Source organism: Anomalospiza imberbis, chromosome 1 (genome assembly GCF_031753505.1).
Source record: "Anomalospiza imberbis isolate Cuckoo-Finch-1a 21T00152 chromosome 1, ASM3175350v1, whole genome shotgun sequence".
Taxonomy (NCBI): domain Eukaryota; kingdom Metazoa; phylum Chordata; class Aves; order Passeriformes; family Viduidae; genus Anomalospiza; species Anomalospiza imberbis.
In genome coordinates, this window is record NC_089681.1 from 10844188 (window position 1) to 10916276 (window position 72089).

The following is a 72089-nucleotide window of genomic DNA, read 5'->3' on the forward strand; positions in this document are numbered from 1 at the left end:
TATGAAATAGTTATATTGATGTTATCTCTCCAACAATATTTTAGAGACAAAAGACAAAAGGCCAGAAAGTCTTTAAGAAGCTGCTTTATCAGCATGGTATCAGACTATTGCAATCTGCAACTGGGGTACCAGAATATGCTCAGTAAGCATATTTTTGCCTTTTTAGGGTGGTCAAAGATCATTTGCTTCTTGCAGTAACTTACTGAAAAGAATGTAGAAGCACAGAATACTAAATTATCAGTATAGTACAAAGTTATGTATTATTTACAAGCACAGTGTGAGCTGTCAGGTCAGTTAAATCAATTATTCACCATTTGTTCAATTTAGCTTTGTGTAAATCTTCATTTTCTCACTCAGCAAATTCCAAATTTACTACAAAGCCGTATGCCATGTCTGTAATGAGAACAGACTGAAAAGTAGAAAAAGGCAGACAGGTTACTAAATTTACAAGCAATTGCTTGAAAAAAAGAATGATCAATGCCTACACTTTGCTTTATTTTATCTAGAGTGTGATTTTTGTGTGTAAATCATATATGATATATATATAAATTTACATTTTGAGTTAGAAGTATTAAATGCTATCCATTTCTTGTCTATTACATACAGCAAGAGAATAAGACATTCCTGTAAGTACTGAGGGACTGATTAGAAGAGGGATTCATGGGCTCTTAATGCTAGAAAGGACCATTATGGACTGTGACATCTTGGATCACATAGAATATAAATGTCACATAGCATTTACTATAACAAGACCATGTCTTCTGACTGGACTAGACTATATCAGAATAACGTTTTCTATTTAATTTGGCCATAACATGCTGCTTCACATCGGTAGAAATATTGATATAGACCAAGGTAAAAAATAAAAATTTGCTTATTTGGGTAACCAGAGAACCAGCAGTCGGGCTAGATCTAAAATCTGATCTGCTGTATGATGTACAACTGGAATGCATTGCTAGGAAAAGTTATTTGCATTAGAGATTTGAGTGCAGTATTGTTCAAGTAGTGTAGAAACAGTGAGATTATCTACCTTACATATAGACCTCTACTTTGCCCAAGAAAAAAACTCTCAGCTGAGAAGATAATTCAATCGCTCTCTTTTCCATGCCTGGCTTTTCTTGAGAGGACCCCGGCTATGTCAATGTATTGGAAAAAGGGAAAATAATAATTCACGGAAATAATGGATTTTTTGAATTATTGATTAAAGTTTACCATTCGTTAGTTGAGCAATGGGAGCTGGCCATATATACATTCAGTGTGGCTCACTTGTGAACCAAAATGAGTTGGGTCAAACCACAGAAAAGCTCATATCTAAGGCTAGTCTGCTTTTCTACAGTGGTCATTACACACTGATTTCTGTAGCGGTCACTGTTGTACTGTTGTACTCACTGAAATGATGTATAATCAGGTCTCTGGTGTAGTAAATGAGATTTTTTTTCTCTTTGTACTGCTCTCTTGAGCCAAAAAATATTTAATGAGCAAATACTAAATCATGCCTTTCTTTTTCCTATGTCCAAAATTTGAGTTAAACAGAATTCTTAAAAAGAGTGCTCATAAGAAGGTCCAGGCTCTGCATTTGTTTACCACGTTGCAGGATGTAGTTCTAGCCCCAGCTCCTTCATACAAAAGGTTTCCAGTTCTATGCACACTGAATTAGGCCTCCATAGCTGAGTTATCTCTATGGAGCAGAGCTGTCCTCATGACCTGTCCTTGTCACTAAGTGCTTTGAAAGTGAGTTGCGGTACTTTGAGTAGAAAATGGAAGAGGAACTAGCATTGAGCAGATGAATTATAACACATGGAAGACATCCCCAGAATACCAGGAAGAAACAGATGAAATCTACAGGGTCAAAACTCTTGTATTTCATTTATAATGTCATTCTATTAACTACAAGAGTTTAGAGCAATTGAAACAAGTAAACTATGCAATCTCCTTGGTCATCTGGGTTTAAATTTGGATTAAAAAGGGCATAAAACTTAAAAAAAAGGTGACATTAGTTTAGCTGAAAGACAGATATATATATATATATATATATATATATCCTAAGTGCTTCCATTTCTGACTGTCATCATTTCTATTACTCCCAAGGCTTCTCACTACCCAGAGTGATAGTTTTTGGAGCAATGGGGATTTTGTTTCTGTGTAATGAGGTGGGAATGTCTGGGGATCACCTGAATAGAAGCAACACAGTTCAGCTGGTCTAAACCGCATAGCAGATATGTACTGCAAAAGTGTGAGATGGGCTGTTTGCTTTTGAGAGACCAAAACAGAGGAGAGGTTTTCAGTGCTCCACAGTGAAAGAATACTGGGAGGTGAGCCGTAAAGTTGGTTTTCTATTGTAGGTGTTTTTCTGAATTGTCATTTTGTCGTTCTGTTTGACTAGACCAAAAAGCACCAAATGGGACAAGTCATTCAGTGCTACAGAACAAGCTGCTCTCTGTGTCACAGCTACCACCGCACAGTGGGGCAGAGTGAAACCTGGATAAGCAGCATAAGTTACACAAGGGCACTTGGAAAATATAAATCATACGGTCTCAGATCTTTCCTTGGACAGAAGGACTTGGAGAAGTCTTTTAGAAGAGGTGTTGTACATCAAAAATTGAGAGCCTCAACATTTTCTAAAGAAGTTTGATACTGAGAGAGGTGTTCAACTTAAAGCATGACAGATGTCCAGTATTACACTGTAATTGACTTCCCATTCCTGAGTAGCCACTTACATTTTTGTGCCTTTTATTTCCTCACCAACAAGGACAAAGGGTCTCTGAAAAGTAAGGAAATAATATGTGCAATTCTGAAATAGCATTTAAAAAATGTACACTTATTTGTTACTAAATTTGGAGTATTTGGAGGAAAAAAGAAACCATTAGACATCCCAACAAAATATCAAAAGCCTGCCTCAGAAAAAATATGATCATGAAATCATTAATTATTTAAAAGTCCATCATAGTTAGTTAATGAAGAGACTTGCACCAGAGAGTGTCCGGCAAGATGCTTTAGCCCATGGAAATTAGCATGCCAAAATATGTTGCAAGTCTGATATTTTTTTCTTGTCTATCCATGCAAAGATGTAATCGAAGAAACAACTAAATTAAACATTCACGACGGAAACTGTTTGAAAGCTGCCATAAAAACTAACAGTAATGTGTCAGCTTTCCAGTCTGGTACCTTGCAGACAAGCTTTGTCTCTGACTAGTCTGCCTGTGTTTCTTGGTTATTTAAAAAGAATTATCATTGAGAGAACACTCCGTGTCACTTAGGTAGGAATTGATTTCTTCCCTGACACTTCTAAAAATGAGAGGGTTGTTTTTGAGTTTTTTTAATGACAAAGTCTGCCCATGCTAAAGCATGTACACAGAGTTGTGTAGCCAAAGAAGGAACTGGCCCAAAGCCTCAGAGACTACAACCAGTCCCTCAAAATCCTCTTAAAATAAGAGCATCATAGAATCACAGAATGGTCTGGGTTGGAAGGGACCTTTAAAACTCACCTAGTCCAACCACCCTACCAGGGCCAGGGACACCTTCCATTAGACTAGATTGCTCAGGGCCTCATCCAACCTGGCCTTGAGCCTCTCCAGAGATGGGGTTCAGAGCCTCATTCAACCTGACCTTGGAGGTGGGGCACCTACCTTCTCTTTAGGCAACCTGTGCCAGTCTGTCACCCTCAGAGTAAAAAATTCCTTTCTCATATCTAATCTAAATCAATCCTTTTTCAGTTTAAAGCTATTATCTCCTGCTATCTCAATAAACCCTGCTAAAATGTCCGTCTCCATCTTTCTTACAAGCTGCCTTTAAATATTGAGATGCTGCAATTAGGTCTTCTTGAAGCCGTCTCTTCTCCAAGCTGAACAACCCCTACTCTGTCAGCCTTTTCACACAGGGCGGATGTTCCAGTCCTCTCATCATTTTTTTGGCCCTCTAGACTCCCTCTGTTTCTTTCTTGTACTAAGGACTCAAGAGCTGCATTCAGTGCTCCAGGTGGGTCTCACCAGAGCAGAGTACAGGGGGAGAATCACCTCCCCTGATCTGCTGTTCATATTTCTTTTGATGCAGCCCGGGGCATGTTGGCTTTCTGGGCCATGACCACACACTGCTGGCTCATGTCCAGATTTTCTTTTATCACCATCCCAAGTCCTCCTTCACAGGGCTGCTCTCAATCCTTCATCCCAGTTTGTATTGACAACAGGGATTAACCCAACCCACGGGCAGGACTTGCACTTTGTCCTGTACCTTGTAAGGTACAATGCTTCCCTTTTTCCAGCCACCAGAGACTACACTTGACTTCATGTATCATGGAGACTGGCTTGGCAACTACCTCAGCTAGCCCCCTTAGCATCAAGTGTCTTGTCAGGTCACACAGACTTGTGTATGTTTGGGTTTCTCAGGTGGTTGCAAACCTGATCTGGTTTTACTGTGGGAGGAACTTTGCTCCCCCAGTCCCTGCCTTGTGGCCTATCCAGTTACCTGGCAGAGTACCTGCCTTGTGGAATATACTGCTGCCTTTCAGCAGTTTCTCTGGGAAAATATTAGTAAAAATACATGCATTTGGCACTTGCCATTCATTGAGCTACTTGGTGCAAGTTGTAAGGATAGATTATAAAACACCTGCTGGTTCTCACTAGGAGAAATATTCCAAGAACAATGCTTCCCAAAAATAACAACATAGTCCTGGATACTGTTTCTGCCTAGGTTTCTATAAGGTCAAGCATCTGAAGCTATTCAAAAAAGAGGATCAGCTCCATGACCCAATGCAAACATTGTCACACTACACTGGTTCTTAAAAATCCTGCTTTGCTAACAGGCAGGTTGGACTTGTTGCAAGTCCCTAGGAGGGAGAAAAGGGGAAAAGATATTTGTGTCAGTGCTCCCACTTGAAAGGCAGCTTATGGTTTTCTGCAGATTTGGTGGATGTAACCTTGATGGAGATGAAAAAAGCATCTTGGCTTCTTAGGCTCTGACTATTAGGAAGTGTTGCACTCAAGACAGGCTTTCCAAGCAAAAGCCTGACAAGCAGACATTGACATACAGTCATCTTCTCATAATTTGATGAAGAAGGGGTATCTCTGAGGAGTAATTTTAAACAAAAATAAATAAATTAATTAAAAATTAGAGCTATACAACAATTAAAAGAAAGAATGGCCCTGAAACCTGAATCATCAGGAGAAACTAACAAATTACTTTTAGTGTGGGCGGTCACTCCTTAACAGCTACAGCACATTCAGGAAATGGACCACTGTCCAATACATCGTGTTCTTCCTGAGCCATAGAAAGGTTTTTATTATCCTGGTCAGTTTTCTATTCCTGCATTCTCTGTCACCTCTCTTAAGGCAAACTCATGTTGTGGAGGATATTTTTCCATGAACCACCTTTCTCCTCTAAAGGATCCTCTCAGGACATCTGTAACTCATCCTGCAAAGGCTAAATATATAAGCCCTGATGTAAGAGTGTATTTACAGAAGTGTTTAGCAACAGAAAATATCTAAAGATGCTATGCAAGAATAATAAGTTGATAACATTTTCCAAATCAAACCATTCTGGATAAAAACAACTTCCTTTTTTTTTCTGTAATATCAAACTAAAGGATGAGTGTTGCATCAGCAGACTTTCACAACACATTAAAAATCCCAGAGAAACAATACATCACACATGAAGAGCTTCCTACCAGATTCATCCAGCTAATGAAATTCTACACAACTTCTTCCAGGAAAATGGCTTGCGTACTCTGAAGCTATATCCAGGATTTTACAAACTGTTCTGCATGATTCATTCAGTGCTCAGTAGATTATATGTTACTGAATTCACATGAGTTCAGGTTAAAAAAATAAAATGAAACACAACAGCTGGGGCTACTCATCACTCAAGCACATGACACCTATTACCAAACCCAAGAGAGACTCAGTGGTGTTGTAATTACCAGGCTGGGTCAGTGGTGAAGTAGAAAGTGGGAATGTTATAACAACAACTCCACGGATTATCTGTGATAAGAAAAAAATATCAGAGAGGTTTGTAGTATATGGCAAACAGCAGTGTTCCAGGAACCATTACAGAGAGGAGCAGCATTTCATTCTGTAAAATTCCATTATACGAAAAAGGGTAAATTGGAACAGTCTGGTCCCACACATTATAGTGAATTGAATGGCCTGTGTAAGTGCCACACATGCAGAAATCCAGCAGAGATTAGGACGCACAGGTTTCTCTTCCTGTGGTTTCTGCCCAAATGGCTGTTCACAGCTCTGTGCTTGCTCTGTGTTTTGCCAGGACCAGGCATAGGAGCAGAAGCAGAGGAAAATTTTAAAAAGGAGGTTTGTGACTACAGAGCAAGTCTGTGTCAGGGAAGGGCAGAGGCTCAAGATCAGTGTGTGCCAGGCACAAGCAGGACTGATTTCACACTACAGGAAAGAAGGAGATGACAGCTCTGGGCAGTTCAGGGCTGTTTTATTTGTGTTAAGTCAGGCTCCACAACAAAGGTCTCAAGCCTATATCCAGTGCAGGCTAGAAACATTAATGTACACCAGGAGGAGTCAGGGGAACAATGTGACTAGCACAGCATCTGGCTTGTTTGAACTTTTCTAGCCTGCAAGAGCAGAAACAGCTGGAGAGAAGAAGAGAGTGGCCTTTGGCTGTAAGACTCACAATTTCCATTCTACAGCAGGACACCTTCACCACTCAGCACCCCACCCCTGGCATGTACATACTCATTCTTTGTTTTGATAAGCAAATCAGGATGTACTTTAATGTATTATACCTGGGGGAATTTGACTCAATATGTTGAACTGAGGTTCCAAGAGGATGCAGTTATTTTTGACGCCACTAATTTGCTTTTGTTTCTCTTCCAAATAGGACAAAAAGAAAAAAAATAACAACAACAATGAAAAGAAAAAAAAAAAAAAAGAACAAAAAAAACAACTATCACTGGATTTTTGTCTGGTTTCCATTCTAAATCACCATTTATCCCTTTGCTCAGCTGATGGCACTGGAAACATCAGAAAACCTTTATCTTGCAAACTGTCATAAAGAATAGAGAATCATAGAAAACAAAAATAACTGAAGAGGATATAACATTTTTGTCACTGCATTCTGTAATGCTCAAGCATTTGACCCCTGGAATGGCAAATAGCCCTGCCTCACTACCACCTAAGGATGCACATGCCTGGATTCCACCTAGGATCCAATTCACAGGTTGCAGTACACACCCTCTGCTCACCCTTATCCACCTGGCAGCATCTAAAACTCTGCATGTGACTCAATTTTCACCTAGGAAGTCACCTAAAATCCACCTTTGTACATATGTGCTTTTCTTTCAAGAGATAAGCAATGAGAAGTCATAAACAAAATTTAAAGGTTTCAGAAATTAGTTACTCCTCACTTAAATGAGTAAAGAATCTCACTTAGAAATCTGAACCATGCCCAGAATGGAGAAGCGGCCACACATTCCTGTAAGACTCATTCCTTTGGGATGCTGAACTTGGGCATTGGTGAGTGTAACAGGGAATTACAGAAGGAGGGTGACAATGTCACCATAAGCCATCTCTCTAATGTGCTCCAATTGGAATAGTATATCATAAGAGTTAAATCAGTAACTGATTGTTGATATTAGCAGCCATACAGAAACACCCAGAGCTATTTCCCCCTGCTCAGACTCTGTCTTTAAATGTTTCTTAATTTCCCTACTATTGTAGTACAGGCTTGAGACAACTCTCAGCTCTGATTTCCAGTTATTCATCCCCTAAGAACACAATGCCAAAGATGGGAGACTTTATCAGGCTCTTTTAAGCAAAACTTTAGAAATTTTGATGGCAAGGAAACATGGGGATCCAGATGTCAAATGTAACCTATTATAGCTTTCATGGAAAGCTATTTTTAATGCAACCAACTCAGCTGGCATGAGTGGAGCAGAGCCACGGACTAGAAAGGGCCCTCCTAATGCTGAGCCTGTCACTTTATACAGCCATGCTGGGTCAAGGAATGGGGAGAGGGATCCTCCCCGGATAGTAAATGTCTCACAGCTTAAAAATCACTGCAAGCCTTTCATTTGAAACAGCTACAACAAGGGTACTGAGAAGGCTGAAACTTTGAATATCCCTTGTTCAGCAAGCTGTCTCATTGGGCTGGGAACCTGTTGGAGCTTGCAGTCCTGGAGTCTAACATGCTCCCTCTGTTTGTTTGTTCACTCTTCCGTGATCTTATAGCTGTTTTATAGAACAAGCACACAGGTATCTTACACTGCTGGCTGTGGGTAGAAGATTTTAGCTGCCACTGCTGGCTGTGGGTAGAAGATTTTAGCTGCCACGCTAAACTGTTCTTTTTAAAAACTGCAGTATTCTCCTTTCAGTTTTCATTATCCCTCGAGGGTATTTCTGGCATTTTGAGGCAAAAGATACTGCAGAGCATCCAGATAAAGCAATTTTGAGTGCTTTTGCATTTTTACAGGAGAAAAGTGTTTGAACCACACCCTGGAAGATTTTTACTAGAGCCAAGCAGTGTCCTCAGATATGTCATACACAGGCAGCATTCAGCTCCCCCACAAGACCTGCCAAGACTCATGTGCCAAAAGTGAGATTCACACAGCCAAATCCTACTCCTCCAGATACTGCTCATTCCTGGCACCTCCTCCTGTGCCTCCTGCATTTACAGCACAGCCCCTCTATTCCACTGCCTCCCTCCTGCTTCAGGACCTGGTCGGTGTTTGTGGACTACCCAGTCTGCTCCATCTCAATGATGCAGCCCTGGTCCTTGAGGGCATGTGCTGCAGGGATTTATTTCTTTTTTCCCCACTCAGGTCAGTCATTCACTCTTCAGTGAATCTTTCCCTATGATTTGACAGCAGATAGCACTGCCTTCTGCCTCTAAAATGAGGTCTGCATTCAGTTGCTGAAGATGATGGCCATGCCAGCCTCTTCATCTGTGCTATTACTAATCCTATTTTATTCAGGTCAATATATGGTCAATTTTGTCAACTCCATCTCTTCTGGCAGTAGGCACAGGCCAAGTGACCAATGCTAAGGTGTGCAAGGGCCTCAAAGCTCTTTTAACAAAGCCTCTGCAAATTTAAGGCCAGAAGGGTTGCTCTGGCTATCAGATCTGACCTGAATGATGCAAGACACAGGAATTCATGTGGTCATTTCCTCATTCAGCACTGTCATGGGTCATCTGTTTGTGCAAGAAGTGAAAAGGGAACCATATAAATCAGATGATTTGACCATGGGGAGGTATCAACACAGCAGGGAATAGGGTGATCCACTGCTCCAGCTTCTGCCCTCTGAGACTGCAGTTAATTAAGTTTAATGCCCATAGATATAAGCAGCTGCTGCAAGACACATTCCCCCAGCTCTCAGAGCACAAGGGGGAAATTCAGGATGGATCCTGTGTGATCCTGCTTTTGGCAGCCACTTCTGATAGACTGGAGGGTGGGAGCAGATGAGGAAGCAAGGGTAGGCTGGACTACTGCCCAGGGGCAAAGGAGTTCATTCCTTCATGTTGTTATAAGCACAAGTGGTAATTACAGGATAATTTGGATTGACTTTCAAACTGCACTAAAGCCCCTTTATGCAGCTTTGGCAACATAAGGTGACCTTCCCGAGGGGACAGAAACAGCTCAAGAAGATGGTGTGGCAAGGGCATGGGTGAGGAAGAACAAGCTGGCCCTCTCAATGCCAATCTAAAGGGCAGAGTCAGGACAAAATATATCCAAGTTCTGCTGGCTGCTGGTCTCTCCCTGAAGCAAAACAGGTTTGCTGTTTGGTCTGGGATGATAGTTTGAGTTGTGGTCACTGGTGAGCAGAACATGTCAGTAACAGAAGGGGATGAAGTGCAGCAAACATGTCCCAGTGCAGGTCCAGCCTAGCACACTGCTCCTGTTGCAGGGAACAAAGTGACCCAGAACAGAGCTGATGTTGGATAGTTTTGCCCCACTTTGTCTGGGAAAGCCTAGAGGAAGGCTGGAGGTGGAGGAAGCTGCAATTTCAGGCCAGAGGGCTCTGGTTAATCTCTTCTCAAAGCTGCTCTGAGATCTGGACAGCCCCAGGCTGCCTAGGAGCAAGAGGAAGGGGAAAGGTTAAAGAAAGGCCTGTCTGTCCTCTTTTTTCTCTCTTGCCCCAAGCATAAGAAGCAGACTTGGGCCTGCTGGGTTTCTACAAGCAGGACATGTTTCTTTAGCAGCCCTGGCACTCTGCTCAATAGAATCATAGAGTTATGTTAGAAAAGTTCTCACAGTAGAGTTTGGAAGAAAATGCATATTTTCTTGTGCCTGAAGGGTGGGTGTCAGGATCCCTCACACCCAGAGCCTGTTCAGGGGCTGCGAGTTATGGGGAAGCAGTGACAGGAGACTCTTGGGGTGCTTTGGGGCTGCAGGGACCAAAGATCTGCTAAACGCTGGCTCTGTTGTATCATGGTACTTTCCACTGAGTACTAAGAAAAAAGAAAAAAGAAAAAAGAAAACTAGAGCAATTTTCTTTTCATTCTGCTTTTAGGGAGGACTTTGGCGAAGGAAAGCACCGACTTACGCCCTGCCCGCGCACTGCCCCCCCGCTGCCCTCTGCGCGGGGCGCTGCGGGCGGAGCGCTGCGGGCGGAGCGCGGCGGGGCCGGCGCTCCCCGGCGGGGCCATGCTGCCACCCAGCGGCCTCCCCGCGCCCCGCCTCAGCCCCCGCCCTGCTGGGGCAGGCAGAGGAGCCCCTCGGCCGATGGAGGCTGCGGGGGCTGTCCCCGCTCTCCGCCGCTGTTCCCCGCAGCATCCCGGGCAGGCGGCGTGGAGAGGCGGTGCCCTCCAGCTCCCGGGCGCCTTGGTGCCCCGTTAACCCTCCTGCCCAGCTTCCCTCCAGCCAAGGGCTCCACAGAAGGGAAAGGGGAGCAGGACTTCCCTGCTTAGGTCCCTTTTCTGTTTCTTTTTCCTCTTCCCCCTCTCTTTGGAAAGGATAGGCAAAGACTTGATTTGTAAGATTTGTAAGTGATGCCACTGCGGTACCCAATTTCTCTCTCCTTCTCAAAGCTAGTGATCCTCCCAAATCAGTTAGATTTTAGCAGCTGTGGAGTTGACACTCAAGGCAGGTTGATGCATTTAAATAAAATACTGGAAAAATCACAGCCTAGAACATTCATTCACAACCACTCCCCCTATTTATGTCTCTCAAATTGAATCTTAGAATGGCTTGGGCTGGAAGGGAACATTTTAGATCATGTAGTCCACCCCTTCTGCCATGTGCAGAGGGACATCTCTCACAGATCAGGCTGCTCAGAGCTTTGTCCAACCTGACCTTGAATATTTCCAGATATGGAGCACCTACCACGTCTCTGGCAACCTGTGCCTGTGTTTTACCATCCTCATTGTGTAAAAGTTCTTTATAACTAACCTAAAACATCCCTCCTTCAGTTTAAAATCATTGTCCCTTGTCTTGTTGCAACAGGCCCCGCTGAAAAGTTTGTCCCCATCCTTCTTATAGAGTGGAAGTCACTATGCAGGAGAAGCCTGCTAGAACCTGACACCATGGTGTGACACACATCCCAGCACTGGAACTGGGGATACCAGCTCAGGTATTCCTGCCCCATCCTGCCCTCCACTGCTCAACGCAGCCCTTGCTGCTTTCATGTCAGTTTGACTCTTAGTTCTGTCAATCTGTTTAAATTTCAAATAGGTTTCTTCCTGTATCCAAATCACCAGTTGACTGCTAGAGACATCAGCTTGATTGAAGAGGTGATAAGATGTATCAAAGCAGGAACTAAACTGCATCTCGAGACACACGTTGTCTGCTACATGGGCTCATGTGGGAGCTTGCAGTGAGGTACAGGATGGTGTTCTACTACAGGGCTCCTAAGTACAAGGATCTTTAAAGTGTCAGATGTCCAGCAGCAGCTCAGTACCTTGAGCTATCTATAAGTTATGATCCAACTTTCTGTCAGAGAGAGCACGTCTTACACATGAATTAAGGTGACACTTCCCACCTTCCCAGCAATGTGAGGCAACAGTCAAATGGCTCTTTTTGTGCACGTCGTGAGACCTGACAGTCCTGCATGACACAATGGATGTCAGCTTTACCTGTGACTGAAAATACACACATGAACACTCATTACTGATGGGCCAAGATCTTAAACAGAAGACAGTGGGGGCAACTGAGGTCATAGATTTTCTATGGCTAAGGAATATAGAAAAGGGTTGTGGTTTTTTTCTCTGTCTGAACTCTGAATAGTTTTTAACAGCAAGACTGGACCTGGAGAGAGTGACAAATTATAATTGCAAACTCCAGCTGATATGCTGGCAAATTCCATCCTGCTTATCATGTATGAATATAGATCAGGGACGAAAACTGCCTCAGCCAAACCAGTCAACACACCAGCTAACAAACCCATCTCAACATGAAGGGAAGGAAGCCTCCATTGTGGAGAGTAAGAGAGAAGATGGAACAAGGATGTTTGAGGCCATCAATGGTGCTGTGGGGCCCACTGGTGTTTAATGGAGTGGAATTTGCTGGAGGTGAGCTCTGCTCATTACAAATTCCAGATGAGTATCTTGTAGCCCTACATGGGACTGCAGCAAATTATACCTTGTTTTTCAAACCCTCCATCAGGAGGGCACTTTGACTGATGCTTCTGAAGAACTGTCTTGTCCAAACACCAACTTTCTCTGAACTAAAAGACTTACCAAGCTGCAGTCTGAGATGGCTTTTTTGTTCTACATTTCCCTTTGCTAGTCAGTGTGTGTGATGAGGGACTCTGAGGTCCAGAATTGAGAACTCCCAGGCAGTTCAAAATCCAATATAAATTCATATGGAGAGTTTTCAGCTAAGTTGAATTATATTTTGCACTTATTTTGATGAGAACCCTCAAAACAGTAGCCTTTCTCTTCAGTGTCTCTGGGGGTTTAAATGCGGTGTGGTGCATTGTTATTTTGGACCACCAAATGAGTGGGGAAGATTGAGGCCACAGTGGACTATGTTCATAATTAGGCTCATCCTCCTACAGTAATTCTCCTGTGTGCATTGTCCTCCCACTTTCACAGAGGAAGTAGGGAACACCTTGAAGAAAGCAGAGATCTAATGGGATCACTCCTCTTCACAGACTGTCAATGGGAATGAAGGAACCAAGTGTTTAAATGTCTCCTCACCATCTAATCCCATCTAACCCTTGGAGATGACCACATGGAAATATATGGAAACTCTAACCCTGCTGAATTCAAAAGGAAGAGTGAGGGCTCTGGGATTTCAGGAGCATACAGACGGATGACTACTGTCTTTTTATTTCTGTTCATTTTCAAATGCATGTAATTAAAATTCTGCTGATCCCAGTTCTGAGATTTCTGTCTGAGAAATAACACTGTCACATTTGGGAACAGGAGAACAGGACACCCTACACCACCTCAAATGGGCTAAGGGAGGGGGCTGTTTCACCACCAATTTTCTCTCCTACAACCACTTTAACTGAGGTTCTCAAGGGCCTGGTGATCAAAATATAAGTTAATTCTGTGGGTTTATGTCAAAAATTACCCCTCTCTGCAGTATCATTCCTTCTGCCTCTCCCCACCTCTTCTGTGCATTTGAATCTGTTCTCAAGCCCTTTACACCCCACTTAATCCCCCCTCTTCTTCTCATGGTAAAATCAGTCCTCCACACCAGGCTTCAGCTGTTTCTTGGAGCTTGTCTACTCCCATCACTGAGCAAGGGATGAAGTAATGAAAATTACAAGCTGTGGAAATTTGATCTCTCTATTCTGTAATTACTGCTCTCTGAAATCTGAGAATATATATTTACTTTAATATTCTTACAGAGGAAGAAAGTATCCCCAAGGCATAAAGGAAAGAGACAGAAAATGAGAAAGAAAGAATAGCACGAAACCATTTGTACTTGATTAAATGTTATATAGTGAGTGGATCTTTCCTTTAAGGCTGACACAAAATCATAGCATTGAACTCATCTTGGTATTTAGAAGCAGTTAACACTTCCTCTTTGCAATGTACATTTATATATAGTTATTTGAATGTGAGGAGTTTTCATCTTCTGCTTTCCCAGCACATAATTACCATTATTTGCTGTTTCATGATGATATGTTGGCATTTTGCTGAAGAGCATAGATCCTGAAGTCTTGTAAATGCAGTAAGAATTGTAGTTGTCAGTCATAAAATAAAGAAACTCAATTTATTGGTCTTGAAATTATCACATGAAGCTAGAAAATAAGATTAGAGTAAACCCTAAAGGGTCAAAATCTGAAATTAATTTAAACATCTGCTAGAATTTGTTTTGAACTTGTATAGAACTTCTAAAAATGTCATTATTTTGGGAAAGCAAATTGGCACATGCTATGTCAAAGCTACTCTTGCTGTTGCAATAATATCTAATTTGGTAGTTGCTATATAAAGCAAAGTCAGTCTCTGCCATGAAAAGATAGACTCTATCTTCTATGATTTTAGTGTTCAGATAAAACCATAGACTAAACATGAATGTCAAGTTGAACATCAAGTTCACCAGGACTAAAAGACTAAGGAAGCTCTAGCCTTCATTAGTGTAAATCTTCAATGTTTTACTTTGCTGGCCCTCCAAAACCTGTGAAGGAAAATGTTCAACAAATGTCTTTCCAGTATTGTGTGGTTTTTCTTTCTTAGAACATTCTTCCGCATATGTGTTCATTATGTCCATTGTCTTCCTGGCTCTATTGTCCCTTGGATTTCTTTAACAAAGAAAAAAATAATTTAAAAATTACATAATCAAAAAATGCTGCTAACAACAGGGTTGTGTTTCAGAGCTATCTGAATGAAAAGACCTTCTTTTTCTGTTCTGACCCAATCTAGTTCAAGAGGCATTGCCTTCATCTTCTTCACACATTCACAATAAATATAATCCTCACTGAAATATCAATTGAGTAACAATGAAAGTCTGGCAGCTGGCTTGCCTTCAGAAAGGCAGCCAAATCAACCTCCCAAGATTTTCTCTACTTCTTTTTTTCTCTCCAGGAAAAGTATGCCCTGAAGTAGTACATCTTGAGGGATTTCAGAACCGTATTTTTTGGACCCTCTCGTTCCTGGTAGCTTTGTATCACAAAGGTATGAGAACCAAAACAGGGAACATTCTGGAGCACAAAGTAGAAGCTTCTGACCTCCAGTGAGTAAGGCTGATGTATTTCAGGGAGGAGCCCATTGTACAGATTATTCTGTAGTGGTCTTACCCTTGTGCTTGGCATACCATGAGGAGAAGGGGCCACAGTGGATGCTCTGTGTCCTGTGTCACCTGCTCAATACTTCTGTAAGTGCTAGAAAGATTTCATCCAGTGTCTATGCAGAAAATATTCTTCATATGTTTCTAATTTTTCCTTTGGTTTATTAATTATATGAAATGAGAATATGTTATCTCTTTCCCAGTTTCCTTTCTCTCACTGTTCTCAGGACATTCAAAGGGCTAGCCAAGTAATTAACACATGCAGTTGATTTAATTTCATGTTTGCTACCTGCAACAAATTTACCCTGTAAGCACTGGGCCATCCCTAGAGGATATAGCTTTTGTTACAAGTTTTGCTTTTATAACCTTCTGCTGCTATTGAGAAGATTTTTAAGTTATTAAAAAGTCTTACAGACCAAGAATTAAGTCTAAATGATCTTTGAAATCTGCCTAAGTTAGGCCTGGGCCCACAGATTGTTGCAGGGAATTTAGCCAAAGTACTAAACTCAAAATCTAAAAATAAGTTTTTTTTTTCATTATCTAGTCAACAATGCTCTGAGGAATTTTGGGTTTTCTAATATTCTGCTTTACATATTTTTGAAAGTTATCTGAAATTTGCTTGAAGTTATTTATAGCCTTGGGCTAAAACATATTTCTTGTGCCTGTACCCATTGTCTTTTACCAGAGAATGAGAAGCAAATTATTTTAAATGCAATATGATTCTGTCTGCTTGTAGAATCATCTCTTTAGTTTGAATTACAAAAATCTATCATTTACTTTTGAATGAAGGGTAAAAAACAGATATCTTCTCTCCTTCTGTCATAAGTGGAGAGAAAACAAACATTTCCAGAGAGTTTCTGGTCACCAGCCATAGCTACCTATATTCCAAGGCATATAGGGAGTCTAGATAAGAAAAAAAAATGGACGCTGAACTTGCAGATTGCTTAAAATAGGTGAGATGAGTCATATCACAAGATTCTTAGAGTATCTACAGCTCATACCCACTTCTACACAGCCAGACTGTTCAAATAATTGGTTCTTTTAAGAGTAATATAAGACACTATTTGTACCTATTTGCATCTAGGATTTTTCTTCATCTGATGGAAATAAAACCATTTGTGGGATCTTTCCTAGAGCTTTCACCTGCTTCTGAAGTGATGACAACAGTAAGTCAATGAAATCCAGAGTACCCAAAGGCCCTAAGGATTTTGATTTCACTGTCTTATCCACGGTTAGAATGTCTAAAATAACACAGTCAAGAACAAGTTTGTTATAAGTGGCTTACTACATCCTCCTGCCACTCAGCCACAGCCCACATCCAAGATAAACCTGAGAGATACGAGGGCCAAACAGCCACAGGTCACTTTTCCACCCCCTAGCCCATCTCAATTCTGACAGAAGGCATTTGACAAGGCAAGTTAAAGCCAACAACACTGGAAGTTACCTCCCTGCTTTAGGGAATTGGATAAGCTTCTTTTGCAGCTGCTCTGGTCCATCAGAGCAGAACAGAACAATTATGGTCTGTATCTGATGTATCCCTGTGTAGGGAAAGTCACAGTTAATAGAATCCTTTTTGCACATAAGACTCAATATTTACTCCTGACCTTATTTATTTTAGTCCAACAACCAATAGTACTTCTACCTACAGTGAAGCTGCAACTGGTTTTAACCCACAAATGTGATCTCAGAGTCATCGAAATCAGATGTACAAAACACTGAATAAATCACTTTTCTGACTAACTAGAATTGCTCTTTACTCTATATTCTAGTGCCCAGGCTGAATACCTCTCCTCCACAAAGATTCAGTGTAAATTAAGAGCTCAAGAGAAGCCAATCTAATCAATTGGATCAATGACACAGCAACTAAAACTACATTAAGTAGGGTCTTGATACAATAAACTATGACAACTAGGAAAGGTGTTGTTTGACTTTATTGGAACATTGATTTGTGAACTAAAGTTTCCCTAAGTTATGTACTGTAACAGATTGCAACAGCTACTTTAGAGACATTGCAAAACTCTTCTGGGTCAGTGATCTAAAAAAGTATTTCTAAGCTATAACCTTGAAAGAATCTTCTTTAGCCACATAGCCACAGCAAAACATGCATTTAGTGGACTACCTGTAGTTGTAATTGTTACTTTGCTTGAACTTACATGTACTCCACTTGAATGGGTTGCTGACCTTCCCTCACATTGGATATTATATAATCATTGAATGCTTTGTGTTGGAATGGACCTTAAAGATCCAAATCCCCGGGCTTGGGCAGGGAACCTTCCAATACATCACATGGCTCAGAGCCCCATCCAGCCTGGTCTTGAACCTCTCCAGGGATGGGGCCTCCACAAACTCTCTGAGCAATCTGCTCCAGTGCTTCACCACCCTCACAATTATGAATTTCTTCCTAATATCTAATCTACACCTGTCCTTCTTCAGTTTAAGGCCATTACCCCTTGTCCTATCATAGCACTGTGAAAAGTCCCTCTCCAGCCTTCTTGTAGGCCTACTTTCAGGTACAGGGAAGTTATATAAGGTCTCCCCAGAGCCTTCTCTTCTCCAGGATGAACAGCCCCAAATCTCTCATCCTGTCATGAGACGAGCTCCTGTCCTGTGATCGACTTAGTGTCCCTCCTCTAGGAACAAGTCCATGTCTTTCTTGTGTTAGGGGCCCAGGAGGTGGATGCAGGACTCCAGGGTGTCACAAGGGCAGAGTAGACGGGCAGAATCACCCCTCTTGACCTGCAGGGCACACTTCTTTTTGATGCAGGCCAAAGTGCAATATTGAGTCTTCTTGAGCTTTTTGCCAACCAACACCCCCAACCCTTTTCCCCAGGGCTGCTCTTAGTCCATTCTCCACCCAGCTTGGGACTGCCATGACCCAGGTGCAGGACCTTGCAGTTGGTGTTGAACTTCATGAAGTTCACACAGGCCCACCTCTCCAACCTTTCTAGTTCCCTCTGGATGGCATCACTTCCTTGTAATAACTTGACACATCTTGGTGTGGTCAGAAAATTTGCCATGTTGACAACAATAAATTCAATATTCTTCAAATAAAACCCAGTATTATTTTTATTATCCTTCTTCATGAGATCTAATACCTTAAAGCTGGTTGTCTAATTAAAGCTAATTGTCATGGTTCCCACATTTTAAAGAGAATGCGAGGAACATCTGCAGTGGGATTTATTTCACTTTCCTTAATCAAGATGGACTAAATTGTTTTCTTGAAGTAGCTTTCTCTGAGAAAAGGTAAGACTTATCTTGGAATTACTGACTTTATATCTTCAGTTGCTTTTTATCTCTTTATAGTCCTTCAATGTATTAACTCACAGCCTCAGCAATAACTCTGGGCCATGAGTCATTGTCCTGTTATTGCCCACAAGTGTTAGGGTGCTGTAAACCATTGAGTTGCCTTCGAGTTTGATACAGTGTCTTTCCTGTGCAATCAATGCAGACAACACAATACTTCGATGTACCTCAGAAAACCAGAATCCATAGTGTTTGATGAGACATGTAGTATGTTCATTAAATTATAGATCTGTTTTCTTAGCTAGCAACTCCACGCACATAATGAGGGATCTCACCTGAATGGCCAGGACAGATTTTTCCAGCTGGTTTACACTCCATGGTGACCAGGACTTAGGCACCAACTGAAGAGAGATTCCTTGGATGATAAACTGTAGCTCCCTGATATGCACTCAGCTCTGCTTAGGTGTTAAAATCAAATGAGTCAAAGTGGAGGACCTGTGTTTTGTCACAGTTTCACAAGAAAGTGAGAGAAAGGCTGGGCAGGGAAGTCTGGAGTTACACTTGCCTTTCTTCCCCTTCTCCAACAAACACCAGACCTATCTGTTGCTTGTGGATGGTGGCACATTCTCATAGGCCTGTAACATATGGACAGGTAAACGAAATAATACAGTGCGTGTTCAGAAAACACCTATACTTATTCATCAGTGGGCACCAGAGAAAGGGAGAGGAGACAGTTAAATGCCAGAGGAATGTTCACCCAGGGGCTATTCTGATGTGTGCTCCAGGCAAGGAGTGATAAGACCTCTTAATTAAAAGTCCACCTCATAGTAACAGGTGGACTTTAAACAATGAATAAGATTTGCTGTCTATGTTACAACATGATCATTTTTGCAGCAGTTATTTTTCATCCTAAGTTGTGTAGGGCATTCAGAAACAAGGTACAGAAGACTGACAGGAAGGGAAACTTGGTCATATGGATGGTTAGAAATAGCACAAAGGTTTCCTACAGATCAGCTAACACAGTTCACACCTTGTGACTCTATGATGATAAATCCTGACTTGTTTACATAAAATATGGAGGATGATAATATCCTCAGATGAATATCCATCCATAGCTTACTTCACTGGTTTTGACAAAAAAAAGACAAAACTTTTCCGGGCTTCTCCAATTTTCTATCAATCTCCTGAAAAAAGAAATGCTTTCTGATAAAGGACCCTGCAACACAGCTAGGATCTAAGCATCCACTAAGTGATAACATCTAATTATTTCCCAGATGATCCAAAAAATCTCTGCAGGAAATTATACATAAGATGCTAAGAAAGTTTAACAAAGTAAGCTGGAAAAGAACAGGTGAATTTCTAGACACAAAGATGACATAGGATTCATAACTGAATTATTCTCTCATCTCTGATAACAAAAATAAAACAATCTAGGCAAATTCCAGTCAAAAACTACAAACTGTAACAGAGTTATCTTACTTTTGTATACACAAGACCCAGAGTGCCTGCAGGCTTCACTTTTAAAACTGAGAGTCTTAGTGAGAGGCTTATTCTTGTGCCTCCAGCTGGAGGACAGTATTACAATTGTAGGTGGATACATTGCAACTGTCTCTGAAGAAAGATTGAAACAGAAAGGCTTTATCTGTTGATGGGGAAATTATCATGATGTATCAAAATGGCTTATGCAAACACTCCTCTAGTATTCTGCTTCTCTGCCTCAAATTCAAGTTAGAAATTGGAGCATCCACAGAAAAAGAGCAGCTGGAAAACCCATATCCATATCCATATCCATATCCATATCCATATCCATATCCATGTACTGTTGTAGATAATATTCTTTTATTATTGCTATGCTATTACAGGAGTGTCTATATATTTCCTGTGAGATTTGTCTATAGCTGTGTTAGACACTGTATAAATAGGATAAGGTGGCCCCTGCTGAAGTCAACAGAAATTCTCCTTTGGTAGAATTTAGATCAAGCCACAGATGTTCTGAAGTTCCCAAAAGGTAGCTATTCATAACTCCTCTCTGTCTCTCTAAATTCATATGGGGGAACTGACAAACAAAAATATCAATACAAGGTTTAATATGATGCAAAAAATCTGTTAGAAAATATGGTAGAAGGAGGAAGATAAAGGCGGGTGTATCCTGGCAAGAGTGATATTAAACCAGATGCTGCACTTCAGTTTTAATGTATTTAACAGCCTGTGGAACATCCACTTAGCCAGCAAGGTCATTCCATCTTTGAACTCGTGTCAGCTCAGACTTGGGAGTTTTGCTTGGTTAAATTTCCATGTTCTCTTGTACTGGTAGTGTAAACATTCTCCACCCTCAAAACAGCCCCCAATGTTTGTCTTTATCATCTTCATATAAATGTCAAACGCTATTTGCTTGCATTTGCATAGAGCCTCTCTGCTTGTCACTATGATTAAAGAACTGGTATCACAGCTGAACAGCACAACCTGAGGGGAAAGAAGGAAGAGTCAGCCTTCTCCTCTCAGGCAGAAAATATTGTGGAGCTGTTGGCATGTTGGGTAGGTGCACTTGTTCTGGGGAAAGAAGGGAAAATGTGCTCATCAGAATCAGTAACAGAAACAAGGCAAGTGAAATGATAAACTACTTGTTCCCTAAGGGGAGGAATTTGCACATCCTTTTCCTTTCTCTGCCATTGACTGATTTTGTAATTAAGCATTAATCACTTCATCCTCTTGCCCAGTGTTTCCCCTTCCACAATTTATTTCAATCTGTTTAGATCTTGATGTCTTCAAAGAAAAGTTTCCCTCCTAATCTATTTTTATACTGCACCTAGCACAAAGTAGCAGCAGCCATTGTTTCAGTGTCTATTTGCTGAAATCTAGAAGGTTATTAAGAAAAGGAAGTTAAGACGCTTGTGGGAATAGGTAGTAATTAGGAAGAATGCGAATACTTTGTATAAAGAACAGAATATAGATACTTCAGATCCCTTTGAATTGCTGGGTAAGGTCATTGAGTAATAAAGGGAAACTTATCCTCAAGCCTGTTATGCCCCCCTTGTGTCTGGAAGAACTCAGAGGGAAAGTACTTGCGCAGCCCAAGAACAGCTGATCTGGCACCAGTCAATGTTGTGACAGTCTCCATTTTTTGCAAATGCCTTGTTTTTATGTAGTGCCACGTGTCAGTAAACTTCAAGTACCTCCCCTTCGCTGCTTAATACCTGAATACGCTGAGGCTCAGACAGCTGGAGTGCAACTTGGAATGACTCCCTTTGCCCCAGCCTTGAGGGCAAAATGGCTGTGCCGGTAATGGGCACTGGGTTGGAGGTGGTGAGCTAACAGCAAACTACAACAGCATGCACTGATGACAGTCTGTGCTATAGTTGTTAGGCAATACATGTACCACACATGTGGCTGATTCTGCCCCTAAATAAATCCCTCTTTAACCTGGAACATAACAGATTGATATCTCAATGAAAACTCTTGTCCTCTCTAGCAGAATCATCAATCATCTCCTATTAAATAATTTTAGACTAGTATTTTTGAACATGGGTGTAAAAACTCCAGGTAATGCAAACTCCTGAGCATGAATTCAGGTGCATAATTTCAAAGACACAGTTTTAAGAAAAGATCTATTTATGTATGTATTTATTTTAATTTTGTTTGGGTTGGTGCTGTCACATGATGCTGACACTCTCTCTGTATTCATTACAACACAAAATTGTTCTTTTCTCATCTGTATACTGTTGGCTAATAATAGTGGTAAGAAATAGCACCCATTTTCATTTTATTCTATATACTTTTTGCCTATATGTTATTCTGGCATCCTCCTTTCTCCAAGGGTCTCTATGTGCTCCTTCAAACTCTACAGGAAGATGCTGTATGAAATCCTTTGTAAATCTGTCCCTCCAATTCCCATGTGTGCGTTTTCCATTCCTGTGATAATTTGTGAAACCAACCTCTGCCTCTTCCCACTGCCATTTTTGCCATGTCTCACTACTGCTGGATGCAGACTTCCAGATGAAGAAGTAATATTTTCTCTCGTATTTTCTGCTCTTTTCCATGTTCATGCTTGCTCCTGGGTTGGTTTTCAGCTACCAGCCCAGGGAAGGAAAGCAGTATACCAGCAAGCCAAGGCTGCTTCTTTCAGTTTAACAGAATCTGATCATGTGCTTGCAGCATACTCAAAGTGCCTCTGGGTTCTGCTTTTGGCCAGGATAGAGTTCATTTTCTCCATAGTACCTGGCATGGAGTTGTACTTTGTATTTATGCTGGAAACAGTCTGATAACACAGGGATGTTTCTGGTACTGCCCAGCAATGCTGACGCAGAGTCAAGGCCTTTTCTGCTCCTCACCCACCCCACCAGTGATGAGGCTGGGAGTGCACAAGGAGTTGGGAGGAGACACAGTTGGGATAGTTGACCCCAGCTGACCCAAGGGATATTCCATACCATATGGCATCATATAAAACCGGGAAAGAAGAAATAATGAGAGAATTTTTTGAGTGATTTTCAGAGTATTTTTTGCTCAGAACACCATTATGCATGATAGAGCCCTGCTTTTCCTAAGGGTGGGTGAACACGTGCCTGTCCATAGGAAGGAGTGAATCAATTCCTTGTTTTGTGCATACTGTTTTTGCTTTACCCATAAAGTTGTCTTTATCTCAACTCATGAGTTGTCACCCTTTTTTTGATTCTCTATCCCATCCCATTGAGGGGAAAGGGAGCGAGAAGCTGTGTGGGGCTGAGTTTCCAACTGGATTTAAACCACAAAGCTCTGTCTTCTGGTTTATCCATAGGACTTTAAAGAAATGGAATCAACCATTATGCCCTTTCAAAGCAATTGAGCTACCAAACACAGTAAAAACTTTACTTTTCATTTCCTGGGGAAGCTCAAGTGACTTCAGGGAAGAGCTGTGTGTAAATTTTCTAATTTTCATTGCTATATTTTTTGTGTTAGCTCTGATTTGCAAAATGTTACTCAGCTTTCTCCATTAGCTCTTTCTATCCTGCACATCTTCCTCCTGGACACCCAGCTCCAACTGCTCTTTGATAGCTGCTTGAGATTTGTGCATTGTTGTCTTGCACCAGAGGGTCCAGTTTGGCTATCAAACACTGTGCCAGGAATGTGCTTCTGGGGAACTTCTTTAGAGCAAATTAAAGTGCTCCATGGCAGGCTATCACTTCTTGCCAGAGTTTAAATCTGTGACTGAACACAAATCTGACAGCACTGTGGCTGCTGAGGGGCTGTGGCTGCTGCCTACCAATTATCTCATGACACCAAATCAGCCTCCACAATAATTGATGGCAGCTTTATCCACCTAAAACTAACTCTCTGGTCTCAGCTGACCCATTATGTTATTTTGACAGTCAGCAGAAAGCTTTCAGTGGTTTATTCAGCCTATTCATCTTCAGCACCAAAATTACATGTACATATAACTAAATATTCCCTGGTCTCTGTATTGTTGAGGCCAGCTGACACATAAGAGGCCTCATGCCAACTCTCACAAGTCTAGAACAGAGTAGCTGCATAAAAACCATGCTAAAGACCAGTGTGGAGATTCAAGTCCCAGTACCTGGGTACATGACTTGGCTTTCATACATGAACTCATGTTCATGGTGCCCTGGAGTCCAGAAGGACCTTGGATGTATTGTAGCTGTGCAGCTTGGCCTTCAAGATGAAGTGCCACCAGAGATGAAGTTCTCCTTACCCTAGTTTTTGTGGCATAGTTTTTCTTAGGACAGCAGATCCCTGTTGGCCTCACACTCACAGTTATTCTGGAGATGACATATTATTCATGTTTCTTGTTAAAACTGGCCCACTGTATGGAAGAGAATTCAAGAATTTTGGGTGAGGTAAAGGAAACAAAAATAAGTCTGGCTCCACAGCCTTGTGAGATTACTCACTTGGCTGAGAAGTCCTGAGTTCCAGTCCTTTCTTCTGGACTACTCTGAACTACTCCTTCTCCATGCACTTTGCCAAGCATTGCAAGCCTCCTTTAGGGTCCACTCTGTACTTTATATTATATAAGAAGCCTTTTAATTACTGGATTAAAAGTTGAAGATGCTTGAACAGAAGGACCCACTCCATAGGCCACATGATAACAGACTATTTGGGTCCTGGGCAACTTCTCATGCCCAGCTGTCACAGCATCCTGCCCTTGTGTGCCTCTTGCTGCCCTAAGTAAAGGCACTGTCACCCTCCTGTGAAGGATTTGTCTCTGACAAATCAAGAGAAAATGGTCCCCAGCACAATCTGCCCGACTGCTGGAACTGTCAGTCCAGCAAAAATCTACCCCAATAAGGTCATTGTAGCCTTTTAGAAAATAATTTCTGGCAATTTCTCTTGGTTTGTGAATACTAATCATTTGCTAATTGTCTGTTTCTTTGATGGAATGCTGGGCTCTGCCAAGAGGCATTGATCTAGGCACTGCTTTCTACTTAATATGAGAACTCAAGGCCAAAACTGCTCCTGATAGATTCCCCATGGAAACTCATTGGCTTTAATACGATTGTGCTGTTTGTGAACCAGGAAGGAGTTTGGCACCAAGATCCCGATTGTATTGATACATAAGCTAATAACTACAAAGGACCATTAAGACATTCTAGACATTAGCAATTACTCTGGAAAGAAAATAAACTTCCTGAAAGTGATGATGTTGGTCCAAAGAGTCTTTAAAAAGATGAGCCAATTCAAGAGAAATGGATTTGCATAGAGTGCTTTCCAAAGCCCAACTTGTAAGAGGCTCTGAGCAAACTCACCCACAGAAGTGGGGTTGTGGCAAATTGGGCTTTAGCATGGGCTTGTGGCACCCAAATCATATGGGAGGGCAGCTGGCTTGCCCTGAGCTAGTAGCAGGGCTCACCAGTTCTGGCTTAGCCATTCTGCAGTCACACAGAGTCTACCCGCTGTTAATGTGCTAAATTACCTTTGCCTCACTCTGTTCCTGTCCTTAGCATCTCCATTCCAGTTGGCCATACAATGTTCCTTCTCCAAGATCCATTTGCCTCTCCCTGTTTTTCCTGTAAAAGCAGAGGCAGGAGTTGTGAGTGTGTCTGAATGTACGGCTTCACTTTTCTAGTTGAGGATCAGCTGAAGGCTGATAACTTCCCTTTTCACATCTTAATTTAGGTGAGAAGTGCTTTGCTAGAGACAGTGACCTTTACTTGTCTGAAAATGCTATTCACAATTATGCCGCTGTCTAAATAATGTCTGTGGTTATATTGAGGTGAACTGGGCACCTCGTAAATAATTCCACTCAAGTCCATTACTGGTGAAACAAAGAATAGAGAGAAACTTATTTACGGGAGAGATTTTCAATTTGAGACGCTGCCTCATTTATTTTCCTTCTTTTGCCTGTCCCACAGTAAGAGGAGAAATATAGCACTGAGATAGAAAAAAATGTAAAAAAGAAAGTGAGGTTTCTGAAAATATGAGATCTTAATCTTCACTCTTCTATTCCAGAATATGCATTTAGAAATTGGAATATTTTGGTTAATTTAAGTTTGCCAAGCGTGTTAAAACAGATTTATCTAGGATAAGTTCATTTTGTCTATTTTATCAGATATATGACAGCAAACTCAAAAGAGCTTACCTATTAGGGGCACAACACATCTAATGATAACCTGCAAACCTCTGAAATGGTATTAAGGAAGACAAATAAAACTCAAGGACAACAAATTTATTTCTTAGCAAATGAAATGCTTCTTATGCATATTTTTCACTGGACTTGAAAGAAAAAAAAAATCATTAAAAGCACCCGAATATATGCTTTATTGTTGCTTTGAAATGTGAGTCATTAAAAGCAGACACACTAAGAAAATGAGTAGTCTTTGAAGATATTAAAAAGACTTATACTGTAGATACTTATCTGCAGTTATACAACTTAATTTAATTCTTGCTTGCCACCATTTTTAGTAGTTTAGTTTCAGCAGTTCCTTCACAAAATACAGAGTAGATTTTACTCAGCTCCATTTCAAATGCTTCAGGGAATGAAATAATTTCCAAAACTATGCAGATCATTCTGAATCTTTCTGTGAGTGACAGGAGTAGTTTGCAAGAACTGGTTTTAATTTTTATTATTATCATATTGTTAAGGTAAGCATACCTGTCATTCAGAGCAGAATAACAAAGTGTCAATCAATTTGTTTAATTACTAATCACTATAGGTTGAGTGCAACCTAAGGACTTCATGAACAAATGCGCAGTTGCAACAGCTGCTTTGTTCATGACTTTTTCTTTAGTTATGTGTCCCCTTTGGAGATCAGCTCTGATTTTTCAGGATCAGAATCTCTGTCATGTCAAAATATAATTGATATCTACACATGATTATTGGTTGTCTGGAAAAAGCCCTTCCAAAACTCTATGTAGTCACCTACAGCTGATAATACAATTCTACTGAGCTGGGAAAAATAGATGACTTTGCATGGATTAGGTCTGCAGCCAGGACACAACCATGAGCAGAACTCAGGACCTTCTGGAGAAAGCAAGACAACTACACCTGGAGTGTCTGACCTGTGAAAAGAGGCTTGTTCAGTCTGGGAAAAAAGGAGGCATTGGGAGGATCTGACAGCAGCTTTCCAATGATTACAGGAAGGTCATTGATAAGCACCACTATCTTTAGGAATCCTGCCAGCCCCAGAAGGGCATTTTGACAATAGATCAGAGAGTCCAGGGTTCTTCCTACAAGAGTTTCCATATCATCTGTGGTGATTTCTGTGTAGGCTGAATTCAGGCATGATGAAATTTTCCGTGATTTAAAAAAATCTTATTTGAGCATTTCATATAAGCTCCACAAGTATAAAGCCCTCTGCTCTTCGTACACACTTGCATTTATTTTAGCGCTTACCTGTCTCGTTTAGAGGACAGAAAATACAGGGAACAGTTAGAGACCAGAAACCATCTGAGTGTGGTGAATGAATGTATTAGGGAACTGTGGAAGCACCAATTTTGCCATCAGCTCTCCACATTCAAATAAGATCAGATCAGCTGGATACCAAGCACTCTCAGTCATCTTTCTGGAAATCTGCATTCACCTCTAGATTCAGCAGCTTCAGCCAGCAACCTTCAGAACTGCCTCTAGACCCTGCCAAATGAAACAAAAATCTAAGAGATACTTTATCTTTCTGGAATTCTTTCAAAAAGTGTTTCTCTGAGGTTGAAATGCCAGACTACTTATCTTCCTTGAGTATTGTGTTCAGTTTTTGGTCACTCGTTTCAAAAAGGACATTGAGATGCCGGAGGACGTCCAAAGAAGGGCAACAAGGCTGGTGAAGGGTCTGGAACACAAGACTGATGAGGAGCTGCTGAGGGAGCTGGGGGTGTTTAGTTTGGAGAAGAAGAGGCTCAGGACAGACCTTATCACTCTCTACAACTGTCTGAACAGAGGCTGTAGCCAGGTGGGGGTCAGGCCCTTCTGCCATATCTCAAGGAAAAGGATGAGAGGAGATGACCTTAAGTTGCAGCAGGGGGCAGTTCAGATTAGATACTATTAAAAAAAATCACTGAGAGACTGATTAGGCATTGAAATAAGTTGCCCAGGGTGTTTGAGTCACTGTCTCTGGAAGTGTTCAAGGCTTGTCTGGATGTGGCACTTGGGATTGGTTTAGAAGCGATTATGATGGTGCTGGTTTGACAGTTGGACAAGATAATCTTGGAGGTCTCTTCCAGCCTTGATGATTCTGTGATTCCTGAATGGTTTCTCCTAGACCCAGGAGACCTAAATGATTTTTATACACCATTGAATCTGATGGTCAGCTGGGACTTCATTATGGTGCTGACCGTGACTTTTGAAAAGGCACTGCATCTCCAGACATCCACTTCTGCTGGTATCCATTGATAATGAATGAAACTGTTCTTGATGGAGTGTGCAGGACACGTGGTTGGATTTTTCTGGTTCTGTCTGATACAGAAGAATGTTCTCCATATATACAAGTTAACTTACAATGTGGGCACAGTAGCGGCTAGTTAGGGTTGAGCATAGAGAACAGCACCGTGTTATCTCTGAATTTGTAAAATGACCACTGTTTGTTTCTAATATATGCAGACTGACTACACTGACTGCTGGTGGATTTATAGTTTTCTACACTTCATAAAGAAAAGAACAAAATCTAAAGTGGTCAGGAGGACAGAAATACATCTGGACATATAGGCAAGCATTAAGTTGCCTTTCTAGGGAAGTTCCAGCACTTACTTTCTTAAATAGCTGTTAAAAAGGCTCTCTCAAACAATTTCCTTATAAATTCACATACTCCAAAGGTCAAGCAAGTGCCATTGTGAAACAGGCTTTAAAAAAAGCATAAAACTCCTGTCTGACACAGAGCCAGTGGCAATTGAAAAAGCAAAGACTGGGAAGGTTAAAGGCTAATTACTAGAAGAAATCTGGCCTGCTGGCCTGAGGTCTTTTGAGTGGGAGCAGAGTCAAATTGGAGTTGTGGGATTAATTGGGTGAAAGACATTGTCACCTTGACATTCATGAAAGTACTTGAGAAGAGCACTGTTTGCTGATATACTGCGGACAGTTCATTTGAACCACGGAGGTAAGATATCTCTTTTCCACAAAGACTTCACCTTTGCTTTTTAATTGGTGTCAAACACAAAAATTAAAATCTCTGATATACCATTGCACGTATTTTCTACAGTTTGTAAATGTCTCTTCCTGGTCTCACTGTAATATATGGAAAGTAAATGTATATCCCAAGGACAAAACTTTCAAACCCTAGGCTTAACAAAATGAAGAGTGTAAAACTTGCAAGCTGTAAGTCCCTTTGGAGCTCTTTGTGCTGTGGGAACATAATGGGCAGCTCTTTGTGCTTCTTATAAATAACTCTGACATCCCCTGATCAGCAGCATGACCTCAAGCCAGGCAATTCAGCTCTCTACTTCTCTTTACGCACTAACTGCGATACAATGAATAGATATCTTATCATCAGGGATGACAGTTTGGCTACAGAGGGATCAGGTACATTCCTATGCATAATAAATACTGTTCGCTGCAAAATTTCACTGCAATCATATTATATGAATGCACGGAACTGTGCTTTCCTTCAGCTACATCATTTACTCATAATAATTCTTCTGCCTCAGAGGCATAAGATATCTATTCATAAAAGTTTAGACTTCAGGGTACTTTTATCCCTTCAGGCTACTTTTGAAGCACTGTGTAGGAGATGCTTGGTCAGTTTTGTCAACTGGAAGTATAAATTAACACAGCTGATCCCTCCTTATTAATGCTTTAGAAAACCTCAGATCTTCTTATAAAGGCCAGTTAATACAGCACAGGTCTCTCTCATTGATAATTTTTTTTTTAAATTTTTTTCACTTCAGCATCACACTTCAGTAGAAAATAAATGAGATTTCAAGGGAAATTTTCCAGCTTTAAAATCTGAATCCTGTCCAGCATGCAAGCCTCACTCCTGTGCAGAAGCATGATAAGCATTAAGAGCCTGGTAAATCCTCAGCAGAGACTGCAGAGATCCACTCTGGTTCAGCACTCTTCATACAGCTGCCAAACCCTGCACTGGTTTCTGTGTGATATGATAATCCAGTGATTCCAGGGGAGTCACCTTTCAAGGTGAAAAACTTTGCACATCTGGAAATTTAGTTCGGTCAAATATTATAGAAGGACTGGTAGACACACTCTCCCCAAAACTGGACACAGCAGTTCCCTAAATCCAAAATGGAAGAAAAGCTCTGGTCTGCTTTTCAAGTGCTTTAGAAAAGATAATAATCCTTCAAATCCTTAATTGAGTTATGATTCTGGTAAAAAGGACTGGTCATTTTTATGAGATATAATTACCTAACAGTGTTCATCTGTTAAGCCTGCAGTATGAAATACTCACTCTATTGAAGGTAATCAATGTTTCACTGCCAGTGGATGTGAGACCAGGATTTCAGACACAGAATATCAATAACAAGTTATGTGGCTTGGTGAGACATAGCCAAAGACTCTTTACTTTCTTATGAATTCAGATGGGAATAGGTGCTGAATGCTGCATTTTAGTAAAAGCAAGTGTCTCATGGAGCATTTCAAACAAAGTGACTTTCACCTTAACAAAAGAAAGAAGAAGCAAGTCCATGACCAAGTGAGAATACTTCTGTCAATTCAAAATCTTCAGGAAGTGAAACATGTCTAGTTTATTCTGTTCTAAAGGTTTTGACTGTTTCCCATCTAGAGGAAATCAGAAGTTTAAAATAGGAATGAATGCTCAGACTATTGATTTAAATGTAATTTTGAGGTTACAGTTCAAGTCCAAAGAAACCGTTTGTTGGGCTAGAAATTCACAAGCATGAAAATTCCTATTCAGTCCCAGCCTGCAGATCTAACTTACCATAGCAGCTCTATTGAGAACAGACTGTCACAGGTGAAGAGAAAATGCAAGAGTGATGGATGCATCAAAAGTCATGGAAGCACAAAAGCCAGCACTAAAAATCAGAGATGGACAAAAGCCACTTAAGCTAAAAGATCACATTTATCATATCAACAAATGCTTGCAAATTATGCCTAGATATACTTAGTTAGAAAGTAGAAGCCATTTTCTGATCTCAAAGGAGTAAATTTATCAGCCTCCTTAATATGAAAAATGGGAATAAACTTAAGAGGGAGTTTGATAAAGGTATAAATGGAATCAGGGACAGCTTCAGGTACATACAAAGTATGCAGCTGCTAGTGTAGGTACTAGGGTGACTAGAGCAACAAAAAAAAAAGGATCAGACTCCCTAGACATCTCTGTTTCAGAGCAGATTTGTGAGTCAAACTTAGGCAAATCTTTCATTTTTGCTAAGAACCAGCCCCGTGATCCCTCCTGTCCCTACTGCCAGGATGGTAACAGCTGTGCCTGTGCTGCCTCTGCATGAGGGAAGAAGGGCTGGACCATGGGCTGGAGGTGTTCCCACAGCCAGAGGCCTTGGACACGGTGTGGGATGGACAGTGTCAGCAGTGCTGGGAGGTCAGGGGACAGGGGCCATGTGCCATCTGTGTCTTCAGTGCTCTGGAATGGGGATGGTACAGAGCAGCCAGCAAAGTAAAAGCTACCTGCACCAGTGAGAAATGGGAACTGCCTGTAGTGGTCTGCAGTTTTCTGTTTGGTTTTCAGTCCACATTCCTAACTTCAGTCCTCATCAAGTCAGTTCTGCCCTAGCCTCTTACATTATGAAAACTGATTTACATATCCAAACAAATGGCCCTCAAAGGGAATATTCAGACTGACAAAACATAATTCATGCTCATCCCTTTTAGAGCTATCTTTGCATTAAAGAAAGATTAACAAACAAAACCAAGGAGATAAAGAAAGAAATGTCATGGAACCACTGGGAATTTTGAGAAACTATTCAACCATCCATGTACATTCATGAAGATGGGGCTGGGGGTAAAGAGATTTCCCAGTTGACACGTTTCTCCACTTGTGAACATGCTGAAAGATCACTCATATGTTTTCAATGAAGTCACTGACAGTCAAGAATGCTGGAGGCAACAGCTGTTGGAGATAGATTTACCCCAAGGCTATTTAATCTCTCAGCCTCTCATAAGGATGCTTGCTAAGGGGGAAGGTAAAAAAGCACAACTAAAAACTGTATTGCTTTCAGCAGCTGTTGTTATTCCTGAAAGCCAAGAATGGGTCAAAAAATGTGATGAAAGTCTTGGTTTGTTATCAGCTATAGGGGTGGCCAGAGCTTACTGCTTCCTTTGGGGGTAGGATTTCCTTTGTGGAATGAAATACAGTAAAATTGCTAGCTCCAAGAGGGCTTAGTTGCCTGGGAGTTACCGTGAAGTGTATATATGCCTTGGAATTTCCAGAATTATAAGAATATTATGTCAGTGTGGAGTGATACAGGTTGTGAAAGGCGGCCCTTGTGTTCAGTAACAGGAGCTGGGACAATTGAGCAGCAAGAAAAGATAACATAAAACATTCATTAAAATGGTGGAAAAAATTACTGAAAAGCAGAGTGCAGCTGCTGTACATGCCAGTTACTATTTCTGAATGGTCTCCTCCTGTGAGGCTGAGTTCTTATTAAATCACATTGTCCAACCATGCATTAGACATGTAAGACATTTGCCCAGCTTGCTGAAACACAGCACATGCATCCCCCAGCAGAGTTCCTTTCTGTAACCACGTGTTTTCTGTGGTTTGTTAGCAGAATTTTTGAAACAGGGACTGCATTTTCAGGGAAGAAAGAAATAAATTAGCATCTTTGGCTCACCAGGGGCTTCATTGCTGTGAACACGTAGGATGCCTTGTGGCTTCTCAGGTCCCACCATTGGGCATAAAACTTCTGTCTGTTCCCTCCAGCACTGCAAGCTGTTGAAGACAGTGCTCCATCCTGGGTATTAGCTGTCTACAACCTGACATCCTTCCAAATCTTTCCAGCATATCACTCAGGATGTATCTACAGCAGCACTTTAGTTTGGATCAAGAATACATTTTTGAAGCAAATCTCACATAACCCCACTTATGGTGTTTTGGTTCCCATCACGAATCTGTCTTGGAGACCATGAGCCAGATTTCTGTCAGACAAATTGGAGTGGGAAGTTTGCTTCAGGAGCATACCTCATTGCACTGTACCACAAAGAGTTCTGCAAGACCAGATTAGAGCTAGCTCAGAGTAGAAAAACCCTGAAAAATTACTAACATGGACATAGGACCTTTAGTACCAGCTGTTTCTATATGCAGATTCACTCCTACCAGTCCACAAAAGTTGCTGATACCCACATAGCCATATAAATATACCAGATAATTAAAATTCTCTTCATGAAGGGAAAAAAAAAAAAAAAAAAAAAAAAAAAAAAAAAAAAAAAAAAAAAAAACCACCCAACACCAGGCAGTGGAACTATGGATTTAAAGACAGAGTTATCCTGAAAATTATTATAATCAGAGAAGGATGTGTATTTTTCATGTCATTGCTGTCTCAGCTGTAGAAGAGTTCTCATGAGTAGCACAAATGGCAGCAAAGATAGAGGAATTCAAACATGGAAACCTTTGGTTCTAATGGAGATAAGATTGCTTTAACTATTCTTCAAGAGCTGAAAAAGAGGACAAAGCCATAGAAAAGTCTATAATATTGAAAACCAGTGTGGTCCTATGACAACAGTTAATTGTACAGTGTATTTAGTCACACCCCTGCAGTGCAGACTATGGATGTCTGTATAGGACTATATAGGAACTGTTTAGCACTGGGCCTTGGGATTATTCCTTAGTCCTGTGAACTTGATTCATAAATGAATTTTATCCAACCTGTTTAAAATGTTTAGCTCTGAGAAAACTATAAAGGGTCATTTTTGATGAGTGGTTTTGGTCTACAGGTAAGAAATAACCAAACTACGGAAATGTCTGTCCCACATGTACTTAAAAGAAATGTAATTTTTTGCTGCTATTGAGAAGTTTTTTCCCTGGACAAGGTGGAAATTGAAATTCTGTCCATCAGAATCTAACAGTTTTTCTGCTGATTACACTAAAGGTTGGATCAAACAGTTTTGTTACTAGTTTTTAGAACATTTGATAGCCTCACAGTGGTATGACTAGATAGATATCCAACTCCTTTTTTATATCCACTTGCCACCAAGCTGACAGTCAATTTATACTAGTGATGGAATATACAAATCCTGTAGCATGTTGGCCTTCTCATGCAAGAAGTTTCATGCAAAGAGTATTCAATTTCCTAACTGCAGTTTAAAATAACCCAAAAAAACCCAACAAACCCCTCCCCACAAAAAACAAGGCAAAACAAAAATAAACAAACAAATAAACAAAAAAAAAAAAACCCAAACAAACCCAAACCCTAAAGCTTCTGTGCCAGACACTAGATGGTAACTAGATGGAAAAATGGATTCATGAAAATATTTGACACTTGCATGAATTTACCCTCTGGCAATCAAAAAACATACACCTGTACTTATCAAAACTTCCACCAAAGTCCAGCCATTCCTGCTCCATAACCCATGTCCTTAGAGGACCATGGCACAGATGTCTCTGCTCTTTTTTTTTTTTTACAATTACCCAAAAAAGAGCAGATGTCTCTGCTCTTTTTTGGGTAATTGTAGGCAAAAAGCAAAGCTTGCAAGGGCCTGACCAAAGCTCCTGCTGACCTCGCTGACTGTAGATCACAGCCTTTTCATGGGGCCGTTCCTCAACAACTGAAAGATAAGGGATTTGTTCCATTCCAGCTCTCGTGTTGATAGAAGTAAGATCCATCCTAAATCTATCCTCACAGGTCTCCAGGATAATTTTCTTTTTCCTGTATATTTGAAAGTGTCTTTCCACATCTCTTGTAGACTCCTGAAGAGATGTTGATGCATCTGCTTCCCCTGTCATCTTACAACAGCAAGAAAGTAGGGTGTTTTTTCAGGCACTAGACAAATACATTTCTATGATTCTTGAAAACAGGGGGTTGGGAGGGAGGGAAGGGGTGTTGCTGGTTGTTTGTTCGTTTGTTTGTTTTGTTTTGGGCACAGCAATGACCATTCTGGATAAATCCTTCATTCCAACCTCAGTCATTCCAAGCAAAATCACCTGTCCACTACGCAGCAGAGAAGGGGACAGGGATGGCTCCTATCAGGGTTCAGTGCAAAGGGGGCTGTAGCCAACAGAGCCCCTGGCCTCTTGCCGTTGTAATGACACACTCAACTCAGGTCACAGTGACAGATTTAGGCTTCGCAAAGGACCCATTTTCATTATTAAATATTTTACTGCGTTTTTTTCCTAGGTAAGTTATAGTTATTGCTGATACCATTACAAATTAGTGAGTTCGAGATATTGTAAATCAGATAAGAAAAATACTTCTCAGCCCTATTTGTTTCTCTCTTTAGACCAATTTCATAACACTTGGTTCTATAATTGAACTGCCTCAATCAGTGCTGGAACATCTAGAAAAATATAACTCAATTTCATGAGAGTGTCAGGACCAAGACATTCTGGCAGGTGTCTGATCATTTTAAAGCCTTCCCATTTTTAAACTTATTCCCATATACAATCAACATCCTACTGTAGATGGAAATCCTGGGGGCAAGAGACAGTTGCTCTGTCTTGTTCTTAGGTGTGAAAATCAGTAGAGGAATGTGAAATCCTTAGAACAAGCCATCCCAGAGCAATAAGTCTCAGCTTGCAAATGACACTCTAGTTAGGCAACAACAAATTCCTTCCTCTCATTAGAGACCAGTTCCTCAGTATCAGGAGCCTTGCCTGGAATGTGTCTTTGAGCTCCAAGGTCATTCTAATGATAAAAAAAGAAGAGATCTTGATGGCCTAAGTTGAAATCCTGTGAAGCAGCTTTCTCAGACCCCACAGGCCTTGTGTGAAGGAAAGAGCAGCCCATGAAGCTGTGGGCTGTGTCTTATGGTGCCTGGCGAGGTCAGCTCCTGGGGCAAGCACAGAGACAAAGATAAGAAATCACCACACCGTTTCAAAGTCTGTATCCAGACAAAATAGTGCTGCTTTCCACAAAACAGGCATAAAAGAAAGGAGAACTTTTTGTGGCCCTTTCCAGTGGTAAGGATACATTGGGTGATGGTGAAAAGCAAGGAAGAGAATTCAGTTCCTGGGCTCTGTGGTACTGCAGATCGTTGAAGTCTCTAAAGGACAGTGGGATCAACATGACAAATGAAAAAAAAAATGGAGAAAGCATAAAAGAAACATTTTGATCTTCCCAGCCTCATCACCCATGAATTACCGGAACATAGAAACTTAAAAAAAACCACTAAAAATGGCTTTCATTGATCTGACCATTTCTCTACATCCAGAGACAATGGGGAATTCAGGGTCACAAGTTACAACTATGACAAAAAGCAAGGGAAAAGACAGTACGGGAGGTTAGTATAGGTCTTGAAGTAGAACATCTTCCCTAAATAAAAACATGAAAAATAGTTAAGGATTTGTAGGAAATATTGTTGAAGAGACCCTTGAAAACATTACTAGTTTTATCCTCAGGCCAAATAACACAAGTCAGCTGAATTTAGGAAAATTATCTGTACTTATTTGCATGTAAGTGTCTAATTAATTGCCTATTACAAAAATTATACACTTGCTTCTAAACACAAGAAGGTTTTGTTTTCTTTGTCAATGGCTGAACATCAGACTAGATTACCTAAACATTTCAGGGAAAACCTAAGATCTGAAAATTTCCCAGCTTCCATATCAGATCACTTTTTACTGAGTGAAGCATTTTGCTGGTGGAAAAAAAAAATTAAAAGGAAAAAAAAAAGAAAAAGAGCCACAATAAATGTATATATTAGCAGAAAGTGGAAACTTAAACAGATGTGTGTTCATTTATATAGTGTTACCTTCTTAGAGTCAGCATTAGTCCCAGGCTGACTGCTATGCCCTTTAAAAAACATTGATCAGACTGTTGTGTGTAGGTAGTGGTGGACACTTTCCTCCAAAACACTTCCTCATAAAAATGTCTTGAAGGAGAGATGAGTTTCAAAAGTGTGTCTTTGTGTACCTGTGTCTGCACGTGTGATTTCCAACTGGAGGAAGGAAGGAGTGCTCTGCCACACGGGGGAATCTCTGTGTCCCAGATTATTGCAAATGGGGGGAAAAATGATAACAATTAGCATGATGCCTGGTCCTATTTCTCAATTCCTCATGGAGCCTGGAGGCACAAACTATTCAGCAGCTGGGCTGGGAAAGAAAATTCCCCCTCCATGAAACATTACAGCACAGTTGAGTGCATTTATGGCTTCACAAAACTTTTCATGGCATCAGCTATTTTCTTTTGGGAAAGACAAAATACTTGAAAGCACAGCCCTGTTCTGCTGCTACAATTTTCTAAAGAAATTTTCTCTTTTGCCTGAAAGAATAGCCAGTCATGAATATGCATGTGTATGTAGGCTCTGGGCAAGCCAGGAGAGCAGAGTGCCTTTCCCAGAGACCCTGCCTGCAGGATGTCCCAGAGGAGCTGCCCACTTCCAGTGCCTCCTGGTTCAGCCTCCCAGTGGGCACAAACTGATGGCCTGCCTGTTGGAGGTGATCTGAACAAAGCACAGTGCAATAGTGCATTGCCCAAAAGAATAAATTTTAATACTGCTAATAAATTTCTTCCTACACTCTACCACAAAAATCACAGACAGAAAAGTGGATAAAAAGAAACAAAATGCAGGAAGATTTAACATATGGAGGGCAGGAGTGAGAGCTGCCTTGATTGATTGCTGTGATTTCTTTATCACTTCTGAAATTATGTTGTCTATGTGGGATGTGGTAGAATAGAAATATATATTATATATGTATTTTTTTCTAATATTTACTTGTGTTTCAACTTTCCTTATCCTGAGGTCAGAGTGATTCCAGAGCAGCTGTATGGCAAGAAGGCTCTGCCAAGCCTGTGCTGGGGCTACCAGCAGGGGGACCACGAATGCCACAGGTCCTTGCATGTTCCACAGATATTCAAATAATATCCAAGCACATTTATACAGAGAGTGTGCATCAGGGAAAAACAGGCATCATGGGGGTCAGAAGGGGAACAAGCACCTTTCCAACATTATGTTAACTCTAAGGGTTCTCTAATGTGCAACAAGATCTTAGAAGTGTCTCTGAAAACTGAGTTTGTCATGCTCTTCCTCATCCTAATGAGACTTGGGTTGGGAGTCATTAGTTTATAGGGTTTGTCTTACTACCATAATATCACCCTAGCTCAAACCCATTGATTGTGAATCCACACAATCCCATCCTGAAGCAGTGAGATGTATGTAAGATTAGGACAGTGAATTGGTGAGAAAATTTTCAGCTTTTTTGAAAGGTTTGGTTTGGTTTGGTTTGGTCGGATTTGGTTTGGTCGGATTTGGTTTGGTTGGGGGTTTTTTAGCTCTTTTTGGGTTTTTTGTGGGGGGGGGGTTGGTGGGTTTTTTTGTTTGTAACACAGTGTCTGATTTTTGATACACAACTCAATAAATTAATTTAAAGATGACAATAAAAATTACAGGTACTGAGCATTTGTATAAAATAGATTCCTCATATGCTTCATCATATTGTTTTAAGTTTTAGAAGCTGGTTTTGAGCATACATTTTTAAAACAGTTCCTTGAACTGGCCTTCACTTTCTAAGATCCAAATCTCAGCCTTTATTATCAGACACTTGCATAGAAGTAAACTCCAAAGGGCTTTTTCTGAAAAGCCCTAAAGTGAGCCAAGCCATGGATGTCAATTGGCCAAAGAAAATTTGATCTGCATCTTCACGTATCCAAGACAACAGATACCTCTTCCCTAGCCTAGGGGATTTACAAGAGGTGGAATGGAGCAATACATGACTGAACAGTTCTGGGCTTTTTTGTATTCAGCACAACTTCTCCCTCAAAGTGGAATCCACACAATTAGAAAAAGCACAGCCATCATCCTCCCAGGAACAAGTAAACCTGAAATACCTGGAGAAGAGTTTATCTTACTTGCTTCAGAAGGAAAGCTTCAAGGTACTGATTGATAGATCTCATCTTCCTGTCTGAAATCAACTGTCATGTCCATTAACAACATCTGTGTGGGTAGACAAAAGTACTGGAAAAGGCAGAAGGTTAAAAACACAGCAAAACAGAGAACATGGCCTGCCTGACAAGCTGGACAAGTGACTGCTTGCAAAGCTTTGCCTACTTTTGAGAGAAAAAAAAGCATTATCTAGACATGAACTCTTTTTGTGAGCACAAGGATCATGCAGCCAGGTTATCTTTCCATCTTGAAATAGCCTTAGGATTAAACCACCATGATTGTGGGGTTTTTGGGTTTTTGTGTGTTTTTTTGTTTGATTGGTTTTTGTTTGCTTGTTTGTTTTTGTTTTGTTTTTATTGGTTTTGGGGGTTTTTTTGTGGGGGAGGGAGGGGAAGGGTTTGCTAGGTATAGCATTGTAATTTAGGAGACTAAGAGTTTGAAGTCACAGTACTGGACTCCCCACTGATGTGTGACTTTCAAAATGTCAGCATTTCAATTCCCATTCTAAGTCTTGATAGGTAAACGGTGTAATACATGGAAATGTTTAGATGCTTACTCTGGGCTTTGGAAATTGTTTAGGCATTTGAATTAACCTGAGTTTCAGCAATGTAATTCTGCTGAAGACATATCTGTTTGGGTTTGGGTTTTTTTTTTGTTTTTGTTTTTTTTTTTTTTTTTTTTTTTTTTTTTTTGGTAGTGTCTAGGGAAGAGAATGAAGATGTCAGACACACAGCCCAGACCTACCAATTCAAACTCCTTGTGCAGGATTTTTTTTTTCTCTTCCCCCACTTACTACTCAGGTCTCAGAGTTTATCAGACCCATATAAGGGGGACCCTGTCCTTTGTCAGTATTTTTGACTTGAATGCTGACCTGTATTTAGACTGCATTTTTGAGATGTCTATCCTCCAACCACAGAATCCTTAGTAACAATTTTCCTAGCAATGTTTTTGACAACTATTACTGTATTGTAAAACTGATGTAGAAGAAGTACTCAACACATTTTCTAATATAGATGTTTTGGTATTTCTTCCAAATAAGTAGCTTCAGAGATGCTAAAAGCAGGATTCCTCAGACTGGACATGAGTATTTCCAGTGCAAACATCTACGTTTATGTTCACTGCCTAAGCAGCTTTTAGTCAGTGGTGAGTTACTTGATATAATTTAGAGTGTACTTTCAAAGTAAAATACACTCACATTTGATCCGGTGGATCACATCCTGAATGCAATTGATTTTATTGACTGGATCTCTACTGAATTTCAGAGGTATTTAGACACCTCATCCACACACATATGCATTGTAGGCACCTAAACCTGGCAGATATAAATCCCACCTCAGTGTCTCACTTTCATTAATACACAATAGAAAAGATACTTTCTAGATAAATCTATTTTTTATAGTCAAGGGTAAAGCTTGTCATTTGGATTCTTGTTATTAAAATCTAAAATGTAAATTTCCTTCACTCCTTGCACTCAGATACACATAACTCATTCCTAAAACTGTTGTATCCCATAGTTTTGTTTTGCCTGCTCTATACATTGTTGGTTGCAGTTTTAAGAGGAAATCTGGTCCTTCCCTGAAGAGATATTTTTCAGCACTGCAAATCCAGCTGGGATTAACCAAAGTTCTTTGGACTTTTTGAGAGATGCTCATGCAAGTGCTGGGTCTCTTTCTTCTTCTCTGTTTTCAAAGAAGTTGGCACTGCTTTATCTCACATAACCACAAGAAGCAAAGCAAAGGAAAAAGCTCCCAAACACTGTGATGAGTTCTCCCCTTCAAAGAATACTAATGTCAACATCACACTTTGATCCTCACAGGCAGTCAGAACTGTTTCAGAAATATCTCGTTATTCAAATATTTAAGAACTTAGAGTGAAGATCCACAGCAGGTGACATAATTTAGAGGTTGTAGAACTCTGTTCCATAATAAAACTGCTGTCCTTATATTTAGCTGCACCAGATTTTGCTTTCAGAATAAAGTCAAAGGACCTCTCACCCCGGCATAGATCTGGGATAACCCTGCCAAACTGAACAGAATTAAAAGGCTGTGAAATAGAGTAAATCACAACTACAGCAACTCATTTAATTTTAGCAAAGCTACTCCAGGTTCCCAGCAGTCTGACTAATTGCTTGGCCTTGTTCCACTTTCCCTAAAGACTGAATCATACTTTTTTTTTCTATTAAATATTAACAGGAGCCTATGTATCACTTCTCAGAAGGTGCTTAGCAAATTGAACATCCTCCAGCAGCCCCTGTGCAGCCCACTCCCAACTTCAACTCTAGGCTTTGTCCTAACCCCAATTGTAGGTCAAGGCTTTGACTGAATCTTAGCCCAAGATCCTCAGCTATGGTCCAGAAGGAAAAGTTTTCATCAGAGACTCCTCTGTGCTGTCTACCCCTTTCCTCTGGCAATCCCTGTAGCCACAATCTGACAGAATCTGATTTTTATTCAGGATGAAACTAAAAGGTGTAAAGTGATCAAAAAAATAGACACAGAAAAAGGTACCCAAGAGTAAGGTGACCAAGGCAAAACAGACAAATATCAGCAAATGTAAAAGGTAGCTGAGAAGAATAACTGGATGGCAGCAATAAGGCAGTGTCCTAACAGCTGTTCTCTATTCCATGCTTTTCAGCCTATTTATCTTTTAATAGGTGACATTCCCTGTCATGCCCTTCAAATCTCACAGGTTTATTGCTGTTTCTACAGTGTATCTTCTATTCCCAAAGGCTATATGCCTGACAGGGAAGAAGTGTGTGTACATAAGATTTTCCCTGTATTCCCCTTGCCACAAGGAGGCTGTGCATCTTCCACTCAGAAATGTGACAGTTTGGAAAACCTGCCAGCGACACTGGCGAGCTTTGGGGCCAAAATAGTCGAGTGGAGGGCACTGAAACACAGCAAGTATGACACCAAAACCTCTAGCGTTGTGGCTCGAGAGGGGAAGTCTCAGTCTGCATGGGCTGGGTACAAATCCCAGACTCGTGGGAGAGAGGCAGATTGCAAAGTCATTTGGTGCCCTCTAACGGCAAAGATGTTTTAACCAAAATGATCCAATGAACACAACCCCAAAACGGTCACTGTCATCGCTGGCAAGCTCAGTTCAGCTGGCATAGTCCTATTTTCAAACACTAGTTTAGCTGGTTGTCTTGACTGATGGGATCTCTCTCTCATACTAGCTAATTTATATTGTTTATCATCTGGGCTTTGTAGAGGCTGAAATACCTTGTGAATTCAAATAAGTGAGATCCTACTAAGCTGGATGAGGACTGTGATGACACAGCCACCCTCTTAGCTCTGCCACATCAGGAATGATGTCTGTTTGCCCTGTTTGAGATGCCAGAAAACTCTGCTGGTGCCATGGTGGGGACATGCATGCATGCATCTGTAGTGACCAAAACAAGCACCGGGCAGTATATAACATGTACATGCCTTTTGTGCAGATGAATTTTATTAACTACTGAGTATATTTCTTAAAGTTTCAGAATTTAGTGGAGTGAAATGAGCAGTTCAGTGTTCCCTGTAATCATTCAACCATTCACCTTGATCAGATCATGGGTGTTAACCTGAAAGAGGAACACAACTAACCACTCATCAGGCCAAATTACCTGGGGAAAATGGAAAACTAGGGAAAAACAGAACAGAAAAGTGAAAAGCTTAAATTTATAAATAGTTCTGTTTTTCCCTAGTTTTCCATTTTCACTCCAAGCTGGTGGTATTTTCTCCAACAATTCTCTAAGACCTTTCAGGGTATTCTGAGAGTTTTTATAAGGTACATGCCCATAGAGCAATGCAGGAAGCTGCAAGTTTCTGTGCACCTTGTGTCCCCAGGCAGAATGGACACTGACTGTCATTTGTTCACATGTTGGTTAAAATCAATAAGCCTTGGAAGAGCTGTGGAAGAATCACAAGACGTAAAATAGCTGGGTGATAGCATAACAATGTAATTCAGCAAAGACAAATATAAAGTTATGAACAGAAACAAAACCGAACACAACTCTATTTAGATAAAGTGATAGCCTCTAAATCAGTTTTTACCACTGAGAAAAGTGATCTTGCACTAATTGTTTATGCAGATACTCTGAAAAAGGCAAATTGAATCACTGAAAAAAGGAGCACATTAAACAAAACATTATCATGACATTATGTTCAAATTCTTTGGTGTGTCTAGAGCTGTCTTTGTCTCTGGTAGACTCAGCTCAGCAACTCATGTTAGGAGAAGAAAACATGCTGGGAAGCATGGCAGAGATGATCAGCAACATAGAGGAGTTTCCACACACAAAACAATTGAATAGTCAAAGACACACGGAGTCATGGAAAATGTGAAGAGAACAGCTGAGACTCTCTGCTGGTTTTCATTAACACAGTAAATTGAGGGACTAACTGCTTTTTAGCCACAGGTTTAAAAACAAAAATGATCCTTTTTGTCATATGCCCCACCCCCACTAAATGTTGAAATTAATTGCCACAGGATTTTGGTGGGGGGGGTAAAGATGAGCTAGTCCTATACCTTAGGAATGGATCCATCAAGATCTGCAGGAGCATTATAGACCTTGAGTTTGGGGATTTCATATCACTGATGGTGAAAGCAGGAAGAGACAAATTGTTCATAGAGGCAAGAGAGAAGAAAGGTAGTCAGAAGTTTGACTTAGACACCTATAGCTCTGCAAGTCTTCCAGATTTTGTCTGCCTTTTCACTGCTGCATGTGAGAAAAAGAGCATGTGAGAGAGTGACCTGTGCCTGAAACAATAATGAAGGTCTGTGTTCACTGAGGCTTAATCAGATATTTCTAACTCTTATCTCTAACTCAGATATAACTAACTCTTTTCCTGAAAATCACAAGACAGAGGAAAAAATGTGGTGTTTATTTTGGCATTTATGAATAATATAAAAGCTTGACATTGCTCAAAATGCTCTATGTTGAAAACGTTCCATAGAATATTCAAGTGCTAATAAAAAACAGTTTAAAGCTAGGTTATGTCATTTCTTTTCATCTGGCATCCAAAGATTTATTTTTCTTCCCAGCTGCCCTTGAATTTTTGTACTGATTTCTCTTTGGCATCTATCTGTCTCCTAGAAAGAGAATCAACTTGGATATGAAGGTATTAGGGTTTGATAGGCCCACTGTCCTCTTCAGCTCATTCCAACAGCAAATCTCAAATATTAAAAACACTTAGCTAATTATCCTTTGAATTAATCTTGTATTTTCACTCAACCATTAATTATTGCTATGCCTTTTTCTACAAAATAAAATTCCAAACCTGGTGCTTTTCTTTCCTGAGAACTGATCACACAGTAACCATGTCTCTTGCTGCAGTATTTGCAGTACATGGACAGAAAGCTCTTTGCAGTGCAATGTCGCTCTCATCCTCTTGCTTCTGTACCAGTTAAAGTGTTCCCCTGACTGAGTCCTTTAGAAGGATGCTCTGTCAGGACTCTCAACCTCCCTTTGGGTAAACTAAGGAAAGAAAACTCTTCAAGTTCTTGAGTCTGTCAAGAAAAGCATCATTATTCAGACTTCAAATAACATTTATGGTTCCTCACTACCTTGTCTCACAACACTTTTTTTAAAACCCTGACAAATTAAATTATTGCGGTATCCCTGTAGCACCAGAAGAGATACCAGAGGCAAAATGCTTCTACTCCCACTCCAGCATTTTTGTACTATACAATTACACCAGGACTTCATGCCTTATTTCTTGCCCATTATCCCTTCCTTCCTCCTCTTTTTTTTTTTCCAGAGAGCCTGCTGTGGAAGATATGGATCCAGTTTGGCAGCTCTTACTCAAACAGCCTGGTCCTAAATGCCACAATTACTGTGAAAGCTAATTACTGCACAGTAGTTCATCAGATTAATAACTTCCAAAAAAATCAATATACAGACTGGAAAGTATCCCAAAAGAGAGATTAATTTTCAATAGACTGAGTCTTGGTAGGCTTCCATGGGATTTACATTTAACCTCTGACCCAGCTGCAGGTTGTGGCGGGACCATGAACAAAAGCAGCATTCTAGTTTCTGGCCCATATCATTTATATCCCAAATGAATATCTGGTATCTGCAGGCACCATGAATTACAATTCAGAGAGTTGGAGAGAAGTTCTTGGTGTCACAATGGAGCACCCTCCCAGGAGGGTCACTTAGATGAAAAAACGACAAAGGTGATAATGCCCTTCAAAGAGCTTTCTGTCCATGCATCAGCACTTTGATTACATTGTGCTACTGCTGCAAAGAGAAAGAGATTTTAGGTTTTAGAGCTGAGAAAAGCTTCATTATAGTTCCACACCCTCAGGCATGTGAAAATCAAATGCTTCTTCAGCACCTTTAAGGATTAAACTGATGAAGATGAGAAGAAAATACATTCTGGAGTGATGAGCTGTTAAAATACCAGATAAATAATTTAAGCAGAGGCATTTTCTTGGTGGGCTTGAATATATTTCTGGAGAAGGGTTACCTATTTCCTCCTTGCTGGTATACTCCTGCACAAATTATTAGTATTTCAGAAGGTAAAAAAAAAATCCCTGCATAGTTCTCCTGCATGTCAAAGTGCTTTTCTTTCAGGGTCTCTGCTTAGAGTCTGGTATAAAATGCACAGTCTGAAATACAGCAATAGCTGCCTTAGTCTGCTTGCAGCCACATCTGGATACACCATATACAAGCTCCTTACCAAAACCACAAAATCACAGAGTTACTTAGGTTGAAAAAGAACTCTGAGATCATCGAGTCTAACCTTTGAATGATCACTACCTTGTTACCTGGACCATGGCACTAAGTGCCACGTCCAGTCATTTGTTGCGCACCTCCAGGGATGGTGTCCTTGTTCTGGCCAGGACACGGGTTTTTTTTGCTGTAGCCAGAAATGGCATGGCCAGGCCCCAGAGGCTGTTCTACACCACCTCGTGTCTTTGGTGGGTTGGTGGTGAAGCCTGGGATCTGGCTACTACCGAGTTCCACATGGCAAGCAGTTGTGTGAATCATTCATCCGTCATATACACTCTGTTGTGAATATTTTGCCTTTACTGTTTGTTTTCTTATTTCATTTGCTGTGTCCAGTAAATTATTTTAATCTCAACCTGCGATCTTTACCTTTTGTGCTTTTGGTTCTCCTCTCCCTCCCACCTCAGAGGGAGCAGGAGGTGGGAGCAGGGAAGTGTTTCAGTGGGAACACTAAATTGGGGAATACCATTCCTAAACCATGAGAGATGGTGACTCCACCACTTCCATTAATCCATTCCACTGCTTAACAACCCTTTCTGGGATGAAATTTCTTCTGATATTCCAGCCTGAACCTGCCTTAGTGCAGCTTGAGGCCATGACCTCTTGTCCTGTCACTTTTTACATGAGAGAAGAGACCGACCCCTACCTGGCTACAACCTCCTTTCAGTGAGTTGCAGAGAACAATGTGGTCTCCCCTGACCTTCATTTCCTACAGGCTAAATACCTCCAGATCCCTTGGCCACTCCTCATAGGACCTGGCTTGTGCCCTTTACTAAGGACCACATTCAGGAGTTCAATATAACTCAAAAGAAAGAGAAGAGTTTGGGTTTGTGAGAAGAGGGGGAAGACTAAGACAAGGACTGTGAAAATTAAGGCCCAACCAGAGCAGTTCACCAAAGATTAAGAGTAATCTCATCCCTCTGCAGTTACTAATCACAAGAGAGATCTGGCAGAAGTAAAGGTTGTAGAAAGTTATTATAAAGGACTTTCCTTCTGGAAAGTTCCTATTATCTGAGTAGGGATGAAAACAATACTACGGCAAAAGCAGAATATGGAACGAGATTCCTCCTGTTATTCAGAGAAATAAACAGGGTGTGCAGCCTTCTGTACAGTGACCTCCATGCTGTTTCAGACAAGGATCTTTCAAGGTGTTGCTTTGCACACAGTCCTAATGAAAGCAGAAACATCCCAAACTGTCCTAGATACCTCACAGGAACCCCCATTCCACAAAAAAAACAAAACAAAACAAAACAAAACAAACAAACAAACAAACAAAAAACCCACCAAAACCTCCAACCAAAACTCCAAAAAGCAAAATACAAACAAACAAACAAACAAACAAACAAAAAAGGAGCCCCCAAAAAACCAAACCAAAACAAAAAAACTCTCCAGGAAAGCTAGAACCAAAGCAGTGTTATCCTTTGCCATACTCTGCAGTACTTTCCTCTAAAGCATTATGTCTGCTTTGGGAAAGATACTCCTTCTATTCCCAGAAACAGGGACAATAATTTTATGTATATTACATGTTCACATCAGAGCAGTGTTGGTGGCCAAGAGCTGTAAGGTGTTTGTCACCACAATAACCACAACTCAGTTTTGAACCATCCGCTCCCGCTTTCCCGGCTGTTCAAAGGCAGTTTGTTTTCCTGGCAATGACCACACGGTGGTGATGTATTACCATCAGTTCAACCTTCAGGCCTGGCTCCCAGGAACGCCGTACTTTGTTAGAGGAGCTGGCAACTCAGAGCAGTGAGTGCTCTTTTACAAGGATGTTTGTAGAGTGAGTCCTCTAAGCGTGCTTTACCTCACCATTTATGCTCACTGTTTAACTGTTTCGTTCATAGGGTTGTGTAACTTTCCAGCCAAAAATATCCTAGAGTTTTTCTAAGAGCAGGTGTATCTCTCAGCAGGTATGTCCAAATGCAGCAGTATTTGGAGTTACTCATAATGAATTGAACTTATTTGTCCATCTGGTTCAGCTGCCAACCTGTTTATTTTTTCTTTTTTGTTTGTTTTTTTGGTTAGTTGGTTTGGGTTTTTGTTTGGATATTGGAGGTTTGTTTGTTTGGTTGAGTTTGATTTGAATTTTTTTGTTTGTTTGTATCCTCTGGTACTCTATCGTCTTCCCAGGGAAAAGAAAAGAAAAGAAAAGAAAAAAAGAAAAGAAAAGAAAAGAAAAGAAAAGAAAAGAAAAGAAAAGAAAAGAAAAGAAAAGAAAAGAAAAGAAAAGAAAAGAAAAGAAAAGAAAAGAAAAGAAAAGAAAAGAAAAGAAAAGGAAAAAAAAGAAAAAAAAAAAGCCAAACACTTCTGCAAACTCCTTTAAAGTCAGGTAATGATGATGAAAGCTCATTTTTCCAAATTTCTTAGTAAATGTCTTCCTCAACAAAGTTTTCCAGCCACCTTTTACCAAGGGCGGGTGCTAAATGGAATGTGTACTGCATGTTCATTGTCCTTTCCATCTTATTCACAATATAGGCCTTAAATTAGCTACCATATGTCCTTGGCTGAATGTAGACAGTGACAGCCTGATCTAATGTGCACTGAAGTCAATGAGAAGCTTTTGGTTTTCCTTCACTTGGCCCTGAACCAAGTTCAAAGTTGTCTGGTTCTTCTGTGCTTGTACAAGGATGATTATTCTCCAATACAGATGTAGGTTACAAAAAAATCGATTACAACTTTGTGCACAAAAGGAGCTATAAGTAACAAAGACAGCATGTCTCAAATCAACAGAGAGATTAGCTCCAGCTTAATTGGTTTGAAACAAGGGCAGATCATCAACTGGGACAGGAGAACTGGTTTGGACTTAATAAAAAAGGCATAATTTCCCACTCACAAATTTTACTGCAAGCTCATACTGAACTTCTAGAATAAAAATTATTTTAATTATTGTTTTTCTTGCATTGTTATGGGTCTTTCTACATTTATATTTTGTCAAGGATCAGAGAAATACACACCACCACAGAAAGAGGGCTCTTTTTGCAAATGGAGTGACTAAATACAGGAAATATAAGAAATGTCATAAAATATTGTATTCAGTATATATTCTAGACCAAATACATACAGGCTCTGACAGTTCATACAGGCCACTCCAGTAACATTTTACCTTCTTGCCTGGAAAAATCCTTCTGTGCTTTGGAAGTGTAGTGTGTTTGGTATCACACCCCTGCGCTGATGTGAACAAGTCTCAGCATGCCTTCTTAAAATCTTTGGAAATGGACAACATATTAATCCACATTCACCTATTTCAAGTATTTATTAGATATTGAAGTCTCCATGTAGCTGCTGCCCACCCAGGAAGAACTGAAATTCCCTGTCCTTTTTTGCTGCTGAATGTTTGTGGTTCCACCCAAGTCCTCACAATAAAACCGAGATTAATATCTTTGTCCTCTGACCTCCCTGGCTTTAGACAATTCCACTACTATATTTCCATAAAACACTGAATTAGGCCTCTCTGAAAGGTTGGCATGCAGGATTTTCTGCCCTGGAGATGAAACTTAATGTATTAGAGCTCTTACTGGGATCTCAGATCTTCTCTTTTTGCTTTGGATGAGACCTTGAATCAAAATCTTAGAACCACAGAATCATAGAATGGTTGGGTTGGAAGGAACATTTAATGGTCATCTAGTTTCACATCCCCTGCAATGAGCAGGGACATCTTCAACTCAGTCACATTCCTCAGAATCCTGTCTAGCCTGGACTTGAGTGCTTCCTGGTATGGGGCACCTAGCACCTCTCTGGGCAATGTTACACTGTTTCACTACCCTCATCATATAAAATGCCTTCCCTTTGTCTAGTCCAAACCTACCCTCTTTCACTTTCAAGCCATTGCCCCTTGTTCTATCACAACAAGCCCTAGTAAAAAGTCTGTCCCCATCTTTCCTATAAGATACCTTTAAGTACAAAAAGGCTGCTATGTGGAGCCTTCTCAGCCCAGAGTTGAACAGTCCCAACTCCCTCAGCCTTTCCTCACAGCCCTCTAGTCATCTTCATGGCCCACTCCAAATTCCCTGCATGTCTATCTTGCCTGGATGCACCACTCCAGATGGGATCTCATAGGAACAGAGCAGAGGGCCAGGATGACCTCCCTCAACCTGCTGCCCATGAGGCTTTTGATGCAGCCCAGGACAGATTTGGCTTTCTGGGCTCCAAAAGCACTTTGTTGGCTCATGCCCAGCTTTTCCTTGACCAGTAAATTCTAGTCCTCCTTCACGGGTCTGCTCTCAATCCCTTTATCCTCCAGTCTCCATTGTACTAGGGGCTGGTCAGACCCACTTGCAGGACGTTGCACCTGGCTTTGTCAAGCCTCATAAGGTCCTTCTATACCTTCCCCTGGCACCACAGACAAACACCCTGTTTTCCAGTGGCTCATCCAGGAAGCACTCATTGTATCTCCTGTTTCTTCTTGCTTCTTCCCTTTGGGAAGATTGAAGCACCCTGCCCTTCATCCTTCTAAGATTTTCTTGCTCCTCAATCTGCTGGTGTCTGCCCAAAAGAAGTGGCATATTTTGCTGCTTTCAGTTGTCACTGCCTATTGCATTTATGGGGAACTGGATGCCAAATGTTCTGTGATCTCTTACAATATGGGTGGAAGAAAATTTGAACCAGCTAAAATCTGTGCTTTGATCCTGAATGATCCAAAGATAATTGTCCCAAATCCCTTGACCCTTTGTGCCATAAGGCAACCCAGCTGTGAAAGTGTATGAAAAGAACAATTTTACTGCAGATCAAACATGGTGTCTGAACTAAGCTCTCCTGGGCCAGTGAATTACAGTGGCTAAAAATCTCATCTGAGTACAGGATCTGATTAAAACCTAGGTAAAATAGTAGAATTAACAAAATAATTTCTTTATAAAAATGCTTAGCTGAACCTAGGCTCAGAAACCCTACCCTGTATGGGTGAAGATAACCTTTTGTTTTCAATACTAGGGCCTGTTTGCTGGGCATCTCCAGTCATGTCAGTTAAAATATAAATTGCTGCTTATCAGTCAGACCTTTCCCTGAACTAACACCAGAGCAGCTCCCTTTTTTCTCTCTGGGAAGAATCTCAGACCTGGGAGTGCAGATGTGCACTGGGCTAAACAGTTAACCCACCTCCCTCCCTCAGCACATTGCTCAGCACTGATAACCAGGACTGAAAGGGATAACCAACAAGTTCACAGATGATGTAAAAATGGGAGGAGCTGCTGACTCCCTAGAAAGCACAGAAGCCCTGCAGAGACACCTCACAATTCAGAGGACAGGGCAATCACCAACCATATGAAGTTCAAGGAAGGAAAGTTCTGGGTTCTGCACCTGGGATGGAGCAATCCTGAATGTGTGTATAGACTGGGGAATGAGAGGCTGGAAAGCAGAGCCATGAAAAGGGACCTACCTGGAGGTTCCTGGTCTGTGGACAGTTGAACATGAGCCAGCAGTGTCCTGGCAGCCAGGAGGGATAACCCTGTCCTGGGGGACATCAGGGGCAGCATGGCCAGCCAGGCAAAGGAGGGGATTGTCCCGCTCTGCTCTGCAGTGGGGTAGCTTCACCTCAAGTGCTGGGGGCAGTTTTGGGTGACACAATGTAAGAAAGACATTAAACTGTTAGGGAGTGTCCAAAGGAGGGCAACAACAATGGTGAAGGGCCTCGAGGGGAACCATGTGAGAAGTGGCTGAGGTCACTTGGTATATTCAGCCTGAAGGAGACTGAGAGGAGATCTAATCACAATCTAAGACTTCCTCGTGAGGGGAAGAGGAGGGGCAGACACTGATCTCTTCATTCTGGTGACCAGTGACAGGACCTGAGGGAATGACCTGAAGTTGTGTCAGGGGATGTTTATGTTGAATATTAAAAAAAGATTCTTCACCCAGAGGGTGGTTGGGCACTGGAACAGGTTCCCCAGGGAAGTGGTCACAGCACTAAGCCTAACAGAGCTCAAGAAGCATTTGAACAAAGCTCTCAGGCACATCATGTGGCTCTCGGGGATGGTCCTGGGCCGGAACAGGAGTTGGACTCGTTGAGTCTCACAGGGCCTTTCCAACTCAGTATATTCTGTGGTTCTGTGATTCTGTGAAATTAGTTTCACCAAGAGACACAAAGAGCAACGCTCCTCTGATCAAATAGAGATGATTCCAGTGTCTTCAGTGAAAATTATAGTCAAAGAGAGTCAGGTACAACTAGATCAAAGGGAATCTTTAGTGAATCTATACGTAAATCAAAGTTCACTTGTTTTGTGGAACTCACTTGGCCTAACATTTGGTGTGTCTGGCACAAGTGTCTATCTCAGGTAGTGTCTGGTCTGTGAATGGTCAGTGGAGATTTAGTCAGCACTGTCAACAGATATTCGGATGTGATTCATCTAACCAAACACAGAGTATAGTTCACAGAGGTGAACTGCATCATAAACACCACTGAGTCTGTGAAGGGACCCCAGGATGTCTTGCTCAGCTGTATATACACCATCAAGGTAATGCCAGGATATATGAGTTGCAAAACTCACAAGACCACAAATTGTGCTGAGCTCTAGGTTGCCATATTCATTTCTTTTTACAGCTGTCAGTCAGGAATGGTTGTAGCATATTTCAAACCACACAGGTGTGACAACCCTCCCTTTTGAATCTTAAGTGCTTCTTTCCCCTTAAAGGAGGGCCATCACAGACCCACTTATTGAACAAATTTAGCAGTGTTGAATTAAACCTGTCCTGTGTGACTGCTGTCACATCACTCAGAGGGGACCCTTCGCAATATCTAAGGTGGAATATTTTTAATGAAAATTAGAAAAGAACAACCATACAAACAGATTCTGTGTATTTTCTTTCCTACTCCTGTGGTGCTAATTTCTTTTTGGCAGTCTATCACATTTTAACTGTAGTACCTGGAAGGAAGAGATTGACTTCAGAGCCCTAACACAGCCCCAGAGGAACACCCTGTGTTTCTCTGCAGAATCCCTGATTTCTCCCTGGGTGCTATTGAGTATGGGGGCTATGCTGAGCAGCTGGTGATTTCCCTTTAACATCCTGCTGGAAGAGCTCCTGCAAATCCAGACATTAGACTAACTAATAGAAGTAATAAAGCTGATACCAAGAACATTTATTTTAACTATACAATAAGACACAATGTTAAAACTGCAAAGTGCCAGCCTGGTTTCCTGCAGTACATGATATGTCTTGCATTTTTCACAGTAACCAGAAAGACATAAACATGTCAGAGAAACTACCCAGGATGCAGAAATATTCCTTGCAGAGTCACATAAGAAAAGGCAGGCACTGTTTTTTAAAAACAAGCATGCACAATTAACAAGAAAAATATTGCCAATAAAAAGGGGAAAGATGGCCAGTGAGTATAATTAGATGGGATAGTTCAGGGTATGGGTTTGGCAAGAAAATGACAGCTAGAAGTAACAAAAGCACTTTCAAGATAACTGATGCTTGTAGCTGCAGTTTTACAGAATCTTGTGTGCAAATGGATCGTCATAGGGGACTTGTGGCTGAAGCTCATGGTGAGTGTCTGTCAGAAAAGAGTTGAGTGGGAAATGAGAATGGTCAAAGGTTTGGTTTTCTATGGAAAATGGTCTCTTTGTTGTTTTTTATCTCCAGTGAAGGGTCAGACTCAAAGGTGTTTAGGTGGCAAGGGTTCAAAACTGGGATGTAAAATCTAGCTTGTCAAAGTTCTCATGAATTCTTTGACTAAATATTTCTGAGGACCTGGCCCTAACTAATTCAAAATAGGACAAAGGCAAGCAGTATAGAGGGCCTCGAATAAAGCATTTATCACGGGGCCCACATTTTGTGCATTACTCTTTACTCATGCACTGATCAGCTGGCACAACCACCCACATCACCTGACCTCTGTCCCAGCCCTGGTCATGACATGCCCATCCTCATGGAACTCCTCTGAGGCAGGAGATCATGAACTGCCCCAGTGGGATCTGAGATACAAGTTCATATGTCCATATGGAAATGCTGTGGCAAAACAAGCACTGGACTGTGCTCCTTGCCTTTGCTGGGATTCCTTTGTCACCAAACTCTTCATCGTATTTAGGAATACAGATCATCTCTAGTCTCCATATTGCCACAATAACAAACAGCTCAAGCTCAGTGGGTTCAGCTCCAGAAAGCATCCATATGGGAACATTCAGTGAAATCCAAGGACTATGTTGGAAACAGCTGGCAAATATACAGAACTGGAGGCAAGACTGCAAGCAATACAGCAGTAAGCACCACAAATTCAGTATGGAGAGTGTCTTTTAAAATGTAAACGTCCTCAGTGCTTTGCAGCAAGAAGCAATAAATGTTTTATAACATTTTAATTGAAAGCACATAAACTGAAATTGTTTGAAAGAAAGAATCCATGAGTGCATATTCAGTGTTGAAGAGACATAGAAGCAGATTTGTGTCAAATTAAATTTAGAAATATATATTGAATGGGTTGATCTCAAAAATCCTGGAATTGCACAAAATTGGTCTGGAAGAGACCACAAAGACTTGTGTAGCCTAGTCCTCATGTCCCAAAGCACAACTGAAGAAGCTCAAAAAAACTCTTTACCGTTGTTTAAATCCTCCAGTGAGAATATCCTGGGGTAGTCTCAGGCAAAAAAAAAAAAAAAAAAAAAAAAAAAAAAAAGCAGTTCTTCCATAAAGAAACTCAAAAACTCAAGGTCAATTTACACTATAACAAGATAAAATGTAAATGTGTGAGGTGCCTTCCCCAAATATCTTCCATCCCCACACCTGGCTTTTGCTGGGTCAAGTTTGGGTTCAGAGCAGCCTTACTGAGTATTCATCATCTGATGATTTTTCTTTCTTTGTCAACAAACTTGGCTACAAGGTTTGCAGATGATTCTAGCTGAGGAAACCAAAACAAAAAAAGGTATTTTTAGTTAAAGAGAAATGTATCTTGTCTGTAAAGCTTGAAAAGTGCAGTAACATTCAAAACCAGTTTTCATCCCTGGGGGAAGTCTGTGGGGTACCCTGGAGAGGAGCAGGACAGATTATGTCAGTCACAGGGGAGAGCATCCACTCTCACAACCAGAGAGAGGTTTTGCTGAAAAAAACCTCAGTGTATAATAACCTATATTAAAAAAAAAAAGGTTTGCAATTGCAAAAAGGTCTGATCTTAACAAAAATTGCATAGGATAATCTGTTTTCTAATTTGACAGATTATTAATGATTATATTATGCCAGAAAACAGAGCTGCACTACAATTAACTACCCCTTTATTATATAAAGTGCCCTCCTGTTTTATTTAAGTAATAAGGGATAACGACTCTATCTAGCAAACTGCTGTGCTCTGTTCTGACTGTCAGGTTTAATTGACTGTCTGCTTCTTGCCCTGCCCCCAGGGCAGTGCAAGAGCTCTCTCCTGTACTGGGCTGGATTGCAAGTTTTACTCCAGCCTGCTTAGTAGCCGAATATAGATGAGTTTAATGTGAAAGCTCTGCTAGCGATTTCTGAAACTAGGCAAGTTTTGCTCTGTAAGAAAACTTGAGGGGTGAGAAGACATAAGCTTTACTGTCTTTGCTATGGACATCTTTGCAAAGTATTTTCTTAAGCATTTTGATTGCAGGACTCCAGGAATACCAGAACAAGAGAAAGTAGGAGTCACTGTACTCAGTCAGATCACCACTTTTCAGCAGTTTCCAACCTGTGTAAGTGGTCAAGATGGTTCTTAGGGAAACATTTTAATCATGAGGGCAAACATGCTGCGTCCCCAAATATTTAATTACCTGCCAACAGTTAGCAGGACAAAATCATGAGAGAGCAGTCACATCTTTATGTTCAGTAGACCTTAATGGATTTTTCTTCCATAAAGTCATTCTGTTACTCTCTGATTTCACATGATCTGGTAGTCAGCTCTTGAACGCACAACAGCCTGTGGTGTGATGCTCCACAGCTCAGCCACACAACACCTGAAGAGTCCTCTCTTTCTCTGCACTTTGAACTTGCCATTTTCTAGCTGCAGACAGCGCCCACTAATCGTATTCTTGGAAGAGACAGGGAATGATAATTACCTATGTACCCACTTCTGGCCACTCATGGTTTTATAGACCTCAATCATATATCCCCTCAATAGTCCCTGAGGGCTCCTAATCAGCTTAATTGTTCCTTGCAGAGAAGTTGTTCCATACCTTTATTATCCATGTTGCCTTTTCCTGAACATTTTGCAGTTTTCCAGCTCCCCCTGAGACAGGGGATCAGGAACATTCACTAAGATGTGGTATTTATATAGAGAGACACTGTGCTGGTTTTGGCTGGGGTAGAGTTAATTTTCTCTGTAGTACGGACCATGGGGCTGTGTTTTGGATTTGTGCTGGAAACAGCGTGGTCATACTGGGATGTTTCATTATCTTGAGCAGGGCTGACACAGAGTCAAGGCCTTTTCTGCTCCTCCCCCCACCAGCAGGAGGCTGGGGGTGCACAAGGAGCTGGGAGGGGACACAGCCAGGACAGCTGACCCCAGCTGACTCAAGGGACGTCCCACACATGGCATCGTGCTCAGCTCATAAAGCTGGGGAAAGAAGAAGAAGGAGGAGGAAATTCACTATGATAGCATTTGTCTTCCCAGGTCACTGCTACATGTGAAGGAGCCCTGCTTTCCTGGGGGTGGCTGAATACCTGACTGCCCATGGGAAGCTGTAAATTAATTCCTTGTTTGGCTTTGCTGGAACATATGGCTTTTGCTTTACATGTTAAATTGTCTTTATATCAACCCATGATTTTTCTCACTTTTGCTTTTCTGATTCTCTTCCCAATCCCACCAGGTAGGAATGAGAGAGCAGCTGCGTGGGGTTGAGCTGCTGGCTGGGCTTAAACCATGACACACACTCATCTACTCTGTTCATTAGCCCTTTACTAAAAACTCCTAGATCAGATTAGTTTTTCCAAGTGTGTGAGCACTGACAAAATGTTTATGAAGGTAAAATCTTTGTAAACAAGGTATCCAGAGATCATGTTACTGAGTAGTAAAGTCATATGAGCTCATCATTCGTCCAGAAAGCTTTGGACATTTTTTATGCATTTGTGTTATTTATTCACACTGAATTTATCTGCCATATTATTTCCAGAGCAATACCTTTTGCAGTTCTTCAAAGCTGGACTTTGTTTCTCTTAACTTTGTCCTTCTTTTCTAGATCATTGATAAATATGTTGGGCAGAATAAGCCATAGCAATCTCCTTGTAGAACTCCACTCCATGATGACAAATGACCATTTATCATATGTCTTCTAGTTCCTATCTTTTATACAATTTTTTTGTTGGAGAGCTCATGCTGAAATTCACATGCCTATATGAGCATTTTAGGGATTATGTCAGGCACAAGAGTTTATTTTCATCATTGGTTTCTACCTGATATTAAGTGAAGACAGATCCTGGCATTAGCTCTCTGAGGTTACAATCTGAATGTGATAGTCTGGCAGACAGCATGTGAGCACTACCCCAAGATAAAGATCTTCCCCTTTTCAACACCATCCTCCTCTCCATCTCCTTCCCATCTTTGGAAAAATCACAGTATCATGGAGTAACTTAGGCTGGGAGGGACCACAGAGGGCCATACACACTACTCAAAAGAGGCTATCTTTGATGTTTGATCAGATTATCAGGGCCTTGTCTACCGTACTTTTCCATATCTCTAAGATTGCAGAGACCACATTTATTGAACCACATTACACATGAGGAGAGAACTGGCATACAATTAACTGCAGCATATGTATTTGGGTTTCTCTAACATAAGACACAGTTATATTTGTGTCACTATCCTTTGGCTTTTGGTGGTGATGTATTTCTCCCAGCTCACCTTTACTGTTCTACTGGTGCTTTGTATGATGCACATTAGGACAATGTTGGTGGGATTTGGTTACCTAAATATAGATACATGCAATTTGAGATGCCTTTGTGTATTCCTTCCAGCTTCTAACCCAGGCTGCTAAAAAACACAGATGTCTGCTTTCTCCTGTATGATACTGGCCAGCCCCCAGATGTGTCTTAGACACAAAGGGCTCATCAAATAGCACAGACATTTATGTTTAGTCGACTAAGTCATCTTAGCACAAAAATTCAGTCTAGGCAAAATCCATTTAGGTTTGGCTCTTCATCTGAAGGGAAGAATGTTCAACCACAGCTCTCCCCTCATAGCATCACTACTATCAATAGATGCAGGACAAAGTTAAATGTTTTCCTCCTCCTGTGGTGGAAGAGCACAGCTCTTTCTCTGCACTGTACCTGTGCATGCCACTCTCTTTTGCATCATAAAACAACGCCTCAAGTGATGGGGAGTGAGCAAAGCATAGTTCCTAGGGCAGTGGGGCTGGCCGAGGGAGAGCTGAGATATTGCTTGTCCTTTCCCTACACTGAGGCATCCTCAACATGCATGTCAAGTCCCAGTCTTAGATAAAAATAATGTCATAATAATGACATTATTTTTAATGTCATTATTTAATAATAATCTTTAATAATAAGAAAAACTACTGGAATCTTTAATAATAAGAAAAACTACTGGAAGCTCCCCCCTTGCAAGTGGTTACCTTACTCACAAGTTACAAATGAAGCAGGAAATGGGAAACCCATGGACCACAAAGCAAACTGTTAATACAAAATGAGCTGGTGGATCCAAAGCACTTCTTTTTGTATTCTTCAGTAAAATAATTTTCATTGACGTCTATCCCTGCTGCAAGCACAGCGAGTGTTGCCTTTTACTTCACTTGTGACAATCTCTTTGAAACTCTGTTTTACTTTACAAAAAACAAATATTGTTTCACATGATATGCTAAATGAAAGGTGAGTACTGTGAAAAGGTTCAAGTTTCCCTGAGCAACAGGGAAAAAATTTTGCATCAAATGAATTTAATTACACAGAAGTTTGCTTTTACCAACATGAGTTGATCTGCAAAACAGTGAAAGAGAGTGTGAATCTCTGCTTTGTTCAACTAGGGTAATGTTAACAGAAACTAACTTACAAATTTCAGTCCTTTAACTAATTTAACTAGCTGAACAGGCTATTCCTTCCCATTTCTCTCTGCCCCTATCTGAAAGGAGGTTGTAGCAAGGTGGGCATTGGTCTCTTCTCCCAAGTAACCTTTTCTTCACTGAAAAAGTTGTCGAGCATTGATACTTGCTGTCCAGGGGAGTAGTGGAGTCATCATCTCTAGAAGTATTCAAAAACCATGGAGGTGTGGTGCTTAGGGATATGGTTTAGTAGTGGATCTGACAGTGTTAGGGTAATGGTATGACTATATGATCTTAGAGGTCTTTTTCAATCCTAATGATTTTATGATTCTCACATATCACACAGTCTTTCAAAAAGTAATGAAACTACTGCTTAAAACTGTTTTTCTGTCTTTTTCCCATATGAAGACAACACTTCTATTTTCCTGATTAATTTATTCACAACCAGTCTTTGCCTATTGTTTTCATGGCAGTGCTGTCCTGAAGGCCAAGCAGCTCCCATCTTCTTCCTGGTGCTTGCCTTCATGTTGGGTGTGCAGACAGAAACAGATCCTGTCAGCCTTCCTGGTGCCTGCAGAGCACTCAGAGTTCTCTGTTCCACAGTCCTTTTCTGTCCCTTTCCAGGCTGTGTTCTTCTTTTTTTTGACTAAGGATGAATGACTGGCTTTATTGTCATAGTGTCCAAATCCCTTGGAATGTTCAGTGTCCTTAAAAGATAAGCAAATGCTCAAATCAATGGAGAAACAAGTAAAGGACAACCAGACATGATGGTTGCCATGCTGTAAAATGTTACCACCTTGGCAGCAAAGAGCTGATCTCATACAGCATGTGTTCCTTGTCCCTTCCAATGTCAAGCTGGTTAACCACTGTGGCTGCAGAAACTGAGCTTCATCCCAAGTTTGTTTCCCTTTGTAATTCACTGGGTTCATGGACAAGGTTGTTGTCTGCAGCTTTGCTCTCTGCAACTTGCATGGCAATGATTTTCTGTTCAGGGCCAGACTGGGATTTCCTTTTGCTCATTCAGTGAACTCTTAGATTTCCGAGACTGCTTTGCAGAGAAGCAGCCCACCTGCATGAGGATGGATAGTCAAGATTTATCTGCAGTATCTAATCCTGTTCTTAAACTCAGTAAGAGCCTGCACTTTGGAGAAAAAGCAACAAGTATAAACCTATGAAATTACTGACAAAGCAGAGGCATTAATGTGGAGAAGCCTGACACTGAGATTTGTTAGGCTCTGGAACTGTTTCCCAAGGTTAATGATAAAAACACCATCCATCATTTAGGTCTTCTAAAACTAGTCAAAGCACTAGAAAAAAATGCACTTTCAAAAAACAATGTTCTATTATCAGAAAGACAGGCTGCATGACCTGATAAATCTTTTCTACCTCCTATCTTTTGTTCTATTAAAAGTATGGAAAGGCTTTTTTTCTTTTTTTTTTCATGAGTAGATCTGCCAAATGTGGCTGGTTGGGAGGTAGAGTAGGTAGAATTTTATTCTGGACAATTCTGAAGTGATGCTTTTATACCTGATCTCTTTTAGAAAAGATATTTTTTCAGTATCCTTTAATATTCCCTGTTGTAAATATTTGAACTCTTCTTCAAAATTCCAACATATTCTGTTAGGCCCTCAGAAGAAGACCAGTAGCTTTGCTGACAAATGACAAGATTTAGCGAATTGCAGTGAAGAATCAAGACCCCACAATTCCTATAAAGATTTGTAGGGACAGTATGTTTATTTCAGCACTGGACGCATGTAAGGGATCTTTTCCCTTCAAAGGACATGCGTGGCCCTGAAAATTCCTGCTCCTTTTTTATTACTCTAGCTAATTTACATATTCATAAAATTTCACAATAAGTTCATGCATATTCAGTCTTCCGATTTCACGTTAAATTACAGCTAGTTACACTTGTACTCAGTTTTTGTCAGAAAGTACAGAGAGAACTCCTGGGTCACTCTGCGCTGTCTGTTTCAAAGTCTGAGGAGTCTTTTTTTATCATTTATCTCTTTAGCTTGGAAATTTGCATTCTTTCTCTTTAGATGGGACAGTTTTGCTAGTGCTGCAGTTACCAGTCTAAACAGCATATTTTACTTATGTTAGCAAGCTCAAAGAGGCACATTTCACCTAAATCCAAATGGATTTCTACCCTGTTACATTTTTACTCTGTCTCATTAGTTTATACAATAGTGCTCATCTATCATTATCAGTACAATGGACAAAGACACCCATCAACGATAATATCTGGTAGGGAATCAGTGTAGAGATAACTTCATGGCATTCCAGTCAGGTCCTGGTTTTCAACTTCTATACAAAATACAATCAGCGCAACAGATTTAACCCCCATTGGGATTTGCCATGAAAGGTAAAGCAAAACCTTGCCACAACAGTCATCAGCCAGCTCTGAAAACTGTCCTGAGTGCTGTGAGTAGACCTGACACAGGGTAAGACTGGTTTCTAGCAAAGGCTTTTTAATGATTAACTATGAAAAGGCAGTAGGCAGAAAAATGGTTTCAGAAGAAGAAAAATAAAATTCTAGGTCCCTCTCTTGCCATGAACCTTTACCTTAAGTATAATTCTGAGAATGGTCTGGAATAATTCACTCTCAGGTGCCTTTACAGTAACATGATGGGACTTAACAGTTTCATCTGTAATATCTAAGTGTCCGAGATTGAGAAGCAGGATGTTTTCTATTACCATCTGTGTAGCAGTTGTCTTTTGGGCAGTTTTCCTTATCTCCTGTTAATGGGCCCATCAATGTCTTGCCACATGACTCAGAGATAACTCCCTCCAGGAGCCATTTCTGTTTAACAGGTGATTAAGGACCCACCCCATGACTCAGAATGACATCAGCCCATTGTGAGATGCTCTGCCCAGGGGGGAGGAGCTAAGCATTCCCACCTAGATATATTCTGGAATTTCCAGTTTTCAAGAGGACACAGCTGGGGTTTCCACTGGGTGGCTACACTGTTTCTACAGGACCACTGCTCCAACAGAAACCACATCTGCCACTCCAAGAGGACTGCAGCCACTCCAATTTGGACTGCTACCAACACACTGGCCAAAGGGGTGTCAGGTTGCATTCTGACTTTGTCAGTGGTCTTCCTTTTGTGTTATTGCATGTATTTTGTTTCTTTTCCCTTTTCCCAATAAATTGTATTTCTGACTTGGAGTCTCTCACTAGTTTTGCTTTCAAACCAGAAGAGTAAGAGAAAATTTTCTCCCTGCTTAAGAACTGTAGTGGTTCAAAATTCCTGAGTAAAGGATAATGTTTTCCATTTAGTATTTTAGTCTTTTTTAAGTAATGTTAATAGATGTCCATTGTATTGTTCTGTTATTTCCAATGTGAAATCTGAGAATCTAAGTGGTTATTTTCAAAGCTATAGCAGTCTTTAACATAAAAAGACATCAAGGACCAGGCAGGGCTGAGGTACATCTCTGTACACTGTGACTTTTTCTTCTGGGATAAAAGATTTCCCCATGTGTACAGTTGTGTTTACTGATTTGTTGCTATAAAAATGTAAAACAAGCTCACAGTGAGGCATCATCTCTGCCTGGATTGGCAGAGCTAAATCCTGATTTACTGCTGGCATCCTTTTACACAGCAAACTGCCCACACTAGCACTCCCCAGCCTACTTGTCAGATGCTTCTTCCCTAATCATCGTTGTTTTTCTCTTTTCTCCACTTTGTAAGAATTTACCCAATACTAAGGGCCACAAATCCAAATGTTCTCCCCTAACTACCCCATGGGAAGAGGAATTTCTTTAGTGCCACTTTATTATCTGCCAATAATTTCCCAGAATTTGGTCCTCACGGGTTTTCTTACTGGCTTTGAAACTCTCCTACAGCCTGCCACAACCCTGGCTCTGCAGAAAAGGAAAGTCTTTTTCTGGATCCATTAAGGATTCCATATCCACTTTTCCAAAAAGCTAAGCATGATGACTACGTAGAAACACATCAGCCAGGTAAGGGTCACCTGAACACACATCATGCGCAGTCTTACACAGGCTTAGTGACTATGTGCACATAACCGGACAGGTATCATGAGCAAACATCTCTTCCAGCTACCACAGCAGACCAGTGAAGGGCTGTGAATCCCATGGCTATTATCCCTGCTGGAATTATCTCTGTGTTGTGTTGCTTGGTCCACAAATTAACTAGGCTGACAAAAAGACTGGGTGGCCTGAGATAGCAATTCCATGATAAGGAGGAGAATTCAGTGGCTATGGTGGTTTAATGAGTTGCCAGGACAACTTTGAGAAAAAATGTTTTTTTTTTTTTCCAGAAGAGAGTTCAATAAGCTAGTGTGTTGGTTTTGCATGGCCTGTTTTTTGGTAGATGGGGGGCACACAGAAGTGGCTTCTGTGAGAAGCTGCTGGAAGCTTCCACCATGTCTGGCAGAGCCAAGCCCTGATGGCTCTGAAGATGGGTATGCTGCTGGCCAAGGCTGGGTCAATTAGAGAATGGTAATGCCTCTGTGGTAATATATTTAAGAAGAAAATCAAAACAAAAGTAGTGGGGCAGTTTGAATTCCAGCTAGAAAAGAGGAGGAGGTGAGAACATGTGGGGGAAACAAAATGGCCACACCAAGGTCAGTGGAGAAGAAGGGCACGAGGTGCTCCAGGCACCAGAGCCAGGATTCCTCTGTAGGCCATGGTGATGACCATGGTGAAGCAGCTGGGTCCCTGCAGTCCATGGATCCATCAGGAATGTAGAGATCCACTGGAAGCCCATGGGGGTGGTGCCTGTGCCGGAGCAGGTGGATACCTGGAGGAGGCTGTGATCCAATGGGAGACTCAGAGCAGAGGGCTCCTGCTTCCAGGCTGGAGCAGCCTGTCCTTGAAGGACTGCACCCTGTGGAAGAATGACCCACGTGGCAGCAGTTTTGGAAGGGCTGTGTGCCCATGGGAGGGACTCACATTGCAGCAGTTTTGGGAGAACTGCTGCTCATGAGATTTGGAGCCACGCTGAAGGAATTCACAGAGAACTGTCTCCCATGGGAGAGACCCCATGGTCTCACAGGGGAAGGACTCCTCTCCTGGAGGAACAGAAGAAAATCTCGGTGATGAACTGACCAAAACCCCCACGCTCTTTCTCCCTGCGCTGTCAATGGAAAGGAGGGTGGGGTTGAGGGGCGGGAGAGGGGAGAAAAGTGTTTTAAGGGCTTATTTTTACTTTTCATTATCCTCCTTTGATTTTGTTAGTAATAAACTCACTTTCTATCTCTAAGTTGAGCCTGGTTTGCCCTTGGAGTGTTTTCTCCCTCTTAACTCATGAACTCTTCGTTAAATTTTTTCTTCCCTCTGGCCAGCTATGGCAGGGGAGACTGAGTAAGTGGCTTTTGTGGGTGCCTGGTGTTTGGCCAGTGTCAAGCCACAACAGCCAGTTATGGCACAGCCCCAAGGCAGGTACAAAGGAGGGACAGAGGCAGCATTTTCTGATGCTGGCATTCCTCAGTATTGACCCATGATCTAAGATCCTTCTGTTCTTCCTAAGGTTTCTTCAGCCTGAGCCCTCTGGAGAAGATTCCAACAGAAATTCACCCATATTCTGCTTGTGCCAATTGCACAGTTAACAGAAAGTGAATCATGGGGCAAAGTTTCCCTGCATCTGATTGGTAACAGGATGGCTTATTTCTCTGAGGATCAGGAGTGAATGAAAGCCTGGAGTACCCAAGCTGTGACACTCCAATACACAATGAATCATTTACAGCAGCTAGTACACCTTGGAAAGGCAATATCCAACCCCCGTGCCAGGCTCAATGTTACAGCAGTGACAGGACCAGAAGAAATAGCTTGTAACATCTCTGAAGGCAGAGCTGTAAAGCACTGAGATGCCTTTACTATGACAGGGACTCACTAACAGAGCACTCATAAGGGTAAATCACACCTCACTCATTTCTTGGGGTGTTTTGAGAAGGCTGAGAAGGGAATGTGTGAAGAAGGGAGATGGGAGTTCATCATGATCACTGATGTTCCAAAGGGCTGTTTTGAAGCTGGTCCTGAGCCCTGCTGGCACAGCTCCACAGTGAAGGATGAACATCATGGCTCAAAGCTCAAGGCTTAGGGCAATGGTGAGGACTTGAGTCCAGATTTCACCAACAACCAGATTTCATCAATGTAACGGAGATTAAGAGGAAAATGTGACACAACCTCTCATGTCATGTTCATGGGTTGGGCTCCCTCTTCTGGGGGAATTTTGGCCAGTACAACATGATGGCTGCATTCCCACCATACTGCAGCAGAAGCATCTGTGCTTCATACAGATGGCTCTGGCCATCCTATAGACCAGTGAGATTTGCAAATTAGCCCCATGGCAAGTTTTTGAACAATGAGGGGTGTTCCAGCTGCTTTCATCTAGCAGAGCTCTGACAAGAGCAACAAAGCCAAAAGCCTCTTCACTCCCATACAAATCTTTGTCTTCCCCTTTTAGGAAAATCAGTGAATGCAGCAGTATCAGAACACCCTTTTTAAACAGAATATTTGTCCCCCAAACATTGGAAATGTACATTTGTCTATACCTATTTTAGCTCCATTTTACTTCTCAGCATCAAAACCTACAATTTATTTTCCATTTCTATATACTGTGCTGCACAGCTGACACATTGTTAACCCCATGCCAAAGCACAAGCTGTAATAATACTATCAGACCAGCATTTCAGAGAATTTTTCCTCTCTAACCTGTGTTTGACCTTTAATTGATAAACAGCAAAGTGGATCTGATAGTAGGGTGATGCAAAAACCTTGTATCTCTCTCTATAACTTCAACTGATTGCCCCTAAAATTGAGATAAAGTGATACAAGACCACAGTGCCTGATATGAAAAAACACATTACTTGGCACACAAGCTGAATGCTGAGGCAGAGCATGGAAGGATTACCAAAGTAAAAGAAAGAGAAAATGTGAAACAAAAATGTCTATGTTGAGAATCTTGGTTCATCTGTCAGAATTAGTCATTCAGTTGTGTACAGATTAAAACCACCGTGTTTGATAAGTCTCAAGGCTTACCAGGGAATTTAGCCACACAAGTCATTAATTTCAATGATCATGTTTGTAGCTAACTACCTTTGTTGACTCTGAAAAAGTGTACATCTTGATATGACATATTTCTTCCCAAGAGCTTCTCATGGACTGAGAGCAGCAACAATGAAGAAAAGTGTTTCTACATGTGTGAGTTTATCCAAAGGGTGTGCTTGATGCAGTGATTTATTTTCAGCTGCTACTGCTCTTATTAAGAAGAAGATGGATATAGAAATATTGTTATAAATAGAAGGCCACATTCATGACCATGTGCTGTGAGTCATCACTGTTAATTATTCAGATGTATTTTCAAAGATACCTGGGGATTTGCAAAAATTAGTGGTTGTAGAATAAGAGTTTAGCTATTTAGCATTTTTACTGACATATATATATGTCTAGATATGTATCTATTTGGTTTTCTACTGTTTACAGTTTCTCTCTGTAAATCAAGAGGAGGAACTGTATCACGTGTTAGAAATGGCTAGTCACACAAAGCAGTGAATAATGAACTGTGCGTGCAAACCAGCTGACAAATCCCCCATGCTAAGCTTTATTGTATGCAAACTATTTGTCAGGTGCTTGTGACTAACTGATGGATTTTTCTTGTAATCATGACCAGCTAGTGGACAGCAGACCAATCCAAAAAGTGATGATATTTCTAATGTGCAGTGTTCTTAGAATAAATTGCTTTCACAGCTTTATTAGCTACACATGATCAAACAGGGAAGTGTTTTGCTTCTGTGTCCATTTTAGTTGTTGAGTCTGAGTGGTTTTTTTATAAGAGCAGTAGCAACAGCATACAAAAAAAGTGAGAATGTACAGGAGTAATGGTCCACATTGAGGTTGGTTATATGAAATCAATGATAGCTTCAGAAATCATTACTTTTTTTGAAAAGTAAATAATACAGGAAACATTCCCATCCGGGAATGGAGTTGTCTACACTGACAAATTTTACAGTAGTTCACAGCCTGATTCAGATCTGGGACCACTAACATAACATCTTCCCAAACCATTCCCAGTTGCAGCTCACAGCTAGCACCAGTCAGGGATCATTCCTGGCAGGTAGGTGAGCCACGTGGTTTCAGAAACTTGGGGGTCCAGACATCAGCAGCATGGATGTGAAGTCTCCTACAGGAGTTGTTCTCACTGCCCAAAAATATTTTAAAAACTCAATCTACTACAGCTGATGTAACCCCTGTGCCCAGGAAAGCTTTTTCACTGTGTACCAACTCCTCTGCTTCCCAGATAGGTGGGACACCACCTTTTTGCTATCCTTATTCCTGGTCCCTAGGACTGTTGTCATTTCATCAGCATGTTTACCTGTCCTTGCCTTCTTCCTCCCTGCGAGGAGGAAACTGACTTGGTCTCTTGCCAAGCCAGCATTCAGCCCCACAGCTCAGCATCTGCAGAAGTTGCAAGGGGGATGCCCTGCACAAGTCCACCTCACTGTCAGTAAATGTTTACTGGCTCTCCCTTCCAAAACTTCATCTTCCAATTTATTCTCCTTGTTTTTGAAGTTTCATAGAATCATAGCATGTTATGAGGTTAGAAGGGGTCTTAAAGATCATTTAGTCCCAACCCCATTGCCATGGTCAGGGACACCTCCCACTACAACAGGTTGCTCAAGGCCTTATCCAGCCTGGCCCTGAACACTGCCAGGGATGGAGTATTCACAACCTCCCTGGCCAACTTATTCCAGTGACTCCTCACCCATACAGTAAAGAATTAATTCCTAATGTCTAACCTAAACTCCCCCTCTTTCAATTTGTACCTATTACTTCTTGTTCTATCAATCACTTTCTTGTTCTATCAATCACTACAATACCCCTTATGTTTTACAAATCACTCTGGGACCTTCCAGCACCTTATCTCAGTCCCAAAGTGCTTCTACTCAATGCAGTGAATAACCAACTTGTCTTCACTCAGCTCATTTATTCCAGGAGGCACAATCCACCTCTGTTTTGCTCATTATTTCTCCTGGCTACCATTCCTGTAGCAAATGCCAGGATTCTTCCTTCAGAGAACAGCCAAGCTGAGCTTTATCTCAGATGTGCCAATATCAGAAATAAATGATAAAAATAACAATAAGCAAAAGCAAAGCCATATCACCTGCTATCAGCTATTGTGGTGTCTGATAAATTGTGTGGACCATGCACACAATGCATGGCACTGTTTAGCAGCACAAATTTTCTCTGAGATCACAGGACAGCCAGCACTTTTGATCATATAATTCAATAAAGGATTTGTTGAAATCCAAGACCACTAGCACTAAAATCTTGAGTTTCCTCAGTGTTTACAAAAAACACCCTTACTTTTACATTTTTAGAGAAAGTGTTTACCATGTACCTTCAGAGGACCAGAATTACTTTTGCTGCACAATAACAGTGGAGCTCAGGCTGAAGGATGGTGTGTAAATACCAAATCTTTGACCCACATCCTCCTTTCTCAGCTCCACATCTTCTCCAGAAGAAGCAGAGAGGAGGTTTCCATGCATACACAGAAGAAAGAAAATCAGCTCTCTTCACAGCTGGACTATTTGGCCATGCCTTGACAGCTCAGTTAAAAAAAGTCTTTCTGATGTACTAGAGATGTAAGAGAGCCTTTCCCTCACACCAGTTGCCTATGTCTGTAGCAGGACTAATATGAATTCCTCACTGCACTCAGTGTTGGGGATACCACTGTGCTGGCCAGTAATTGCTTCACCCTGATAAAACCTCAGGAAGCAGCCCTAGCTCCTTCTCCTGCTGCACACTGCAAAATGACTGTGCCATGGCTGCTGGGAATGTAGAGAGGAACAGAACCTCTACAAAAAGCCCTTATTCCCCAGCCAACACAGATGCAATGAGTTGCTTCTCTACAGATCATGTTGGCCAATTAAATCTATCCACCAACTAATTTATGCCTTGCAATGGGTGAAGTAAGAGGAAAAGAAATGTGTCATGTTTAATCTCCACCTATGTGGCAGATGTCAATAGGTTTAGTGCAATAATGTCCTGTATATAAAATTGTCGGGTGCCAGGTGACCCACTGGCAGCAGGCTGAGGAGAGCTCTGCTGTGACTCCATTTCCAGAGTTTGTGCAGAGCCTCCACGTTCAGTCACCACCAGAAGGAGCTGCTTCTCTTTGCCAGGGCAGCTCCTAGAGGTTCAGTACAAAGGAACACCAAAAAAAGCCAAATGCAGGAATTTGTGCCCCTCTTTGTCTTTCTTTGTGACCAGAGCAACTGACCTAAGAACTGGTACTCATTACCCTGCATCTTTGAAATATGTGTCATTGAGCAGGGGTTACTTCTGGGGCTAAATTCTTGTCTTGCGACCCTGGAATAAATTTGGAAGGGCTCCATGTAAACTAAAGGGTCATGCTTAGATTCTTATTAAGGAGAACAGAATTCGTCTCCTGATGTTTTTATAAGGCAGAATCCTTTTTCCCCCTTTTTTCTTTTCTCATCTTTCTTCTTTCCTTCCTTTTTTTTTTTTTTTTTTTTTTTTTTTTTTTTTTTTTTTGTAACTATGCATTTGGAATATTCTAATATTTTTTCATCAGAACAATCTAAAATAACCAAATCAGTCTGTAAGTTGCTACAGATTGTTGCTATGAATTATCCCAAAGCCTTTGTGCCAGTATATTGATTGCTTTAAAGTCAAGTGAAAATAGATGCATAGCTTAGAAGACCTATAAAAAATCCTCTACAAGAGCAAAGAGATTATTCATCCATACCATTTAAAAATGTAACTTGTAGGTACAAGAGTATGATTAGTGAATAAGAATAAGTGCAGCTCTGACAGCTTCAAAATTGTAACACATACAGCAGTCAACTGTCTGCCAATTCCTTAAATAAACTGATTTTCTAGAAGGAAGTTTTCTGATTAGTAATAGAAGATTCAGGTAAGAATTTTCCTTTTTTTTTCTTTTTGCAGGTATAAGGAGTTAATTTGTAGTCAAATTTTATAACACTAACCAAATCAAAGCAGTCTTTCAAATATTTATTAGAATTGTTACTGTGGATGTACCCTTATTCCACAGTGAGCTGTTTCATAATTTATGATTTATAATTGTATAGATTCACAGTGTGCTGTAGCCAGACTTTGTTCCTCTCTCTGCCTGTCGACTCAATTGGTTTCTATCTCTTCCATGCTAGATTAGTGCTTATTAGTTCTGATAGATGTTATCCTTTCAAGTTGTTGCTAGCTTGGCTTTGTGGCTGGGTTGGGAGGAAAGTGTTTATCAGAACCAGAGCTGAAAGCAAGTCCTTCAATGCAGATTTTTAATTTTCATGGCTGTTGCTGGCTGTTAGACTGCTCTGCTCATTGGTGCTGTACCACGGGTGAAACTGGTACCAAGCAAAAGGAGGCTGCAGGTGTTCTAAAGCAGAGGTTCTAAAGCAGCTGTTTCTACCCAGCCTTATCAACCCAGCCTTGCCAGCTGCTGAGTTACTTTTCACTTAAGATTGGAAAGCTGCTCAGCAACCTCAGTGAAGGAGGCCAGCCTTTGTGAAGAAGTCACTGTGACTAGAAATGTCCTCTCAGTTCTGCCAGGCATGTCAACAGAATGGGGTTGCTCAAGACGAAGAGAAGGTGAAGACAATGTTGTCACTACCTGCATGGTCTTTTTTTGGGGATGCAAATCAGCGACCAGATCTTCACCTGCTGTGGAGCCCCAGCATCTAATGTACGTGGAGATACTCACCTGTAGATGTGGCAATCCAGAGTTGTCTCTCACCTCCAATTTCCCCCTCTTGTCAGGGGAGTTACAGGAACACCAAGGGCTGGTCCATCCCAACCTGTTATCCAGGAGAAATCAAGTGAATCACTACCTGCAGGTATCTGTGTCTGCGCTCTCATTGGAGGGGACACCCAGAATGCTTAACCTGGATACCAGTTTCTACAGGGATAGAATCAGATGAGATCAATCCTCTCCCTGTGATTCCCTTTACCAAATATCCTACCAAAGGCTGTGGCCAGCATCCCTGGTTTCAGAGGGAAGGAGCAAGACATTTGCCTGAAGGAAGGTTCCTACCTGTCAGTATTTGGGGAGAAAGTGTACAACTTGCATGAAGATTAGGTTGAAGGCCTTCAAAAGTAACTGTTTGCCATTAATAGTGGCTATTACTGTCTTCTGTACAAACAATCTGTTTCTGAATTTCATAACACTCTTTAAAGTTTATCTCTTATGGTAATGAATTCCTCAGGCAAATTGTGCATTGTCTGAGGAAAAAGTCTCCTTGCTTTTTTTTTTTCCTGAACATATTTGTTATATTAATTAAAAGGCTTCACTTCCCACAACGATTTCTTTTAATGTTAGCTTGAACTCTGCAGGTTGGAGACAGCTGCTGCATGCATAGAGGAGTGGGCTAATCACAAGACTAGAATTAAGGAATTTATGAGTTCCTTAAAGCTTCTCCAATATGAATTACCCAAAAAAGGGTCTTCGTTAAGCATTCGTTTGCCTCTCTGTTTTGCTCGATCTGTACATGCATGTACATGTATTTCTGTGTCAGCCCTGAACAAGGACAGGACCACTGGGCCCTGGTGGATGCAGATAGTTTTCTCCTCTGAGGTCCATTTACCAGCTGGATTTACCAATGTAAGAAGTCTGTATTTCAGGGGAGAAATCAAAACCCTGTAATATTTTTGATCTGTGAGTTTAGTGCAAACTGACTACTGTGACACCTCTGAAGTGCTTTTCATCACAGAAAAATCCCAGTTTGGTGTCCTGAGATTACAGTGAGAACCAGTTCAACTGGTTCACTGCCAGAGATTAAAGAAACAGAGATTGGTATTTGTTTTCTTCGCATGAATGTGTTTAGTGGGGCTCAAAATTGATCAGGAAAGGGATGTTTGGAGCTAAAAGACAGAATATGTTTTTTCCCTTGTTTGGCTATGTTGGGGATTTTTGTGTTAGGAAAAGTTTTTTTGCTTTGAAACCTGCCTGCCTCAGCTATATAGGTATATCAGGAGGGAATCTGTCAGAAAAAAATAGACATTTGGCAGGGAAAAAAATTCAAGTCAGACATAGAAATTAATCCTGATTAGGTTTATTAGAGTTGCAAGAAAGGTAAGCATTTGTTCCATGCATTCTTTAAAGGAATTTAATTGCTGTGTGTTCTGGTCTGGTTTTGTTTTGTTCCTCCCAGCTTTCTAAGATTCAATTTATATGACACAAACCAATTACCAAACGGTGCTGCCTTAACCTTTCTTTGTGCTGATCCACTCGAGAGCAGAGATAGTCACTCTTCAATAGATCATTGTGCTTCCAGAAGAGTTGTTGTAAACCAAATGAGCTGCACTGTGTGTGCCCTTCAGCATCTTCTGGCATTGCTGATAATGGGCTTTCACCTTCCCCTGGCTGCCGGTATCTCAGCCGCTTTTAGCATTTAGGCAGATAATCTTTGGGGCAGGGTTGTACACCTAGAGTTGACAAAGGCACAGAGGAGTGGTTCTGCTTCATGGAGCAGTGGAAACTGAACGGGAGCAACCTCTGGATTTAGATTTAGAATCCATGAGTGCTGAATAAGCTTGAGGCAGTTCTGGTACAGCCCAGCTCTCAAAAGAGTGCACCCCAAAACAGCTCCCAGTACAGTTCCCTCTGAGCCTGCAGGGAGCTGCTTAAAGAGAATCATATCTCAATCTGACATCTCTGAAAGGCGGCGGTTTCCAGGAGGGACATTGTCCTTGGCACCCACTGCCTGATGCTCC

At 41.1% G+C, this 72089-nt stretch overlaps 1 long non-coding RNA gene across 3 annotated transcripts; it reads left to right on the plus strand.

Annotated features, from left to right (window-relative positions):
• The first annotated feature begins 11123 nt into the window (after positions 1 to 11123).
• Positions 11124 to 17049, plus strand: LOC137468938 (uncharacterized). 3 transcript variants are annotated; one of them, XR_010996272.1, is made up of 3 exons: positions 11124 to 11525; positions 14399 to 15079; positions 16903 to 17049. It is a non-coding gene; the product is annotated as an uncharacterized lncRNA (long non-coding RNA). The 3 variants fall into 3 exon arrangements; XR_010996271.1 differs by lacking the exon at positions 11124 to 11525 and having other exon boundaries at positions 13163 to 14558; positions 14932 to 15079; XR_010996268.1 differs by lacking the exon at positions 11124 to 11525 and having other exon boundaries at positions 13163 to 15079.
• The last annotated feature ends 55040 nt before the right edge of the window (positions 17050 to 72089 follow it).